At 35.4% G+C, this 72,089-nt stretch overlaps 2 protein-coding genes across 2 annotated transcripts; both read right to left on the bottom strand.

Moving 5' to 3' along the window:
* Positions 1 to 5,668: 5,668 nt before the first annotated feature.
* Positions 5,669 to 26,529, bottom strand: LOC128549541 (sushi, nidogen and EGF-like domain-containing protein 1). Its single transcript, XM_053526453.1, has 11 exons — positions 26,205 to 26,529; positions 23,793 to 23,978; positions 18,339 to 18,452; positions 17,921 to 18,034; positions 17,234 to 17,419; positions 11,526 to 11,639; positions 11,076 to 11,261; positions 9,468 to 9,581; positions 9,089 to 9,227; positions 8,724 to 8,809; positions 5,669 to 7,661 (listed from the first exon to the last, which is right to left on the bottom strand). The coding sequence occupies exons 1-11, from the start codon at positions 26,506 to 26,508 to the stop codon at positions 7,603 to 7,605; spliced, it is 1,602 nt and encodes a 533-aa protein (XP_053382428.1). The 5' UTR covers positions 26,509 to 26,529; the 3' UTR covers positions 5,669 to 7,602.
* Positions 26,530 to 33,569: 7,040 nt separating this feature from the next.
* On the bottom strand, positions 33,570 to 67,837 carry LOC123540441 (uncharacterized). The gene is made up of 20 exons (XM_053526452.1): positions 67,738 to 67,837; positions 62,924 to 63,090; positions 60,837 to 61,959; positions 59,647 to 59,702; positions 58,166 to 58,255; positions 56,687 to 56,836; positions 54,212 to 54,411; positions 52,879 to 53,090; positions 51,766 to 51,892; positions 50,282 to 50,388; positions 49,657 to 49,849; positions 49,336 to 49,444; positions 45,204 to 45,277; positions 44,013 to 44,182; positions 42,220 to 42,523; positions 40,713 to 40,833; positions 39,698 to 39,823; positions 38,559 to 38,930; positions 36,454 to 36,525; positions 33,570 to 35,034 (listed from the first exon to the last, which is right to left on the bottom strand). Exons 2-20 carry the CDS (start codon positions 63,074 to 63,076, stop codon positions 34,897 to 34,899), a joined length of 3,897 nt encoding a protein of 1,298 aa, XP_053382427.1. The 5' UTR covers positions 63,077 to 63,090; positions 67,738 to 67,837; the 3' UTR covers positions 33,570 to 34,896.
* Between the last annotated feature and the right edge of the window lie 4,252 nt (positions 67,838 to 72,089).

Genomic DNA, 72,089 nt, shown 5'->3' with positions numbered 1-72,089 from the left:
GGTTCGGGTACCAACCATTACCTCGGGATTCTGCAGATGTTATAACACGTAAAAACATGCGTTATCCATACATTTAAAATTATATTTACAAATCGCAACGTTTATCTAAATCATATTTACAATATATATATATGATAACACCTCGACATGCTGAATAAACAAATTCCTTCACAGTAAAACTACTAAAGATTATTATGTTTGAAGACTAAACAAGTACAATGAAATACGCAAATGTTTGACCGGACATCAATTATGAAAGTATATATCTTACCGTCAATATTACGAGTGATATACCTCAAAGCAACACACTGTTTTAAGAGTGAAAATAAATTGCATGGATTTACTAATACGACTTTTAGAATCATTCAGGAATAGACAAGATAAGAATCATGATTATAATACTCACCCCTGATGACTTTTATACCGACTCGCCGATTTAGGTCTCTCAGTTGCTGCCTGTCAAAAACCTACGTTAAACCTGATTGCAGTCTTCAGAGTCTAGATATATATTGGTATGTTTTTCACTCAGACATAAACTATCCACCCTTATCAATTAAATTATTATTTTTCGCTTGAAATGAACTCTTTGATGCTGTTTCACACTTATTACACTTAAATCAAACTTTAAAGAAATGAGACTTTTTCATCTTTATACTAATAGCCTAAATCGGTAATGACTTACGATTTCTTCGGCACGAGCGTACTTAATTAATGCTAATAAACATTAACAACTGTCTAATGTGGTATTTAATATTTTATGCCAAGAAAATTAACTACCTTCTTTAATGCCAGATTTTGACTGATCTTTCTATTTTGTAATATATTCCCTTCATTTATACAGCTTATTACACAGTAGTTTTTAATAATTACGAATTTATATATTTGAAGGCACATTTTATAAAGAGGAAAACTAATATAAGCTGTTTTAGATGCTAATAAACACAAAAAAACCTCTCCTTAGTAGATAAAATTTATCGTTTTAATCAAAATAAATGTTTTAAGGGTTGCATTAAGAGAGCCATATTTTATAGCCTCTAATATATTCAGTAGCTTGAAAGTGCCATATTATTTCATAAAACGATGTGATTTTGCTTCAGACTTTGAACCACTTTTACGCAACCTTTATGAGCTTGAAATCTCCCTTAGTATACAGAGGACTCTGTCTGATTGGTTGAATTTTAATTATTGGGTTTGTTAGCGGCTATCCACGAAACTATGTGGGCTCAGTATGATTAAATGACATGAAAGTCTACTGGCTTTCGAGAGATATATAGGGGGCCACCATGTGAGCACCTTTTGACCAGTGAAAATGTAGGAATTCTTACGGCAGGTAAAACAAGTGTTTCAAGTTCAGCATAATGAACCCACATCTCATCCCCAGTTACAATAAAGTTCAGAAATGTATTTACATCACAGTTAAAACGCCCCCAAATGTTCTTTTGCTACGGTCACCTTTGATGCATTTTGGTCTTCTGTGAGCTGTTTCTGTACCCACTTAGCACTTACCTTGCTCATGCCTAATTTGTGTGAAAGATCAGATGTGCCGACGCTTTACCAATCCTAAACTGATTAGCTACTCTTGCAATGTCACTGCGCTCTTTGTTGACAAAAAACGTCAACATTAACCACCTTTAGGGGTCACTGCCTCGGCGGGCCTCGCCAGTGCTTGTCCCTCACGCTTGTCCTGTCCTCCCTAAACTGTGAAATCCAGCTATACAAGGTAGAATCGGATATGCAGGCTTACAAAAGCTTTTCTTTAACCTTTAAAATGTGGTAAGGTTTTCCACGCTCTAAAGCAGGAATTCTGTTACAGTTCTCTGTTTGTCAGCTAAGAATCCATCGTAGCCCTAACATCTATCTTGTTTAGATGCTCAAAACTTCATGTATACACACTTCTCATTAAAAGTAAATTGACCAATTTATAGTCTATACAATATAGTTTTCGCTAATGTTTAATATGTGTTGGTAGCTACACGTGTTTGTTTTGTTTGTTTGTTTAAGACAGAAACATGACAACTCCGAATATTTTTCGACCGCTCCTCATATTTTTAATATTTGCTTCTTACAGAGGTAACAGAAGTTGCTGCAAGGAAAGTATGAAGTATAAATATCTGATAGCACTATTGTGGGCAGCCTTAGCAGTAGCAACATCATATTTGAACCTTTCCGAGATTTTATACGAAAACTGCCCATATTCCGATTTTCGCAATAGGACAGCATCACTTTCTTTGAACCAAAAAGGGTTAATTCCTTGTTGTTCATCCTGCAAATGTGACGAAAAGTGTGGACTACGGCTAGATTGTTGCTTTGAAGACATGGACAAGTATCGCCTAAAAGATAGAGGTATTGTGGCATGCATAAATCCATATACTGGAGATAAAAAAGACACTCTTTATGACGAAGGATATATGATGATTCAAACTTGCAGAAATGAATCGGAAGACGGTTTTCAGAACGATAAAAACATTCCATGTGAATTGTACAATGGAAAAGGTCATTCCGTTGTTGAACCTGTGTCTTCAAAGGAAACGGGCAACATCTACGTTAACGCAGCTTGCGCTGAATGTAACAATGTATCTGCTTACACAAAGTGGAATTACGTGTTCCGATCATACTATCGTCAGAGGGGATCTTTGGTTTGGGAAATAGGAAACAATTTGGAAAATCATGTCGGAGCGTTTGCCTACATTCCTCCGCAACATGAGAACTGGTCTGTGAAGAGATGTTTTAAAAATGTTAAGGAGGTCACCTGCAAGAATAATTCCGCATTTGAGGGATTATGTAAATCCATGCAGGCGCCTTATCGGACAAATTATGGTCTGCGGTCAAAGAATCCATTTTACATATTGTGTAAACAAGAAAAGCCAAGGTTACCAGACACTAAATGCGAAAAGGACGATACAAAGACTAGTGCTAGCTGGTTTAAGGTTCTCATTGACAATTCTGTCACAGAATCTTTCAATTTGCGCAATAATATAGTGATGAACAAAGGACGAAAACCTGACTGTTTGAATGAAATGACAATGCTCTCGGATATGGTATGTGTAACTTTTTATACAATAACATCCCATTATAGGATATGATGACTTAATTGATATTTACAGACAAGTAGATTGCAAAATCATATTTTTCAGGTTATGTCCAATGGCATACATTTTTACATTTAGTGAAGCAACGGTATTAGTAGCAATAGGATCATTTTGTCTCCAAACTTTAACCTGTTTTGATCTTACCCCTTTAGCATTAAAACTATTTGGATTAAGTGTGTTATGTTCAGTAAGGTCTAGGTCGTATAATTTAAAAAAAAAAATAATATTATTTGTCAAACTATTTTCATAACGTTCAAAATAACCTTTTCAGCACACTAGAACATATAGACCTAAATTAATGATAAAAATAAAAGTTAAGATATGTAACTGCAAATGCGGTTCCAAACGCCTTGGTTAATATGCAAATTAGGTACATTTATAAACACAAGATGCGTGCCATAAAGAATCGGAATTACTTTTTTCGGCGCATTTTAATGAGAATTTGGTATAATCACCAGATAAAGTGTGCATTTTCTATATTGATATCATTTTTCTCGTACATTTTGAGCCCTCTTTTATTTTTGGAAAGCCAATTTCATTAACATTTTAGGTATTGTAATTATGTCGTAAATCCGTGATCCGTCCTGGCAAAATCCACGGGAGCCGAATACAAAATCATATTACTAGCTAATATTGTAATGACCCTTTTTCATATACCTCCACCTTTTCCTTCGTTGTTTTCTTATAAAAAACGAAATCTTCAATATTTGTCGATGTTAGAATAGAAAAATGAGTGAAGTTTTTGTGTGCGCTCTGTCAGGCCATGCGTTCTTCGGCAACATACAAAACAAAAGGTACAATACGGATTTTTTTCTGCCTGTTCATATTTACTTGTGAAATACAAGCAGTATTATTGACAGAATTTATATAGATATATGATAAATCGTTTTATGTATTAAATCGTGTTGGTCTATGGCTCTTTGGGATCATCATGGAGTCCATTCAAAAGGGTTCCGCTTAAGCCGGTACAAGGAGGTCATTACTTCTCATGAACAGACTCAATCAAACCGAGTCTGCTATTATTTTGCTTGGGTGCATTCTATGCTTCCAAAGGATCTTCTGACAGATTTTGTTATCTTCTATAGTATTACATGTGAATATTCATTCCCAGGAAGCAATGATCTATATTAGAAGTTTACCTTTAGTTTCCTTCAATTTACCTCTTTTGTTGGGTGTATGTATTGATCCTGATAAAAGATTTTAACATTGACAAAAACTTCATAAGCTGTACAGTTACTACTATGTTTATAATGTAATAATTAATTTCCCTATGCTAAATATATAAGAAATTGACAGCGCTTATGCACAGATTGAATCTGACAAGAATGAAAAGGCTAGTGTCTTTAACAACACATTGTTTTCGTATTTTCTTAGTGATGTAAGAAACACTCTGTTGATAAAACCATGACAGCCCTGTGTGCAATATGTAAGGTTGTTTTTTTTTTTGTAGTAAAGTTTTGTTTGTTTGTTTTGGGTTTAACGCCGTTTTTGACAGTATTTCAGTTATGTAACGGCGGGCAGTTAACCTAACCAGTGTTCCTGGAGTCTGTACCAGTACAAACCTGTTCTCAACAAGTAACCGCCAACTTTCCCATATGAATCAGAGGTGGAGGACAAATGGTTTCAGACAAAATGTCTTTCATCGAACATTCGTCCCGCCCGGAGCTCGAAATTCTCAATGATTTAATAGTCTACATTTTGGTAACTCATAAGTTTTCATTTTAATTTTTCTTGATCAGCCATTTTGTGGTACTTGGTGTATTCTTAACAGTATTTTGTAACGTGGTATATTTAAGTTTGAAAATTGCCGTGAATGAAGGTGCTTTTTCATTGACTAATAATGAAATTCTTGTGTATGATTAGTCAGTGAATAGATAGACAAGAGGGTCAGATTTTGAAATAAAAACTACAAGGAATTGGTTATTTTGAGAGGAGAATATTGTAAAATTGTGTAAGCAGAAATTATGATAACTCCGATGTTTTAACTTCAGACTTTACATATTTCATACACGCTCTCGATGATAAGATATTATATCTATTTCGTTTTAAGTCAAACTTCTTTAACTCGAACTCGGATAATCCGTACACCACCCTTCTCTCGATCTTGTCGTCAGATCCCGGTAAAAAAACCCTGTATAATGAATTTTAACGAAGTTCGGCTGTATTTGATACTAAACAAAGTAAACTATTTACATTAAGTTTTTATCAACGGTGATATCTGAGGGGGATTTCTGCTAAGGAAATAAAGAAACTGTGACAAATTGCTTCTTCATTATTTCATTCACAAAACGGAATTATCAAACTGATACGTATTTGCCAATTTTCTGGTACTTCCGGAATGATAACAGATACTACCTAAATGATAAACTTTCATTTTTGTAAAGTTGAATATTTAGAAAAATGATTTTTAAGTGCTTTGTCAAATGTTTGTCAAGCAAATTGTAAAAGAAAAGTGATTAATTTGTTAAATAAATAAATTTGGGAAGGCATGTGTAAGGAGATAAACACTAGGATTTTTTTAATTAAGATTGCTTAAATTGATAATGATGCATACATGTATAAATATCATTTCGCCATTTTATAGAACATATCTTTATTGTAGAAAAAATCTTCTTGTGAAAACTTTATCAAATTATGATTTCCCATAGACACCCGTTGTTATATCCGATTGTTTCCAACCAGTCTAGAAAATGTCAAGCACACGATTCTATCTATTTTATACATGCATTCTGAAATTTTGAAATATCAGAGTTTGATAAAATTCTACGTTGTAGAAAACGTATTGAACCAAATGTGCAGAATACCTTAAATCCGTCAGTCAAAGCCTAGTAAGGAGGTACGATTAACTTTCTCTGAAATTACCAAAAGTGTGTAATTATGTTTTATATGTACTTGATTCATAAAGAAATTAATAGTAAAAACACTGTTCTCTGTAGTATCTGAAATAATCATACTAGTATCTTTTGCCATATAACATTAACTGCATCATTTTTTTTTATTTTCCTGTATAAGATTTAAATTGGTAAAACTGTCGGTATGGAAGATTACAAAAAAAAAAAAACAATCTTTTTTATAAGTGAATGTTATCTATAATTCATTAAAACATCAAATATATTTCCTGACTAAATGTGAATTTCATTAAGGTTGGTCAAAATCAAATGCAATAAAAATAATGGGGAAAGATTTGTTGTTCCTATGAAAATATTTTTTCTACTTTTGGATCTTGATGCTTCTCTGTATGTTGAAATCATGCTTACTGCTGTGATTGTTGCTTTCAGTTTTGTTTCCATGGTAACCAATCATACTTACTGCTTTGACAGTTATTTGCAGTCCTGTTTCCATGGTAACTAATAATTATTACCGATGGGCATACCGATTATTACCAGGAGCATATAGCGTTGCTGCTGCCAGTACGTCCGTCCGTACGTACGTGTGTACGTCTCGAAATATTGTGTGTCAAACTCCTCCCACACTATTAGCCTGATTTGCTTCAAACTTTCACACTTTCACAGGTGAACAAGCTTGATGTGCAGATGACCATAAAGGAAGAACTTATTTCTGTGTCTATTTTTACTGCAGTTATGGCCCTTTGATAGTTTTGCTACGAGAAAACGCTTGTATGTCCAACTCCTCCCACACTATAAGCCTGATTTGCTTTAAACTTTCATTGATGAACTAGTAGTTTGATGTGAAACTGATCAAACAGGAAGGAACTTTTGCTGTGACTATTTTTACCGCAGTTATGGCCCTTTCATAGTTTTGCTATATAGAATATAAAGAAAATCTTGTGTTTCCAACTCCTCAAACACTATTGAAAAGATATGCTTGAAAGTTTTACTGATGAAGGACCTTCGTGTGAAGATGACAATAAATAATGGATTTTTTTTCTGTGGCTATTTCTTTCTAGAATTATGGCCCTTTCTTAACTTCACAAAATATGCCATAGTGAAGAAATTTGGTGCGTTGAATGAATGAATTCAAAGTTTCTCAGATGCTCAACCTTATCTATTAGTAAATACAATTTTCTTCAAACTTTAAGTCGATAATCCTTCATGTGAAGATGGTTTGTACAAAAAACTTTGCTGTTTAGAGGATGGCACAGTATGTGGGGAAATCCGTGTCCAATGGACACAATTCTAGTTTAAAAAAAAAACATCCGCGAAAAATTACTATAGAACAGAAGAAATATGTACACTTTTTTCAAAACAGCCTGCTCATTTTTTTTTGTCAAATGCATTTAACTCACTGTTGTTATTTTACACACATACTAATTTAGTGAGTACAAGATCTTTGAAATACATCGAAAGAAGAAATGAAACTTTCTACGATAATGTAAGTTTAAATGTACAAAGTATCCATCTATTCACTATACCCAAAGATCCGTTATACCCTATAACACTACATTGTTTTAAATTTGATAGTTTGTTGATATCAGGAATCAGTGAGAATATTATGTTTCGACAAATGTGAATGTCACAAAGCACAATCCATGTACCGGCCTTCTCCGGAGGGCTTAAAATGGCAAGATCCTTTCATTTTCATACGTGTTGTTATTCTGCCCTGATGCAGTATCTGTAAATAAAACACTGTGCACTAAGATAAATAAATGATACTGTAATTATTAGGCCTATACTGTAAACTCTTTAAAGAAATGACAAAAGGAAGCTTTTAATCTAAGGTTTTTGAAATTGCTTGAATTTGACCTCAATTTACATATTGTAGCTTTCAGATTTAGACTATCAATGCGGCATAATACACGCTTATTGAATGGCCATCAATAAGTGTATTATCACATGACATCTGAAATTAATATTCAAAGATTTATTTTCATATTTTGACTGATCAGCCCAGCAAACATGTATTGAATATATAGAGGTTATTTGTTTGTTTCAGTGTAAGATAGAAGTATCTTTCACAAGTGAACACCAGGTGCAATATTTTCATGAGTCGCATAGCCACGAGTGAAAATGTAACATATGGTGTTCATAAATTAAATATGTTTTGATCTTACATGCAGAACAAACAAAGTTTGTTTTTATTTCATGTTTTGATCAAATTTACCCATTTTATAGTTTCTATCGTGAAAAATGTATTTGATATTGTTCTCTGTGAAAATTCCAGATATATTTCAATAAAACGCTGATAAAACATGTAATAAAGACTACGGTCATTTAGCACACACAATAGATCGAAGGTTCTTGCAAACGGAAATAAGGTTAAAAATGGAAATAACCATCAAAGTAACACCTACAAACAAATTATATCAAAATTCTTTTGAAATTGCAAAAACATTTACCAAATTGTCGTAAATGTGTCCCAGCTGCAACATTCCGACAGATCGACGCGTTGCTCTTGTGTCAATTTCACCATGATTTGTGTTTTTCTAGTAGAACTTTTGTCAGTAATGCCAAAAGTGTAAACGAACACGTGCATGTAATATTGGTCAAAACGCCTAACGCGGTTACTTTGGCCGTGAGTCGGGGCCAAAACTAAATTAATAATTAGCTGCAGTTCGGTATATGAAATTTCGTGTGAATACATGCATTAACAAAATAGTAATAAAATACAAACTTACCGATTGATAATTTTGTTGAGTGTACATTATTCTTAAAATTAGAGAGAAGAAGATCTTACCACGTGAAATGTCAATGGTACTGTATCCTTCTGTTTCAACTGTGGTAAAATTTGGAGTCGTGTATTCATCTTGCTGAGACACGTCGCTAAAGTGTAAATTGAAAAAAAAATATTTCTGAATCAACCTCGACAAATTTCTATAAAGAATACAATACTTTTCTGGCCGGTGTAGAAGAACTTTTATTTCATATGGTTTTCTTCAAAATTCGTTTCGACGCAATTTGTGTAATGTGAAATTTAGTGTATAAAGTATGCAATAAGTTATGTGATGCCAACAAAAAATATAATACATTTGTACAATTTGCTTTTGCAGAAAACTGAAAACTATTTCAGTGTCTAGTTATTTTTTATATCTTGCTTCTGACCTCTTTCTCCGCCTTCTTACGATGACAACAATAAGAGCTATGATTAGAGCAAAACAAAATGTGCCAAGCGCTCCCCCAACAACTGCGACCGTATAAGAGGAATTTTGCCATTCTAAGTCCCCTCTTTGTACATCCTCAACTGAAAAAAAAACCCACAAAAATAATGAATAGCAACAATATAATATAAGATATATTTAAAAAAACGATTATAACTTTCTCTATTTAGGGTCTGTAGCTATAATATGTTACCCAATAGATAAAAAATCGTAAAGCTTCATTTCATAGCCGCCCATAAAAACCCATCATGGGAATCTTTCGAAGGAACTGTTACTGGGTCGCAATAAAACATACACACTCCGTTTTGAAAATGATAACTCACCTTTACTACAATGTTTTCCTGACCAACCGGTTGCACAAGCGCATGTGTAGTTTCCAAGGAGATTTGTACATGTTCCATTATTATGACATGGGTTGCTCTCACACGACTCAGCATCTGTTAAGCATTTTTCGTCTTTAATCAGAATAACTTTCTAAATTGTATAAGGCAAAAACGCACACAAACATGATCTTATTTTTTGCAGTTTAGCTGATAACTGCATTATGTAACAAACCTGCATAAATGCTAACAAACAAAATTAAGTCAGAACTATTAAATCTTGTACTTACACAATGATAAACAAGAGTTCGACAAAACGGGACAATAAACGCCCAAAAGTTCCAGATCAGAGGAGCAGAAAGCAAAATTTAAAAAATATTTTGCATGCGTGCGTACATGCGTGCATGTGTGTGTGAGCAATGTGGAATGTTGCACGCCTTAAATCATCTCATCACCACATACCTATAGTCTAAGTTTAATAACAGTACCTTGAATAGTTTTGAAGTTTAGCTCTTTGACCTACCAACCAAGTTCATGTGCTATCGCCACCTACCTATATGTTTAAAGGCAATAACTTGAATGGTTATCAAGTTATACTTGACCTTTAAGCTATCGACCTGGTTCATGTGTTAGAGTACTAAGACACAAGTCTTGTGACAAGAATATAAAAGTTTTTTTTATGGCGAGGGCGGGGTCGGGCTTGGGTAGTAGCAGGAGTAATGTGGATTGTTGAAATCTTCCCATTACAATTCACCTAAATTTCAAGTTAAAGTTAATTCATGGAATAGTTTTAACTTTGTGCTCCGGACACAAAATATGACAGATCTGAACTCACTTTTATCTTAACCTTTGACCTAAAGACCAAGTTCATGCTTCCTGCACATTCTTTCGTCGTCACTTGCCGACATGCCAAGTTCGAAGTCTGTGCGTTGAATGGTTTTGTTCGGGACACAATATATGACGGACAGAGTGACCGTCATAACTAAGGCATAAAAATATAAAAGTGATTCCTGGGCGGTGGATAATGTGTGTGTGATAGGCGAAGGGTGGGGGAGTGGGGGCGTCGGGGGAGAGAAAGTAATGTGGATTATCTCTCTCCTCAAGTCGCCTCACCACCCACCTTATTCCAATTTTAAAGCCAATACCTTGAATATATTTGAAGTTGTGCTACGGACATAAAAACAAAGGACAGACCTACCAAAAACGTCCATGCGCTCATCACACTGTCTCGGTGCCATCCACTGATATTCAAATCTCAAATAATGATCACGTTATACTCTGGATACAAAATATGACGGACAAACTTTACCTTGCTGTGACGGTGCCTGCGACCTAAACATCTGATGTATATGCTCTGCACATTATATTATCGCCACCTACCTATTTGTCAAGTTTAAAGTCAATACCTTAAATAGTTATTAATTTATGCTTCAGATACGAAATATGCGGGACAAATCTGATACCTGAGCTCCATTTTGACATTGACATTTGACCTATTGACCTGGTTCATGCGTTCTGCATATCGTCTCATCGACACATATTTTTATGTTAAGTTTAAAGTTAAGTTTTGCCAAAACAGACATATGAAAAGTTCAAATAAGAGAAATTTACACAAACACTCCGGTAACTTCTCAGACCAATATCCATTCCCTAAACACCAGTTCTTTGCGTCAGACGGGTCGGTCATATTATAACCTTGATCACATGTATAAGTTATCTCACTTTGATATACGTAATTGTCGAAATTGCTGTGGTATCTTCCGTTTGTGATTTCCCGAGGTCGTCCACAAGTAACAGCTACAATGTATATTAAAGAAAAAGTAAAGTGTCTTCACTTTAATGATTACAACGTAATTGCATAGGGTAAAAGAAAAGAATGTATCGAGCATAAAAATGACTTTATCATACTGACATAAACTAAGATCAACAATAGCCGTTTAAAAATTGTGGTGAATTGCTATTAAATACTGTCATGGATATAAGTTTTGGGTCAAATGTTAAGACGGACAAAATTGAGTTTATAAACACGAAATAATCTCTCAAACTTGAGGAAAAGGTCACCTGTATCACACCGTTTCCCGGACCAACCAGTTGTACAGGAACAAGTATAGTTTCCAAGGAGGTTTGTGCATGTTCCATCATTTTCACATGGGTTGCTTTTACACGACTCAGCATCTGTAAATATGTCATTCGCCTTTGATTTATATAGTAATGTCCAAGTACTTTTTCGTTTGTTATAAAGGGAAAAACAGTCAAATTATTTATTGTAATATATGGGGGTATATTTCTGCCACAAGATAGCTTGGTAGCTATCGCGATTTTAAAAAATATTATCTTGATAAAACGAAGTTTTCTAAAAAGTCTCCGTACTCGAAAGATTACTGGAAGTATTGTTGCGATAATTTACTGTAGTACGCCGGCAGTTCACATTTTTCAGATATAGCAATAATTATCTAACGAAGAAAATATACTGTATATAAAAATGGTGCGTCCCAATTTAATGCTTACAAAACAACTGAAAACAGAGATATATCATTCTTAAAAAAGAAAGATTATAAATATCACTGTTGGAAAATATTCCTAATAAAAAATATGCCTCAAGTATTGATGAAATGAGAAATGAAACAAATAGAAGAAAATGTAAGTTACAGACATTTGAAATTGGCCCTGATGCTTGCTGCAGCCATTGAAAACATGTCAATTTTATATAGGACATTTAAAGAAGAACAGCTACTTAGCGTGTTGTAACCTTAAGACACCTATATCTATGAAACTGCTAAACTATATTTTAAATAAATTTGAACAAACTTACAAATTTTCAATCGCTATCGATTCCTCAAAGAAAAAAAAAACAGGGGTCATCGTTTGAGATTTACCGTGGCGCTATCCGTTTTCCCAGTAAAAAGTTACGACCTTTAGGTTACAACACACTAAATAGCTGTTCTTCTTTATATTCTTTCTCAAATTGACATATTTCCAATGGCCGCACATCAGGACCCATTTTAAATGTCTGTAACTTATATTTTCTTGAAGAATATTGTCTGTGCTGAATAATAATCAAAAGAAAAGTGGGGGTCATGTTTGATGCAAGAAAACTATTTTCCGTCAAATACACAAACTGCAAAATCAGCTAAAAATGAGACCCCAAATTGTAGCGGTGGTGTATGATCTAAGCTTCCGTGACATTTTCTGTATTGTAATTATTCCATTATGAAAATGCTACCTACATATTTAGGATAGATCTGTCATGTGATTTTAACAAAATATTGCAAAGAGAATAGGGAAAATAGCTCTACTGAGCAAAAAAAAACTACAAACCAACAACAACAACAAAACAAAAGAAAACTGAGGGCTATTTGAATCCACCATTATGCGACTACTATTTTTTTAGTGTCTGTATGTGACTCCTTTCATGTAAAATATTGACTCCCCTTATAAAAAAACTGACTCCCTTTGAAAACTCTATAGAATAACGACCCCCGGTCATTATTCTATAGAAAAACTGACCCCTCCAAGTAAAATACTGACTCCCTAAAGATGACTCCCTTCGAATCTCATAGAATAACGACCCCGGTTATTATTCTATAGAAAAAGTGACTCCTTCCATGTAAAATACTCACTGCCGAAATTACTACATTCTAACTCTCATACAATATCGATTCCCGGACATTATTATATTTAAAAAAGTTACTCTTTCCGTGTAAAACACCGGCTCCTAAAAAGACTTTCGACAATAATATCTATTAAAAAGTGATCCCCACCAAACCTAACGGACAATTTTACTAGATCTACAACTCTAATACCCTCCATTGCCAATATTTAACATTTTGATTGTACTACTACTACTGGTGCCGCTACATCTATTGCTATTACTACATGTACTTCTTCTTTTCTACTACTACTACTTCTACTTCTACTTCTACTACTACTACTACAACTGCTACTACTGATACTACTATACCTGCTTCCACTAATACGTCTTGTACATCTACCTCTTCTTCTCCTGCTGCTGTTGTTGCTGTCACTTATTCCTCTGCTGCTGTTGCTGCTGCTGCTGCTGCTACTACTGCAACTGCCACTACCACTGCCACTACTACTACTACTACTACTACTACTACTTTCTATTGTTGCCGCTACCGTACTTTACTGCCACTGCTAAGTATTGCAACTTCTATTAATACTAAGTTCTATGCTAGCAGTTTCTTATGCAGTTTTCTTCTGAAGAATTACTTCATACCGAAGTTTGCAGGTATTATTGACACTGGTGTGTTTTATGAACGTATTGTGAATTGTTATTTTCCTGAAAAAAATGTATACACCAAGATACAGCGCCTAGAAATAGAATCCCTTTTCCCGTTGCGGAATGCTCTGATTTCTGTGTCAAGTGATGGTATCTGGGGCTAATGGTCAAACGGAAGGACGGACGGACGGACAAGGGCAAATCTATATGCCCCCTCCCCCGAGTGGGGGCATAAAATGCAGCAATTAGGCCTTAGATACATGAGTTATCACCAAATTTGACCAAATGACCAGGGGTCGTTTTTTTATGGGAGTCAATATTCTTCGTGAGGTTCAGTTTACTTCGCGTGGGGGAGTCATAGTACTATGATCTGGAGGTCATAATACTATGACCGGGGGTCACTTTTTCTATAGAATAATGACCGGGGGTCATTATTCTATGGGGGTCGAAATACTTCATTACACCGGCCTTTTTTGACAACAGCAAATGCGTATCGGTAAATAGCATTCGAGTCATATTCGTATTCACCAGGTTTACACTTCCGTTTTATTTGCCTTCGATGTGACGTCGAAATAAACGTTAGTAGCCATGTTTGAAGTTTTACAGGCATAATATTACTGTGAGTATGTATGATTTTGTTTGTATATGACGATGAACTGTAAATATTCAAGTTAAACTTAGCTGAAATGTCTGTTCTGTTCTGTTTATAATGATCCGTAAGTGTCCATAGCTGCTATCTATAATAGCTAGGCAGCTATCTCGATACTTTTAACAGTTATCTTGATATTTCTTTTTTGGAAAAGTTTTTCTCAATAGTCTAAAGATGCCTGGAAATAAAAGGCATACCTAGAAAATATTTTCCATTTCGATAGTTTTCAGAAAATTGTATACCTAAATTCAATCGACTAATTGTTTATTTAACAAATATCGTTTATATAGAAATTATAAATAATTTGGTTGGCTTATCGAGACGTTCATAATATAGCTACTTCGATTCGTTGCAGATTAGAAACATCCCCAGCCAGCATTCTATATCGGCCCGATATCAAACCGACGTCGTTGTCTATAACGGCCCGATATCGGCTTCAAATTCGGCTGCATATAGGAATGATGTCGGCCCGACGTCGGCAGACGATATCGGGCCAACATCATAATGACATCGGTCCGACATTGGCAAACGATATTTGGCCAACATCAAAATGATATCGGCCCGATATTGGCAGATCATATCGTTGTCGCGAAATAGTGTGACACCCAGTGCTTCATCAAAGTTTTCCTCAAATGTACACTTTATAAATTCTCAGAGTAATTTACTTGAGAACAGATGTGTCTCGCATCATGTGTATGATGGTTATTTGATTTTATTGATATAATATTTTTCACAACTATATGCTACATGTTTTATACAGTTACGTAAGTTTTCTGTATATTCTTAACACTATTAAAATTGTTCAATTAGAATTTTAAACATATTTATATTTTCATTTTTTTTTGTAAATATAAATATTTCTATGGCGGCATTCTACATAAAATAAAAATGCATCTTAATTATAACCTCCCTTTATTACATATAAAATTTTGATAAATACCATCTACAAATTTTGTTTGGAACCTAGTTTGATTAATTCTGGCATACATCATATTTGCTTAATAAATTAGCCCACATAAACAATTAGATTATTTTTTCACGTTTATCAATAATATTTTGAAAAATATAGCTATATTAGAGAATCCAATATCGGCCCGATGTCAATCCGACTTACGAAATAGTTCCACTGATTGATGTCGATCTACCGATTTCAATATATTGCGGCAGTTCAACGGTCCGATCTCGGCGATATATGATCATTCTGTGTCGATTCGCCGTAAAACCTAACTCACTCACTCACAACGGCCCGACGTCGGCCCTACATCGGCACATTTTGCCGACATTCCGACATTATACCTATATTGGGCCGATATAGTCATGCTGACTGGGTCGCTCGTGGTGTATATGTATTTATTTTTCAATGGAGGAAACCATTCAGCTGGCTAATATTGGGTCAGTGGCCCTATCAAGGTGTTCGCTCATGTTGTGTAGTTTCCAAGGAGATTTGTACATTTTCCATTATTATGGCATGGGTTACTCTTACACGACTCAGCATTTGTTAAGCATTTTTTTCGTCTTGATTCAGAATAAACTTCTTTGTATAAGGTGTATAAGGTGAAAACGCACATAAACATGACCTTATTTTATTGCTGTTTAACTACTAACTGCATTATGTAACAAACCTACCCAAATGCTTACAAACAAAATTCAGTCAAAACTATTAAAATCTTGTACTTTAACAGTAATAAACAAAAGTTCGGCCAATAAACGCACAAATGTTCTAGCTCAGAGGAATAGGAAGTAAAATTTAAAGGAAATATTTTGCATGCGTTCGTGCGTGTGAGTAATATGGAATGTTGCACGCCTTAAATCATCACCACTTACCGATGGTCTAAGTTTAAAGTCAGTTCCTTGAATAGTTTTGATGTTTAGCTCTTTGACCTACCAACCAAGTCCATGTGCTCTGCACATCTTCTCATTGCCTTTTACCTATATGCTAAGTTTAAATTCAGTAACTTGAATGGTTATCGAGTTGTACCTTGACCTTTAAGCTATCGACCTGGTCATGTGCTCAAATACTAAGATACAAGAATATAAATGTTCTTTTTGAGAAGGTGGGGGCGGGAAAGGGTAATATGGGAGGTCGGGTCCGGTAGTAGTAGGAGTATTGTGGATTGTTGGCACTAAAATCACCCCATCACCACTCATCTAAATTTCATGTTTTAAAGTTAATACATGGAATAGTTTTAACTTTGTGCTCCGGGCACAAAATATGACATATCTGAACTCACTCTGTGATCTTGACCTTTGACTTACAGACCAAGTTCATGCTTCCTGTACATTTTCTCTTCGTCACCTACCGACATGCCAAGTTCGAAGTCAGTGCCTTGAATGGTTATTAAGTTTTGTTCTGGGGACAGAGTTGACCGTCATATCTAACGACCTGGTTCATGCCCTTGAATACTAAGGCAGGGGGAGGGGGATTCGGTAAGGGTTTTGTCTCTCTCCTCAAATCGCCTGATCACCACCCACCTTATTTTAATTTTAAAGCCAATACTTTAAATAGTTTTGAAGTTGTGCACCGGACACAAAATACAGATTTGAACTCAATTTGTGGCCTTGGCCTTTGGCCTACCAGACAAGTTCGTGTTTTCTGCACATTGTCTCGGTGCCACCTACTTATATTCAAAGGTTGAAGTCAATATCTCGAATACTGATCACGTTATACTCTGGATACTAAACATGACGGGCAAACTTTACCTTGCTCTGACCGTAACCTGTGATTTGATATTTGAGCTCCATTTGTGACACTGACATTTGACCTATTGACCTGTTTCATGCGTTCTGCATATTGTCTCATCGCCACATGTCTTTATGCCACATTTAAAGTTAAGTTTTGCCAAAACAGACGTATGAATTGTTCAAATAAGAGAAATTTACACAAACATTCCGGTAACTTCCCAGACCAATATCCATTCCCTAAACACCAGTTCTTTGCGTCAGACGGGTCGGTCATATTATAACCTTGATCACATGTATAAGTTATCTCACTTTGATATACGTAATTGTCGAAATTGCTGTGGTATCTTCCGTTTGTGATTTCCCGAGGTCGTCCACAAGTAACAGCTACAATGTATATTAAAGAAAAAGTAAAGTGTCTTCACTTTAATGATTACAACGTAATTGCATAGGGTAAAAGAAAAGAATGTATCGAGCATAAAAATGACTTTATCATACTGATATAAACTAAGATCAACAATAGCCGTTTAAAAATTGTGGTGAATTTAATACTATTAAATACTGTCATGGATATAAGTTTTCGGTCAAATGTTAAGACGGACTAAACTGAGTTTATAAACACGAAATAATCTCTAAAGGTTGAGAAAAAGTGTCTTCACTTTAATGATTATAACGTAATTGCATAGGGTAAAAGAAAAGAATCTATCGAGCATAAAAATGATTTTATCATACTGACATAAACAAAGATCAACAATAGCCGTTTAAAAATTGTGGTGAATTTAATACTATTAAATACTGTCATGGATATAAGTTTTCGGTCAAATGTTAAGACGGACTAAACTGAGTTTATAAACACGAAATAATCTCTAAAGGTTGAGAAAAAGTCACCTGTATCACATCGTTTCCCAGACCAACCAGTTATACAGGAACAATTATAGTTTCCAAGGAGGTTTGTGCATGTTCCATCATTCTCACAAGGGTTGCTTTTACACAAATCGGCATCTGTAAATATACCATTCGCCTTTGATATTTTTAGTAATGTTCAAGTAGCTACAACATGTTTAAAAGAAAAAGAAAAGTTTCTTCACTTTAATGATTACAACGTTATTGAATAGGGTAAAAGAAAAGAAGTTATCAAGCATAAAACGACTTATACTGACATAAAATAAGATCAAAAACAGCCGGTTAAAACTTGAGTTAAATACTATTGAATACAGTAATGGAGATAAGTTTGGGGTCAAATGTTAAGAAGGACTACATTATTTTTACAACACGACATATCTCTCAAAGCTGAGAAAAAAGTAACCTATATCACATCGTTTCCCAGACCAACCAGTTGTACAGGAACAAGTATAGTTTCCAAGGAGGTTTGTGCATGTTCCATCATTCTCACAAGGGTTGCTTTTACACGACTCGGCATCTGTGAATATACCATTCGCTTTTGATATTTAGTAATGTTCAAGTACTTTTTCTTTCGTTGTATAAAGGGAAAACAGTCAAATTATTTACTGTAATTGATGGTGGTATATTTCTGCCACAAGATAGCTTTGTAGCAATCCATCAAAGCTAGAACAAACGGTGAAGCCAATAAATAAATAAATAAATATATTTATTTATTTATTTATTTATTTATGTTTAGAGTAAAAATATGACTAAGCATACTGTCAGCATTTGACAGTATTCATATCTAACACTTAGATAAATACTTCCACCGTTTTTATCAGTATGTGTATTTTTTTTCAAATTTGAATAAAATGAGTACCGGTATTATATAGCCATTTTCAACTTTATTTTGGAAAAAAAACCCGGATAATATGAATGAACTGAAGTATGAAATATGAAAGATTGGTGCCGTTTCCAAACCTTTACGCAAAAAGTTAGAACCCGGGACCCTCGAAACATGATCGCTCAGAGTCTGTTTAAAAAAAGAGTAAAAAACTTATATGAATTAACAGGAGGGGATCGTGTTCAAAAGTAAGCTTTCGCTTTTTAGTAATTATTTGCTAACTTCATTCTTTTTATTTTAATCATATTTAATGGCTCTTTGTTTTATACATAAAATAATACAAGAATATCTTTTTAACACATGAAAAAGGAAACAATTAGGTCGGGCTACAAGTTATCTCAACATCGGCAAATACAGCCATTCCCACAATGTTAACTTTCATCTTTTTAGATGAACATCTTTAGAATAATTCCCGTTTTAAAAACTTCAAATACAACTGACCCTTAGAAATAGTTTCTTGTCTACTAGTAATTCATCAAGTCAAAAATTACCATCACCCCTCATGGACCGAATGACACACTCTGGTTGGTGCATCATAGGTTTGGTGTCCGGTACAGTCACTCTATCCGTGACTAACATTTTTCAATGGGACAGTTGTAAGTTACTGTAGAAAAAGAGTTTAGTCCTTGTACAAGAAATATCTTTAAAAATGATGGTCGGCGAATTGTAATAAGGAAAGAAGTTTATGAATTTTTCATCTAAATTCATCTTTCATCTAACATTTTTTCAAATTGCAAAACTAAACACCGCACTTTCACAATTTAAATGGTTCTCTTTTAATTTTTCGCAAAGGTTTCGTAGGGTTGCAATTTTGTTTCGTTTATCCTTAGACGAATAATTACAGCAGTAGTTTGATGAAGATTCCTGAAGCGGTTCATGAGAAGAAACGTGTTTATAGTTTTAGCTAAATTGGTCCCTATCCCCATTTGTAACAAAATAGCAGGAGACCTTACGATATTGTTACACATCGAGTTTGATAAAAATCCATTACATTTTAGTGGTTAATGCGAAGAAAGGCATATCTACTTTTAGCTATAGGGCCCAAGTTCCTATATAAATAAATTTGGAAGAGGACATTATAATGATGCTCCAGACCAAGTATTACAAAGATCCACCAAGTTGTTCATGAGACGCTGTATAAAGGCATTTCTAGTTTTAGTTTCAGCAGCCCCTAAAAGGGGTCAAATGTCCCAGCTGAACAAAATTGGCTGCGGGCCTAATAAAGATGCTACAAATCAAGTTTGATTAGAATACATGAGAAAAAATCAATTAAAGGGATTTTTTTATTTATTATTTTTTTATTTATTTCTAAAATAGAATAGAGAAAGGTGGAAACTTCACAGATCGTCCAACACGACAAAAAACGAAAATGTTGCAGGCTTGGTTTGATTGAGCCTGTTCATGGACGGTAGTGGAAATGCATGCTACCGTCCACGCCCTCTAGCCCCGGGTTGAGCAGAACTCAACATTTACACATGCTAAAAGTACAAAAAGCAATTTAGAGACATCCGCAGATGTATTCAAACGGCGGTAAACATGGAAGGCCAACTGATCCCGCTTTAACAAATGCATATTCGCTATTCATGAATCTTTGGACAATGACGTCACACCTATAAAAAAGTGAAGGTCAAGCAAAACATACAATTGTAATTATTTCAATATTTCTGTTTCACAAGCAAAGTTTGACCGTAGTCATATCACATAGATAAACTGTATGCACCGTACCTTCATTCCAGTGTAATGAGATTCAGTCATTATATACCATATATATAATAAAACGGATTTCAGCTGAGTTCAATATTTGCATACCATACTATAGAAAAATATTCATATATAATAAATCAGTTAAATAATTTATAACAAATATATCAAAGCAAACAAGTACTCATTTTAATATGCAATCTGAATAAGTCACAAAAGCAAGAAACCTTTTCATATACAGACGACAATTGTAACAAGGAAAATCTTTTAAAAAGCACTTCTCTACATAAAAGACTCTTATCACACCCTTATTCATGTGATACGCAGACCGTATTCAGCTCTTTCTTTAATTTGATATATGTGGTATTTGAACAGGTTTTTATCATTATTATTAAACGTACTTATCATTTTGAGATATATCAATATTCTTGCTAAATATATTGAGCCAAAGTTAGCTTTAAAACTGTGAACAGCGTCGTTTAGGATGAACGCTTTGTCTACATTTCACTCAGCGTAGCACAATCAACAGAGTGAAAGAAATTGACACTCTCGTCCAATCAGGGAGAGTTTTGCATAAATCTTCCATTTTGATAAATTATCTATAATGCGTTATCAAGTAGTTTGATTTGCAAACTGAAGTCACGTGGCATAGGTAACGAAAACGAATTTAGACGGCGTTCGCCGAAAAAAATAAAATGTTGATGAAAACGGGTGTAAAACCCAAAAACAAACAATAAATGTTCCCAGCTAATTCTGACTTTAAAACGAAACGACAAGAAGTTAACGTGTACGGACATAAAATAAATACGTTTATAAATAAATAAATAGCCATTAATTGTATTGGGTTTACACTGTTTTTCAAGAACCTTCAATAATGTCACGGCGGTCTGCTTACACAACTTTTCTTTACAGTTTCTAACAAGTACACCTCTCCGTAAAAAATGACAACTTTCCCACTTCTTGACTTCATGGAACGCTGCAGCTAGTCGGGCTCGAACTAATATTTCCAGAATCCAGGGAATTATTTTTAACTATTTATGAAACAGTTGAAACGGACTGAAACCAATTAATACTGCAACAAGCTGCAAATAAATCCTACAAACAGACACTGAACTTGCATGCATTCATGTATACAAGTGTAACAATAACAAGAGCTGTCTGTTGACAGCGCGCTCGACTATTCGAAGCATTGATAGAAGTATAGAGTCAAAATATCACCAGAGATTTTCAGACAAAAGAAGGAATAGATAAGACAAACAATGTACCTGCATTTGTGGATTTGGATAAGTCTTGCACTATATGGCAATGTGTGACCATGTTGGTAAACAAGTGTTCAAAGTTTCAAAGCCATATATTAAACAGTTCATAGACAAAATATCGAATGGTATGCGAAACGTAACTTATTTCTATGTCCAAAAATAGGGCTGTAACTGAGCTAAAGTCCTTGTCCTAGGTAAGTAGGCTATGAAGGTAAATAAGTGGTCAAAGTTTCAAAGCCATATGACAAACAGGTAGGCAAAATACGGACTGATACGAAAAACTTAACTGATTTCCAAGTCCAAAAAGGGACATAATTTAGCCAAAATAGCGGACATAGTTATGTACAAAGCAATAGCTTTGATAGTTTAAGAGAAAAAGTTGACCTAAACATAAAACTTATCCAAGAAATCTGATATTTTCTAAATCCAAACGGGGCCATAAATCTTGCAAAAAGCATGACAGAGTTATGTTTCTTCCTGTACAGGGTCAGTTTATGATGGCGAACAAGTGTTGCAAGTTTTAAAGCAATAGCTTTGATAGTTTATGAGAAAAGCTGACCTAAACATAAAACTTAACAAAGAAAACTGATTTTCTAAGTTCAAAAGGGGCAATAATTTTTGCAAAAAGCAGAATGGAGTTGTGTTTCTTGATGTACAGGGTCAGCTTATGATGGTGAATAGGTGTTGCAAGTTTCAAAGCAATAGCTTTGATAGTTTAGGAGAAAAGTTGACCCAAACATAAAACTTAACCAAGAAATCTGATATCTTCTAAGTACAAAAGGGGCCATAAATCTTGCAAAAAGCAGGATGGAGTTATGTTTCTTACTGTACAGGGTCAGCTTATGATGGTAAACAAGTGTTGCAATTTTCAAAGCAATAGCTTTGATAGTTTAGGAGAAAAGCTGACCTAAACATAAAACTTAACCAGGCAACGCCGATGCCGACCCCGACGCCGACGCCGATCAAGTTATGACAATAACTCATCATTTTTTTCTTCAAAAAATCAGATGAGCTAAAAATGATAATAATGATAAAATGAAGATGCCATTTCGCGAAAATCTTCAAGCTGATGAATAATTTCGAGAAAAATCTCTGCTATTATAAGCTGGCCTTTTATTACCAGCGTTTTAACGCTATTCCTGTTCAATTGACTTGCAGTGAGAACAGCTCAGAGCGCACAATGTCGAAAGTGGTTGAACAGGAATATCGTTAAAACGAGAAGGTTTTGGTGGGGAAATCGTAGTGCCGGGGGTAGCACTTTCAAATAGGTTTCGAATCATGTGCATGATATTAACACAATATATTGAATAAAAAACTTACGCCCTGATTTATAATTTTTGTTAACCTTTCCACTTTCCCTTTCGAGCTTGTAGCGGGAACAAAATGACGTAGCGCGTTCACGTGATTGGGCACACAGAGTATGCAGTTCATTAAGTGCCTGCCTTGCAAGTATTTCTAAAGAACAACGTACTTTAATATACGCTCTAATTTCAGATTTGTGTTCGCTTTTCATTGCTACATTTAGGTTAGTGTATATGGCTACACCTGATATAAAACGAAATATCGCCGTAAAGGTACTAAAGTTTTCAAACAAAAAACCTTTGCAGTATTTCAAAGGTGTTATTCATGTACCATCTATGTAAAACACGAGTTTCTTCACGTCAAACTTCTATGGAAGCGTGCGATTGCCATTCCCCGGTAGTTTAGCGTTCATCACTACCTTAGTACCTAGTCATAAAGCAGTACATTTCAATAAACGGCGTCGCCTTTCTAATTTTCAACGAAATACAGGTATGAATGGAATAATTACGATTGTTTCTGGTATTCATGCTGAAGAAATTGTCTTGTAACGCACATATTGAACATTAATGTGCGTATTCGACAGGGCTTTCATACGCATGTATACCAGAAAAAGAACATGTAATCTTAAAACAAAATGCTTATACACATCCATGAAAAAATATATGATTATTAAATTAAATGAAGTATCTGATAACAAATATAAAAGATTTACATAAGCACTCCGGTAATATTCCAGACCACTGTCCTGTCTCAGTGCACCACTTCCATGCATCTAATGGGTCGGTCATTTTATAACCAGTATCACAAGAGTAGGTTATATCACTTTGATAAACGTAGAAGTCAAGTTTGTTTTTGTAGCTTCCGTGGTCGATTTCTTGAGGCCTTTCACAGGTAACATCTACAACAGGTATATATTACAGAATTACTTCCAATGTTTGTTACAATTAGATGCTTGATTGTTTTTAGATAAATGTTTCAGGTAGTTATGATGCATGTTTATTTTAACCAATGTTATAAATTAAATTATTCACGTTTTTCATCGTCTGCTGACTATTTTTGTCTCCAGTTCCCGGTAGATATTTTACCGCGTTTTCTGCTTGCAATTCAAGATTTTCTCATGTTTTCAGTGCACTATATAAGTGATTGTTAACTGATATTCTTCACTCGAGGTTGAATATTTGTCAGCATAACAAGTATTTTGATTATTTGTTTATTCCCTCCCACCCACCCTTACAGACATTTCGAGTTTTTTAATAGTTATTGCTGATGGCTTGTAGCTGTATTCGAATATTTAAGGCAGATTTGAATTTTTGACTGTGATTTAAACAAGAGTAATCATTTAGTTCTAGAGAGATTCCTCAGGCCAGACATTACGTCTCCTTTATGTTCTGATAGAAAATAAGGTTCACAGTTACGTACCTTATATTTTAAGGGTCTTTAGACATGAACAGTTCCTTGATAATAATTACTGTCGAGTATTCATGTATTACTAGAACTTTAAAGGCAGATATAAATTGAACATTATATGAGAACATTTGAATTCTTCATGCCAGACTCGGTATCTACATTTAGAAAAGTAACATTCACAAGTTCTGTATCAATATATTTTATGCTGTTTTTCCCCATGCAATGTTATTCTTTCGTTATCAAATGGAAATTGCCGTTATCCTCTTTTGAGCTAGTTTTTATTTTATTTTGATTTTACCTTGAAAGAATGTTATGTTTTACACACTGCACATTTTTTCTTATTTTGTGGTTATTCAACGAAGCTGAGAGAGACCAGAATGGCCATCATATATGCTGTTTAACTATTCTAGATTAGATGAGTTCAAGTTATTACATTTGGTTCATTCGGGACCTAATAGAAAACACATTTTTACAGTTTAGATTTTCATGTACATCTAATTGTATGTTTGCCTTAAATTTTGATAGTATGTTTTCAGGATGAGTGGTGTACAAAGATAAAGAGAACCACATTTACCCCACTTCTACTGGTCGATCATCACCACATCGCACAACATCGTACCATCTGACATTTGCAAGACAAATATATCCGTATTTTTTGTACATTGGAATGCTGTCAAATACTAAGACCTGTATCCTGTATTTTTGTTTGTGGTTTTTGTAGTTAGGAACATGAAATTAGTGAATAATTGATTTACTCACGACATAGAGTGAGTTACAAAACGTAGATACTCAACATTTTGAAAGAGATATTTCGAATCGATCCTGTATGGATACACAGCTGATCGCCTACTGGTCCAAATGCATAACAGTCAGAATATTCGTCTGTTTAAAGGCCAGCCTATTCGAAAGCCCGCTAGTTTGAAAGTTAATATCCATAGCAGGAACACCTAGCTTTCTAAAGACGTGTTAACATATGATGATCCCCTAGTTCGAAAGTTAACAGCAGCTTTTATCTGCCCTTGTCAGTCCAAGGTTACCGGTAGTCTTAAAACTCAACGTTAAAATTGAAGCCTGTCGCCACGCGGTTAGAGAGAGGGTCAGTGTACCCTTCAACATTGCGTTTTCGGACACCTGGACCTTCTAACCAGCGGGCCTTGTGATTACTGTGCTTCAAATTACTTGGCATTCGGACAACTGCACTGATACGCATACGATTTGGATTTCAATATGGAAACAACATTCAGAACAATGCAAATTATTTAGCAATAACACCTTGCTTTTACTGAAATCTGGAGTTTTATAAGTATAACTCTATGGCTATAGAATAAGTTTTAGCAGCTTTCTTATGTGTATGAATTAAGTACACGTACGTATAAGTATTGAAGTCGCAACGCATATAGATCTCTATTCGAACCATTTGGGAACGTTTCACGTATCAACGACACACACAGAAATAATATGCTACATTTCCATAACACTTTTTACTTTCTACACAAGCATACTATCAGTAAATACCTAGATTCTAAAATTTAACTCACGATTCATTTGGTTATGCAAATATAGACTAGATGTAAACAATAAAATGAGATTGAATCATAAAAAACACTTAGATCGTCAATATTACGTAAATTTCAGCTGAAAACTACTAGTATTACAAGCGCACTATCAAACTGGCAAGGAGAATATTCACCGATTACCATTAAAAGTGCAGTCTTACTATGTTCACAACACTCTCCAGTATATCCTTGAAGACAGTAACACATCAGATGATCAAAATTCAAGGCGGCATTCTTACACGGGTTCTCACATTCCCTATATTCCGGCTCACATGCAGGACAGGTTGGAATATTTTCAAAACTTCTTTTGCGCCTTGACAGGCGGGAATCTGCGATGCAAGAGCCGCTTAAAGGAAAAACACAATCTGACCAAGGCTCCCAATTATTAAGACAATCACAAAATTCCCATTGAGCAAACGTAAGTATGATATTACAAATTATAAGATAAACGACAAAAAGCAGCATGTCCGAGTCTTCCCGTGTTCTCTAAAAAGACGCACTTGTTTAAATGCTTTAACTGATGTTTACGAAGTCAGATAGTAACCATGCATTTTAAATACATGCACTATCAGCGATATATTTGTATTTTTCAATTTGTATTGAAGGTATTGAAGCTTATATGTATTTTGGATAAACTCTCTCTGTAAGCTTGATAAACGTGACCTTTACACAAATGCGATAATGTTTGTGAGTCACAATAAGGATCATTTGTTTAAAATTATCTTAAAATTAGGTTGGCCGTTTTAGAGGAGACTATTTTCAAAGAGTTTCATATAGAGAAAAATAGTACCGACTCAATGTTTTAGGCATTTTTTTCTCTACAGACTGATTTGATTATTTAATGTCAATTGTCGAGGGTTTGAAAAGCAAAATATGTAAATCAAATTAAGAAAATGTCCTAGGGAAAATTGTGAATTTTCTGTAGCGTAATTTGTCAACAAACAGACGAGTTTTAAGAAGGTAAACCCCACAGAATTTCACAAAGTGCATAGCTACTGATGGGAAGAGAAGAGAAAACTCTGCATGCTATATATATATAACACTGCCAGACCCTCTTTATTTTTGACAATGTTCAGCTCAATTTTGTTCAAAGAAGTAAAATCTGTGATGACGACACTAAAATGGCACATATAGATTCTATGTACAGCATCATAAGAATTAGGGACAATGATTTAAAAAAAAAAAAACTTAAACGAGCAAATCTATATCTTCGTAAAGGTCAATTTTAGAGTATACCTTTATCATTTTCGATAATTGTACATCGTACAAAATAGAATTACTTGAGAAGATCCAATAGGACGCTACTAGAAACAGGTTTAATAAGATCTATTTCCATGAATCCCCTGATAAATGAAATACGATGGATTTCTTTATCCGATGGACGTAAATTACAAAAACTAATTCCCTTTTTCAAATACAAAAATGGCAATTTATCAAGCTACTTAATGAACTTTTACCAGATATGTTTAGAGATACAAATTCATACAATCTGAGAAACCATCTCGATTACGCAGCTATTCCCTTTCGCCTTGAAACGTATTGTAGATCAGTACTACCGTCGTCTGTTAATCTTTGGAATGAGACATCAGCCACTCTCTCCTCATTTAAAAGAAAGCTGCTAAAACTATTTAACCCAATTTTCTTGTAGGTGACCGTTTCCTGCATTTATGCCCGAATACGAAACACATGCAGCAGCTTATACACAATCCGCTATGTATGTGCGACAATTTGAGTGAAGATACATTCGCTGTCCGTTATAGTGCATTGACCTGGCGGGGCGTGGTTTCGCGACGGTCCACTACATTTTTGTGCAGGGTATGTAGCACATGTAACCAATGTAGCGTTGAATTTTAGTCGTTGGTTACCGAAGATTACGGAATGAAACAATTATATTGCTCTACCTATTTTGCTCGTTTTTTTGAGATTACCATTATTTGCATATGTCAGAGATTAACTCCGCCCCGCCAGTTCAAATAAAACGGACTATAACAGTCAAAAAATACTTTTTGGTACCGATTATTTATCCGATGAAGAAAATTCTACTCATTTCAAAGTAAACTCCTGGGGCGCACGAGGCACGATGAATCGAGGGTGATCACATTCCAAAATAGTATTCTTTTTCTTTTGTGAAATAGACATCGATTTTTTTTTTGTATTATCATTCTCCGTTTATATTATGTTTATATTAAATTATCGATCCATCTGTTACTTTAACCTGCTCTTGGGGAAGGCCGTCGCCATTGCTGGAAAACCTTTTGATTCTGATTTCATTGTATATATTATTTAACATGCTTTTCATTTATCTATGTGAAAATAATGGATGTGTATATTGATATAAGTTTAAGCTGAAATATGGGACATATGTCTAGAAATACGAGAAATTCGAAGAAAACAATTTGAGGACTTTTAGATGCTCGGCTGTATTATCTTGATTTTCAGGTATCATAGCTAGATCACTTTTCTATTACATTCCAATGCCTAGGATAAGACTTGAGGTTGACAAACGGTGTTCAATCTATAAATAAGCTATATTCCTTGAATAAAGTGGGTTTTGAGCAAGTCCTTACACCATGGTTTCAAACAAATCAAAATAAACTGACCGAATATGGATCATTGTAACCAAAGGAACATTCCTGTACATGTTTTTATATCGGGCAACGGTTTCTGAGGAGAACTTTTAAACTTCCAATAAATTCACAGGGCGGTATCTTAAAACGAGTATCGCATGGCGGCCGAGATTTTTTTAATCAAATCAACATGGCTTTGATGAATGAGTAGAATGTCACTAAAGGAACATGGCTGTGGAATAATTTTGAAATGTTTCTAAGGAGGCGATTTTTAGCTAAAATTTTGTATGTATGACCTAAATGTGTTGGGATAAAATCCAACCAATAATATTCTTGTAATGTTTGGCTGAATCTGGAATTGTGGTTTAGGAGATGTTCTTTAGAGAAACTATGGACAAAAGGTGAACGGATGGACGACTAACATTTAACTAATCGAACAGCTCACAATGAACACTAGTGCTATGATGAGCTAAAAGATCACTGTTATTCAGGTCTCTAACTTTATCAATTCCAGATATACTTCAATGCACTTTATTTTCCTTTTCTCTCAAAGAAAAAAATATAGGCATGTTTTCATAATGGCGAGGTCACAAGGAGCAAAAATATCGTTGAGATTCGTTTAAACACACTAGTAGTATTTTTCTACGCCAATAAACTAAACTATAGCTGTATATGCAGTCCATTGGCACTTAGCGGCTAGTTTTCGACCAAAGAGGACTAAAAACTGACATCTCATTATGACAACTACAGATCAGGCAGACATTATGACTATGAGCCTTTTGATAAATGGAGCTTTACTGACCTGGTTTTAGACTCGATATAATTCAGTTTCGATTTTATAACGATGAAAATTCTGACCGAGTTTAATGTAACTCGTATAAAATGTTGACTGGACCGGCATAATGTTAACAGTTAACTTGTGAACAAAAGCTGCCTGATCATCTACGCATGTTAACAGCTCACTCTAAACATGTGTTTCAGGTTGCCTAATAAAGATATTTGCAAATAAAAATGTCCGCCGAGCTGTCATACTCAGGTGTAACAAGGCAGTCTGAAAGACAGCTAAATCCCCCGCCACTGCTATGGATAGTGAAAGGGTAAACCTTTGATTTTAGCTGTGACCTTGACCTTGAACTGACATGGCTGACTCATGAATTCTGCACAACGTCTTGATGAGGTGATCATTTGACCCAAGTTTCATGAAAATCCTTCAAGGGCTTTAGGAGATACAGAGCTGAAACCTTTGACCTTCAGTTGTGACCTTGACCTTGAGTTGACATGGCTGTCTCATGAGTTCTTGATGAGGTGATCATTTGACCCAAGTTTGATGAAAATCCTTCAAGGGGTTTAGGAGATACAGAGCGGACACCAAATGGAAGGCTCAAACCTTCGACCCTTAGTTGTGGCCTTGACCTTGAGCTGGCATGGTTGACTCATAATTTCTGCACATCGTTCTGATGAGGTAATCATTTGACCCAAGTTTTATAAAATTCCTTCAAGGGGTTTAGGAGATATAGAGCAGACACGAAATGGAAGGCTCAAACCTTTGACCTTCAGTTGTGACCTTGACCTTTAGCCGACATGGCTGACTCATAAGTTCTGCACATCGCCTTGATGAGGTGATCGTTTGATCCAAGTTTGATGAAAATCCTTCAAGGGGTTTAGGAGATATAGGGCGGACACAAAATGGAAGGCTCAAACCTTTGACCCTAAGTTGTGACTTTGACCTTGAGCCGGCATGACTGACTCATTGGTTCTGCACATCGTCTTGATGAGGTGATCATTTGACCCAAGTTTTATAAAATTCCTTCAAGGGGTTTAAGAGATATAGAGCGGACACAAAATGGAAGGCTGAAACCTTTGACCCCGAGTTGTGACCTTGACCTTGAGCTGGCATGGCTGACTCATGGGTTCTGCACATCGTCTTGATGAGGTGATCATTTGACCAAAGTTTTATAAAATTCCTTCAAGGGGTTTAGGAGATATAGAGCGGACACAAAATGGCAGGCTCAAACCTTTGACCTTGAGTTGTGACCTTGACCTTGAACCAACAAGGCTGACTCATGGGTTTTGCACATCGTCTTGATGAGGTGATCATTTGACCCAAGTTTGATGAAAATCCTTCAAGGGGTTTAGGAGATATGGAGCTGACACGAAAGTGTTACGGACGGAAGCAGACCATTCCTATAATCCCTCCGCCATGGCGGGGGATTAATAAATGGCTCCACTATTTCATTGGTTAATCATAGCTCTAACAATTTATCCTCTAGCAAGTAACAATAAATGTTTTAGACCATTATATCTGTGTAATTTTATGGCGTAAGCACTGCACATCGTCATAATTTTGACATATGCTGTTTTAGCGACTTTCAACATGAACTTGCAGACAGCCTAAAACAGTGATGATATGTATTCGACATTTACAATAGTTTTAAACCAAGAAAAAACTTTTTGTGATGTTTTCTGAGGTAATTCCTATTATTATCACTTAATCATTATATCTCGAATCATACTTACAGTCAGATATGGAAGGGCATTTTAGTAAAAAATCCATTCATGTAAATGACTTATTCTTGCATATAAATTACATTTATACAATTGGCAAATTAATATTCCACTATTCTAGAAATACGGCTTAGAAAAGTTAAAACTTCAGCATTAACAATTTAAACATAACAAAATATGTAAAATCAATTTTGAATGCAGGAATTTTTGTGACAAAACGTTATGTTTTACACTATCTTTCCATACATGTCATAACAAACGAATTAGAAAATGGGATAAAAGATATTAGAATACTAATTGGCCATTGTATCAATGTAATTTACATGCAAGAATAAGTCATTTACATGAATGGACTTTTTACTTAAATGCCCTTTATAGTCAGATTAGGAATTTCATTTTTTATTCTGAAAGCGAACTCAATCGTATCTACAAGTTTGGATATTGAAAATACAGAATATAGCATAATCTTGCCAATGTTAACGTTCTTCCTTGATGCTTTATTTGCACACAATGATAAATTATTGTTGATAAATAAAATACTAACAAGACTGTCAAAGTAAAACTAAATGCCTGCAATAGCAAATGTTATGTTTTATTTCCTTTCAAATTCTAAATGACCAATTAATGTGTTCTTATCATGTGTTTACTGTTGATAAGTATGTACAAATTTTTAAATCTAATCAAAATCACACGATGATACTTGTGAAAGCTGTCTAATGAAACACCTTCTTGATAAATGTCATAGGGCATGACGGTGTTGTTCAGATTTTAAATGTTTTACTTCTGCTTTAATTAAAATATAAAAAATAATACTAAAACCGTTTGTATAAATTAAACTGAGTAGACCCTTTTAAGATTCAATGTAACAATAACACCCAAGTACACCTTTTCCATCCTATAACCATATACTTTACACATAATTAATTACCGTTATCTCTGCATACCCATGTCCCCGGCCTGAATTTTACTAAATTAATCCTCAATCCAAGTCTTTGTAGTGCAATACTCGAGCGCAGGTGTAAATGCTTTGTTGCAACTGCCTTCTTTATACGAATGTATACATATAGAATTTTACATTATTTTGATGAATAATAAATATTATCTTAGATAGTGACTACTTTGTTTTCAGGATAGTACTTTTACTTCATTAGTTACAGACTTAATTAGTAAGTGTAATACTTTTTTATGACATAGATGAAAATTGTATAAAAATAAGCATTTCTTGTAATATTGTTAGGACATCTGTAAGTGAGCATGTATATTCCAAATTTCAATGTTGTGTTCATGAGTAAATGTTCGTTGCACTTGCCTTCTTGATATTAATGCATACATACAGAATTTTACTTTTTGATGGATAATAAATATTATTTTAGATAATTACTACTTTGTGTCAGTCATTAGTTTGGACTGGGAGAAGCATATCCCAGGTGTGTAACACCCAAGAACCCACGTCCATCATTACAATATAAATTGTTGATAGAAGGGTCAAGCTAGACTTTAGGCAAAACAAAGAAAACCCATCGTCATGTGGTTGATACTTCATTTTTACATCATGTCACAATTCCAGATACTTCTGTTCTGCTTAATGCAGTCATGTATTACTTGTGGTCTTCTGTAACTATGGAGATGCTTGGTTCTGTGAATTAGTACATGCAAGATTTAATTTACTCTCACGTAAGTTAGAATTGTGTACGGGTTATGGTGCCATATAATATAACTGTGATTGAAAGTTTATCATTTATCAAGCAATATTAGGAAGAAGAACTTGATTTTTAAATGTTTTCATAAAAATGATATTATGACTTTTAAAATAGCGATTTTCTAAACTATCCTATTCTTACCTATTCAACCAACGGTCTATTTCATAACCTGTAAACAACAACAAATGCAACAATTCTACCTTTCTATAAATTTTAAGTTTGTATATGTTTGGAACACTATTGATTTTACTAAAAGGTTTAAATCAGTCTGGAATTCATTGCAGTTCTTCTCAAACAGACAAAATAATAACTGATCCAATCTGCATAAATTTTGAATTTATTTTTCTAAGGCTGACCTAATCTTGACCAAGCTGAACGGATTTTCTCACAACATGATTTATCAACCGACTAGTTATCAACTATTGTGTTTTCACACATACTTTTAAGAAGTAATGCTGCTGAAATGCATGAATAAATGTTTTCTTACAAAAAGTAACACTACTGAGTATTCCGTTTCGCATCAAATGGTCTGTGTGCAGTGACAGGCTTTTCGAAACAAGCATAACTATAAAATATCTTGAGTAAGATATGACACCAAGATAATGACACAATAAAGAGATGGTCACCGAGGCAACTATATGACATTCAACCATATAAATTTTACGAATTATGCATCTACTTGTAACACAATGTATTGGACTGACTCTGGCATGTTGCTGGTACTACGTGTATATACATGTAACAAACACAAAACAACAGATACCTGGTATTTAATTTTATACGAGTATTCCCATTCAAAGTTTACATTGTAGTTTAAAAAATCTTACTAAATTGATATCTTAAGATTCAACAATTCACTGGTCTGTCTGACATGCAAAGAGTTCACTATGCAGTTAAACATCGCATTTTTTACAATAATGATAAAATTTACAACCATGAATGTGTGATTTAAATTTCATTTCCTGTGCATCTCACACATACATGTAGTTTCATTTTCAATAACAAGAGCAAGAGCTGTTTGTAAAGCACGTATGCCCTCTATGAAAGTCTGTCCCATTCTCAGTCCCTAGATCACTATAATCTTGCCCTTTGACCTACTAACCCCAAAAACATTAGAGGTCATCTACTGACATCATCGTATGCAGTTTGATAACTGTATGGCAAAACGTTCTTTAGGTAATGAGCGTAAACTGTTTTCAGCTTTGACCTTTCACCTACTGACTACTTAAACATTAGGGGACATCTACTGACCATAAACAATCATCCTAAGAACTTTGACAATTGCAGGCCAAACCCTTCTTTAGCTATTGAAAAGAAAACATTTTCTTTCTTAACAAAATGTGACTTTGACCACAGGCAACCATCTTATGCAGTTTGATAACTAGGCTAAAGCGTCTTTTAGTTATTGAGCAGAAACCGTTCCTGGTCCCATTTACTGTGACCTTCACAACTGACCTACCTGCCTCCAAACACCCTCCCTCCAAGATAAAATAAGCACAGGCAATCATCCTTTGGAGTTTGACCAAGGTGGGACCAAACGTTCACTATTTATTGATCAGAAACCAAATGGTCTACTAACAGATAGTACGGCAGATGGATCAGCAATAACCTCTCTTCTTTGGAAACAAATATACCAGATAATTGAATATTTATTAAATTTTTTAATATAAAATATTTTGTAATTCCAAAATCATATTTTCACTGGTTGTGCGTTTCAAATCGATTAAGTTTGATAAAAACCATTTAAAACATACAAAAGAAATGTAAGTTTTGGTTCCCCACATTAACTGACCTGAACAACACCATTTGACCTCAACATAGAGGTCCACTAATCTCAACAGAGACAGTAAGACCTGAATAATCACATGCTTCACAGGCAGCATTTACAACAGCAGTTACATGAAATGTAACACCTAAGTGTAGGTGTACCCCATACTTAAACATGACTAGTACCCGGATTTTTTACATCACAGAATAAATTACGAAAAATAATTATGGCCGTTTCAAACTTCACTGCTTGCTGATCTCACATATTTTATTATTTAAATACTATCACTATCAAATATGCATGTAATTGGTCCTCAGTATTGTTTCTTGTCTTTAAGATGATTCTGTGTGACTCTTGCCAGTATTTTCTGCACATTTACCAGTCTCACAAGCCCAGTGTTACCTCCATATGCTAGCCAGCAGCACTGTAGATGGTTGGGGTTGAAACTTAACTGAAATATAAAACACGAAGTTATTTCCATCTTCATTCATGAACAGATTGATAACAAATGCACATATGGCACAAATAACATGCGAATTCACTGAATGGAATCCCTGTTAGATGAGTGCCACATGGGTACCGTCAGGCTTACTTAATACAAAATCACATCTAAATTGCACTTGAGCACAACTGCCGTAACTACTCATACTAAAACTGAGTTTTACTTCACCAAAATACAACCTTCTCTCCCACTTTTTCTACTGAAATGTCAAAAATACATCCAAAATGAAATGTACAAAAAGAATTACATGTAGTCTTAATTTAGACATTTGTGCCCAGGGGCAAAATAGTGTTCAATAACCTATCTGCCACATAGACATGGATTGTAATCCCATTTTTGAAATGAAAACACCAGTTTAGGATATGATCCAGACTCTATATAGTTATTGTTACTAATGGTCAGATGGACTGTCGTAAGCATAAATAAGAGTTGTGAGAGAAATGCAGCAGTATATAAGCACATTATACTCTTCTAGACAGAGATATACACATGGATGCACTGACTACTACTGATTTATGATTTCTTCAGTGGTCAGATGGTAACAAGGTCAAAGAAACAAGGATATTGAGTTGAGATCACATTCCTCCAAATAAAATTACTATTTATCAGATTATGGGTGGCTAATTACACTAAAGAACTAAGGAAGTTTCAAGAATTGGAGAGTATTCTTTACCCCCAACTGGTGTGTGTGTGTGTGTGTGTTTGGGTTTATAATGTCTTTTAAAACAATTTTTTTTCAGTCATATAAACGACGGTGTCTACTTGTAGCATTGAGCACAATGCCCAACTTTATAGTGCTGCCTCACTGGAATATCATGCCGTAGACAGGTGGCATTATACCCCACCCAGTCACATTATACTGTCACTGGGCTGACCAGTCCTTTTATTATCCTCTTAATGCTGAGCACCAAGCAAGGAAGCTAACTAGTACCATTTTTACATCTTTGGTATGACGCGGCCGGGGATCGAAGCCACGACCTCCTGCACCCGAAGCGGACGCTATACAACTAGGCTACCAAGACAGTATCTCCAACTGGTGTGGAATTATTAAATTTATGGGCATTATTTTTCATGGTTTTGGACAATAACTACTACATTGTCGGGATATGAATTCAAGAAATAAAACTTTTGAATATAAAATAAATAGGCATATTTACTTGTACATCTGGATATAATTTTGCAGATCTGATCAACCCCGAAACCCCTGAAATATTCCTACACAAAAATCAATAATTTTACATTATTGACCAACTAAAATTACTGGCACTTTTCTGGAGGAGCCACTCATATTTGCTACTAAAGTGTTTATAATCCAGCTTACACGCAAAAAGTGACCAAAAGGGAACTAGATCTTCCTGACCTACTTACTGATTTTATTGCAGCAACTGAAGGCCTGTCATATCTATCCGAATCTTTGTCATGAGGGCAAAATTTGGGAACCTGAAAAATACAACCACTGAAAAGATTAATTCTGATTCTATATTTTAGATACACACCGCAGCTTAAGAAAAATGTCAGTGTTGTAAAATACTGCCAAACTGGTAGTTAGTAGTACCTGTGATCAGAGAGTATGTGACTATAACGGCCACCACTTTTCTCTCAAACTTTATAATCCCTCTACCTAAATATTACCAAATTTATACAATATTGAGTGTACATTTCAGCAAGAGTAAGGAAATATTTTTTCATTATATTTAATAACCCCAACCCCTTTTAAATGTATTATTGAAAGAATCATTTAATCTAATGGGCATGAAAATGTCTTGGCTTTGGCCAAATGGCTATTTTATTGGGATATGTATTCCTGGATGTCAAATTCTGAATTCAACATATTCACAGGGTTCCCACACTTTTTCGGCCATGAAATTTAAGGACTTTTCCAGGACCTTGTTGCGATTTTCAAGGACCTCTGTACGACATATCGTAGTACGTTCCCGTCAATTTTTCTCGATTCAGTGTGAAAATATAAGAACAAGAGGGCCATGATGGCCCAATATTGCTTAAAAATTTCTACTTAATAAATACAGGTTCTGCAAATTTTCTTTTTTCTTTCCTTTTTTTTTATTTTGTTTCCTTACTGTCCTCAAGTTTTGTTTCGCAAGGAAACTATGAATCATTTACTTGTCTAGCATGTTGTGAAGAATTAATCAACTCCTTCATAATAACAACACCTCTGGTGCCACCTACATTATTTATATAATCTTTGATACACTTCTAGCAATTAAATTATTTTCAGTCAAGTTGTTGTTTGATCACTGAATTCAAGCGTGTCACTAATCATGATTTTCACAATTGTTCTCGAAAAATAATCGGAACTTCACGGGGCTTCTTAAAAATCGACACAAAAATGACCGAAAGCCTAAAATTACTGTTTAAAAATTCAAGCACAGCTACCTATATAGGCCCATCAACCACAAAAACATCGGTATTTTCGAAAAAGGAAATTGAAATGACATCCATGTCCGCCATTTTGAATCTATAACCTATGAAATCAGCAAAAATTAGTCCTCCACAAATTTAAATGGTATACTTAAAGAAGTTCTGCACTTTTGGATTGAAATTCTTTCTACAATGTAGAATTTGATTAAACTCTGATTTTTCAAAATTTCAAAATATATTAAGAAATTTCCGCAAATAAAAAAGATAGGGTCGTGTGCTTGATTTTTTGCTAGACTGATTTGAAATATTTGGACCTCATGCAATTTTTCATAATGGGAGTCCATGGGAAAATCGCAACTTTTGTAACATTTTCGCAAATAGAAATTTTTCTAAAATGTAGATTTTAATGAAACTTCTCAGAATGGTAATTAAAAACATATGGCCTATGATATGGTGAAATAAAATGTATAGGTCTGTGTGCTTACTTTTGAAATATTTAGCCTTGATTAAAGTGAACTACCCATTTCAAGCTATATTTAAGACATAATTTTGAATTATTTAACGTGTCACACGTTTTCATATGATATTTTAACTTTTGAAAGATAGTAACAGTGCCATTTTAATAAATTAACTCACATATTGCCATTAATTCATAAACTGATTTTTCATTTCCGTACGCCGAATCTAGGTTTTATTCTATGTTTTCCGGATAAATGACGTTACGCCATCACTTCCGGTTTACCAAACGTAGAACTACCTTAAGAACAAACTTATTCCTCAAGTCTTGGCCCCAGTTGTTTGAAATTCTAACAGGTGAATAAGCTAACAGTCAATTAATTTAGGACTTTATTCAGACATTTAAGATGCCGTAGTAAAACGTATGTATGAGTTAAGGATTTTGAACATTTAAGTCTTCACAGTCAAATTAAAACATTATACTAGGGTAGACTAATATTTTGAAACAAAATTTAACTTTTGGTTAGTTGAACATCCGGTTAAAGTTTCAGACAACTGGGCCCTATTATCTAACTATTTTCTCATGAAAAAAAAAAAAAATCAGAAAATTATGCTGACCAGTTGTCTAATCACTATACCTTAACATGTTCTTTGAAGTGTAGAACTGAATTATTGACTAATGTCTGGTAACTCTGCCTCTGTTTACCGCCTCCTTTCTTCGTATCAGGTGATGTATCCTCAACCCCAGATACTTTTATCTCAGGTCTATCATTAGTTTGGTTTTCACTTGACAGATCTGTCACAAATGATGTTTGGTCACTTGTTTTACATGAACATTGCAAACTTGTTTCTGATTGGTCTTCCTTAAAATTATCATTATGTAAGCTGTTAGCTGATTGGACACAATTACACTTTTTGCACTGTTCTGACTGGTTTAAATTACATAAACTTTCATCTGTTTCCTTTTTCTCTGCACCTGTATCTTCTCTTAATTTTGTTCTAAGCAATATCTGAAAATGAAGATGGATGCATTATTTGGGGGTTGGGTAACAGTGTTCCCGGGAAAATAAAATAGTCAGTTAACGTAATCACTGCTCTTGTATTTTGTGAACGACAAACCTGTCTATATTTGTATGATTTACAGTCTGATGTCACTGTTTACCTGTCTTCATGTATATTTGTATGACTTACCATTTTATATCTGATGTTCACTTTGTTTACCTGTCTATATCTGTATGATTTACAGTCTGATGTTCACTTTGTTTATCTGTCTATATTTGTATGACTTACCATTTTATGTCAGACTCTGATGTTCACTTTGTTTACCTGTCTATATCTGTATGATTTACAGTCTGATGTCACTGTTTACCTGTCTTCATGTATATTTGTATGACTTATCTGATGTTCACTTTGTTTACCTGTCTATATCTGTATGATTTACAGTCTGATGTTCACTTTGTTTACCCATCTATATTTATATGATTTACCATTTTAAAGTCTGATGTTCACTTTGTTTACCTGTCTATATTTGTATGATTTACAGTCTGATGTTCACTTTGTTTACCTGTCTACATTTGTATGACTTACCATTTTATATCTGACGTTCACTTTGTTTACCTGTCTATATTTGCATGATTTACCATTTTACAGTCTGATGTTCCACTTTATTTTTACCTGTCTATATTTGTATGATTTACAATCAGATGTTCACTTTGTTTGCCTGTCTATATTTGTATGATTTACCATTTTACAGTCTGATGTTCCACTTTATTTTTACCTGTCTATATTTGTATGATTTACAGTCTGGTGACATCTTCAGAAAGTCCCTCAAAGGTAAACCAAATATACAACCTCTGTTATCACATGTTACAACAAAGCCGACCCAATCAGAGCACTGTATGTCCTGAAAATGTTACAAATACATCATTTAATATGTAGCAACATTTATCGCATAGTATAACATAACCTACACAATCAGAGTATTTACTATCGTTTTGATTACATAACTGAAGAACACCAATCGCTCTAGGTCAGAGGAGCATGTGCAAAATCCTCAATTTATCCTGAAATTTGAGCAGTCAAAACATATGAAATAGACAGAAAACAGCCGAAAGCCGCACAAAGTGCTTGACTGCGCACGGGTGTTAAAGCCATTGATGCTCAAGGGACTAGTTTTGTATCTTCAAAGTAACAAAATAGCATTGAAAATTCATATGGATATTGGATTTCGGTAAGTACGCTTACAATTAACTTTTCTCTTTTTCTACCTGTAATGAATATTATGTAATTCCTATGATTAAACTATTAATAATCTCACCTAAACTGTTCACCATCAGTTACTAATCTACAACTCTAATAGTACAAATAGACTATTTCTATGCTTTATATTTCCATGTATTAGACCTGTAAAAGCAATTACTAATTTTTGTTTGGTAGCATATTCTTGTGCGGCATTTTAACATCCTTCTGATGATAATGTAGTTACTTGCAGAGATCAGGCTTGTACTAGTCAGAAATAGGTATGCTGGTTAGGTTAACAGGTACTCTGGTTAGGTTAACTGCGAGATATACTGTTGAAAAACAGTGTTAAACCGAAAACAAACAAATATTTTCCCAGATGACCCTTTAGGCCTTTTATCAGGCAAGTGTGGGCATCTATATAGAAATACCAAACTTTCCACTTTACATTCCAAACTCAGAGTTTTGAACACACAGAAATGTGGGCCATGTGATATTAAGTAAGAAACAAACACTTGAGCCAAGGAGACGCAAATGTTTCCAAAATTATATACCCATATACATGCAGGCTGAGATGATAAATAGTATGCTCCTCTCTCATTTTTTCTATACAATGGTTGTCCAACATACTGTAGATGACCACTTTCAATATATCTTCCCTTGTTTGATAAAACACTGAAATGACACCACATATACTGTACATGTTATCCAATTTATTAAGGTAACAAGTAACAAGAGCTGTCTCCATAGGATGACAAATGCCCCCGATGGCACTTTGAATGAGTAGTTATGGCCAATGTTAGAGTTTAGGACCTTTGACCTACGGAGCTGGGTCTTGCGCGCGACACGTCGTCTTACTGTGCCACACATTCATGCGTAGTTATTTTAAAATCCATGCATGAATGACAAAGATATGGACCGGACACGCCCATCAATGCACTATCATGAAAAATGACCTTTAACGTCTAAGTGTGACCTTGACCTTTGAGCTACGGACCTGGGTCTTGCGCGGGACACGTCGTCTTACTGTGGTACACATTCATGCCAAGTTATTTGAAAATCCATCCATGGTTGACAAAGATATGGACCGGACACGCCCATCAATGCACTATCCTTTAATGTCTAAGTGTGACCTTGACCTTTGAGCTACGGACCTGGGTCTTGCGCGCGACACGTCGTCTTACTGTGGTACACATTCATGCCAAGTTATTTGAAAATCCATCCATCGATGACAAAGATATGGACCGGACACGCCCATCAATGCACTATCCTTTAATGTCTAAGTGTGACCTTGACCTTTGAGCTACGGACCTGGGTCTTGCGTGCGACACGTCGTCTTACTGTGGTACACATTCATGCCAAGTTATTTGAAAATCCATCCATCGATGACAAAGATATGAACCGGACACGCCCATCAATGCACTCTCCTTTAATGTCTAAGTGTGACCTTGACCTTTGAGCTACGGACCTGGGTCTTGCGCGCGACACGTCGTCTTACTGTGGTACACATTCATGCCAAGTTATTTGAAAATCCATCCATCGATGACAAAGATATGGACCGGACACGAAAATTGCGGACAGACTGACAGACTGACAGACCGACAGACCAACAGACTGACAGACGGTTCAAAAACTATATGCCTCCCTTCGGGGGCATAAAAATACTCATGGTCTAAAGGGCAAAGAGGTTTCTGTTTACAGGTGATCACAGACTCATTTAAGGAGGCACTGCATAAGTGGATTATACTTGCATATCAAAATCCTATTCCAGATGTTTCAAGCGCGGAAATAGCAAACTGCAAAAAAAAGTCATGTTTATTCATCTTCATTTCCACTACTGGACTTGTAGTGGTGAACATAGAAATTTACGCTGGCTGATATTAAAACATCCGCAGAATTCACTCTCATTTCTTTGTCATGAATTTTTCCACTTATACAGAATAGCAAAACAGAGAAGCTTGCCATGAAACTTGAACCTGAAAGCAACAGCTACATCAAAGGGAGTACAATAGCCCTACTTGTTGTTTGAATGATTAGTTTAAAAAAAAAGAAGAAACTTACGTATAATTTTCATCAGAGGCAATAAACATCCCATGCTGCCAGAGGGAGGAGCTCATACTGGTGGTCATGTATGATCCACCATCACAATGCAGTGGAGAACCAAGGTTGTTTAAATCCCAGAAAGTTGTTTCAAAATCATCCGATGAGGTCAAAATAACAGTATCCAGTGTAGAACAGAACTGAGCTGCTCGGACAAGATTTCCATGTGGCTGGATATTCATGTATGGTAGAAGCGTCACTTCATTTTCTGTTGTTAGACGTTGGAATGGAGATTTTGATAACAGATTGAACAGTCTCACAGCACCTGAAAATTTGAATTGTGTGTACAATGTTTGGAAATGCTGATTTTGATAATGAATGACAAATTTAGCAGTTCTACTGATTCTAGAGAATCAAATCATGTGACAGAGATTCTGATTATGGAATAAACAGTTCAGATGTTCTTCACATTACATTACATTATATTTATATTTTATTAGATATGAATTACTCTACTATAAGTAAGTACAATTACAAGTTTTTCAATTAGTTATTTCAAAACATATCTACAAACAAGAGCTATCACTATTGGTGACAAATGCCCAAGAATGCTACAGTTGTCTGCGCAAAAAAATCACATCAGTTCATGACCTTGATCAGGGTCGTAAGCGTGACACACCTTCTCAATATGATTGACATTTGTGTCAAATTATTTTCAAATCCTTTGATAAATGGCAGTGTAATGGACCAGACAAGACCACCTTTGACTTCTAAGTGTGACCTTGACCTTGGAGCTAGGGTCTGGGTCTTGCGCAAGTCACATGGTCTCATTATGATAAATATTTGTGCTAAGTTATTTCAAATTAAGAGTTATGGATTTGACATGAAACAGACATTGTTAACATTTGACCTCTTAGTGTGACCTTGATCTTTGAGTCAGGGGTTTTGGTCTTGCACATGACAAGTCGTCTCACTATGGTGAACATTTATGCCAAGTTGTTTCAAAATCCCTTTATGGAGCTATAGCCCAGACAAGAATTTACACTGACGCACAGTGCAATTTAAATATGCCCACTTTTGAATATAGACATTAGGCATAAACCTTACATGGAAGGTTAATACAACCCAACCTGAGTTTCAAGACCTACCATGGTGAGAGATAAAATGAGCCACACAATAAGAAAACCAACATAGTGCATTTGTGACCAGCATGGATTCAGACTAGCCTGTTCATCCATGCAGTCTGGTCAGGATCAATGCTGTTATCTTTCAAAGCCTATTGCAATTAGAGAAACCATTAGCGAACAGCATCCATGCAGGCTGGTCTAGATCAATGCTGGTTGCAAATGCACTATATTGGTTTTCTCATGGTGCAGCTCAAATATTATAAACCACTGACATTATTCAACAAGCCACAGAGGCCCAATGCATTTTCATTAAGCGGTAATTTAGCCCACTCCACCTATATCAAAATCATAAACATAACAGTTGTTAAAGTTTTGGTAAACATTGTACCGCAAATGTAACAAATGAGCTGCACCATGAGAAAACCAACATAGTGGCTTTGTGACCAGCATGGATCCTGACCAGCCTGCGCGGATGCGCAGGCTGGTCAGAATCCATGCTGTTCGCTATTGGCTTCTCTCATTGCAATAGGCTTTGAAAGCGAACAGCATGGATCCTGACCAGACTGCGTGGATGCGCAGGCTGGTCTGGATCCATGCTGGTCGCAAAGCCACTATGTTGGTTTTCTCATGGCACGGCTCAAATGTATTCTCTTTTGAAAATAACTATGATAGCATTAACAATGTTACCTGTAGAGTATCCTGTAATGACCTTTGAATGACCTTGAGATTTGATCCAGTCTACAGAGGAGCATGTGGAGTTATCTTGCTGGTATCTACTGTTCGGTATCAGTGTTATGACAGGCTTGGCTCTGTATGTTGGTGCTGCACCATCTGTTGTTACTGGTAAAAGTGGAACACTGCAGAAAAAAAGTTAACAGTATGCTAAAAGGTAAAGGTAAGTTTTATTTACTGTCGCTTGGTGAAACAATTAACATGAGCTCTATAGAGCTTTTCTGCGACCCTAAACGCTATAAAATCAGAAATTTTCTAAAGGAATTTATTTTCCTAACATTCCCTTTCTGTCTCCACAAAAAAAAATCAAAATGCTTTAATTATTGTCAATATGTTTAAAAGTTGCAAAAGTAGTGAAAGTTCCATCATTCTAACAAATGCTGATTTCAAGTATTTAATATCTTAGCATAGTGGCAAAATTTCAATTTTATAGTTTCACAAGTTTCTTGTTATCTCTTAAATTTAGTATGCATTTGTACTGCACTTACAATCACTTTTTGAAAGTAACTAACTCTGACATCTCGGATAATTATGAAGGACTATTTTTTATGGCTTTTGTGGTTAAGCCATTAAAAGTCCTTATCATTTCACAGTCAACATTGAAATCCATGAATTCACTTCCTTTCAAAGTAGCCATTCTGACAAAACCCAAGAAATTTCTTGCCTATGAAATTAGATTATTTCACAGTATAAATAGCATTCAGATAACGTAACCAGTTTTCGTAAGGATTCTTACTCAGGACAAAGCTGCCCTAAAAAGTAAAACACAACTTCCCCACATAAACATCTTTGTCTGTTTGTTTGTTTTGGGTTTAACGCCGTTTTTCAACAGTATTTCAGTCATGTAAGGCGGGCAGTTAACCTAACCAGTGTTCCTGGATTCTGTACCAGTACAAACCTGTTCTCCGCAAGTAACTGCCAATTCCCACATGAATCGAGGTGGAGGATTTAATGATTTCAGACCCCAATGTCGTTTATCAAATAGTCACGGAGACTATACGCCCGCCCGAGGATCGAACTCACGACCCCGCGATCCGTAGACCGACGCTTTACCTACTGAGCTAAGTGGGCAGGCCACATAAACATCTAGATGAAATACTCTCGATTTTGTACTTTGGAAGATAATCATATGCTTATTACATGTACCTAAATATCCTACAAGTACCATCTGTAAATGCCACTGCAAGCAAACCTAGTCTTGTATGTGAAACAGTGTCTGCCTGAAAAGATAAACTTCTCTATCAATGATATAGTACAGATTTTTATCCATACTCCATTATCCAAGGCTCTAGAAGCAAACCGGAAGGAAGGGCGCACAGTGGTATGCTAAAAGGTTTAAGCGAGCCAAATGCAAACAAAAATGGTGGAAAGTAAATGTGCTAAAGCTATTTTTGAAAAGTAAATGGGTTTCCTACTGTTTACCACTGTACATCCTCCAATCTGATTAATCTTTATAAAGTCCAAGATATTTCAGTTTTACACTGAAACATATATCCTCTATGTAAAATTTAGACTTAGAACGTTGATGAATACCGGCACTAAACTGGTGTCAAATAAGGAGATACAGACATGACTTGCTGGTTGTTTTTTTTTATTTATAGTCGCACCGACACACGATAGGTCATATGGCGACTTTCCAGCTTTAATGGTGGAGGAAGACCCCAGGTGTCCCCCTCTGTGTATTATTTTGATCATGAGCGGACACACTGTCACACCGACACAATTATAGGTCATATTGCGACTTTCCAGCTCCAGATGCCCCTCCGTGCATTATTCCATCACGAGCGGGCACCTGGGTAGAACCATCGACCTTCCGTAAGCCAGCTGGATGGCTTCCTCACATGAAGAATTCAATGCCCCGAATGAGGCTCGAACCCACATCGATGAGGGGCAAGTGATTTGAAGTCAGCGACATTAACCACTCGGCCACAGAGGTTTTTAAAGCCTTTACCAGACTTGGAAGCTGATCACTGTTCTCTTTTCAAAAGTATTTGAGTTATTCATAGTAACACAATATGAATTCAATTAAGCTGCTTTAACATATAAAAAAATCACATAATTCCTTTCTAGCACTGAATAGTATACTTGAACTGTTTAAACTGCAATTCCATCGATAGACTTGCCTCTGCTGGAATTTTTCCAAGTACATGACTATGAGTATCATTTCTCTAGTTCTTGACCATAGATTGACCAAATGTTACTAATTACAAATCATGTTAAATCAACAAGAGCTGTCCGTAAGACAGCGCGCTCCACTATTCGGGGATTTGACAGTAAAATAAATATATGTCTGAATAAGAGACCTCTACTTTAAAAGGAAGATACACCAAGGGGCATAATTCCATCAAATACACAAACAAGTTATTAGGATTGTTACAACACATGCAGCTGATGATGATAAAGATATATTTTGAGTTTCAAGTCATTATCTTATATAGTACTAAATTTATGTCCAGAAAATGAAGTTTGTAAAATATTTAATTTTAAAAAGGGGCATAATTTGGTCAAAATACAATCAGAGTTAGGGGGTTTGTTACCACCATGAAGATGATGATGATAAAGAACATTTTTAAGTTTCAACTCTTTTCTTACCGTATTTGCATTAAAGAGTATCCAGAAGAGCGAAGATTGCAAAAAAGTTTAAGTAGAAAGGGGCATAATTCTGTCAAAAACACAATTAGAGTTATGGGGTATGTAGCCAAAACATGCAGATTATAAACAAATACTTTTAATTTCAAGTCACAAATCTTTTTAAAGTTACCAAAGATATGTCTATAAACGAAGCTTTCGAAAAAAAAACATGAAAATAATTCTAAGTATAACTCCTGGTGCCCTTTGACCTTGAATTAATGGGCCCCGCCCCTTACACATACTTTGTTTCTATGCTGGACAATGTTTATGTGAACTTACAGTATGATATAAGCAAAAGTAACAAAGATATGACAGAAAAACAAAGGTTGCCGAAAAACTTTAACCTTAAAAATAACCCAAGTATAAAACCTTTGGGGACCTTGACTTGGATATAAAGGGCTTACCCCTACACATATATTGTTTTTATACTGGACAATGTTTTTGTGAAGTTACAGTAAGATATAAGCAATAGTAACAAAGATATGACAGAAAAACAAAGGTTGCCCAAAAACTTCAACCATAAAAATAATCTAAGTATAACATCTTGGTGACCTTGACCTTGGGTGTAATGAGCTCAGCCCCTACACACATATTGTTTGTATACTGGACAATGTTTATGTAAAGTTACAGTAAGATATAAGCAATAGTAACAAAGATACAACAGAAAAACAAAGGTTGCCGAAAAACTTCAAGCAAGAAGGGTCACACCAACGCCATGGCGAGTAGTATAGCCCCCCTATTCTCTGAATAGTGGAGCTAAAAATGAAATGGCTTATATTTTAACACACTTTAATGCCCCCGGTGGCATCCTTGTCGATACAAAGCAGCTCAAGTCCAAAACGAGGTCAAGTTCAAGGTCAAGGTCAAACCGAGGTCAGGTGATGTCTGAAGATGAGGAATGGTCACAGGATACATCTGCATTAGTATCAAGTCATTCTAGTTAGGAGTATTCATGATAGACGAAACGTGTCCAATTTGGTTAACCTCGTACGGATGAACAGACGAACGGACGGACAGGACAATCGCTATATGCCTCCCGCATCAGTAGATGCTGGGGGCATAAAAATGCCAACATAAAATTCTCATGAAGCAGCAGAGATGTAGTTGTGAAGTGGTAAAAGTTGTGTAGCAGTAGATAGGCAGCTGTGAAGCAGCAGAATGGCAGTTGTGAAGTGGTTGAGAGGCAGTTGTGTAGTGATAGAGGCAGATGTGAAATGGTGGAGAGGCATCTGTGAAGTGGTAGAGGCAGATGTGAAATGGTAGAGCAACAGTTGTGAAGTAGAAGAAGCAGTTATGAAGTGGTAAAGGCAATTGTGAAATGATAGAAAGACAGTTGTGAAGTAGTGAAGGCAGATGTGAAGCAGTACTGGCAGCTGTTATTTGACAGAGAGCCAGCTGTGCAGCAGTACAGGCACTTGGGAATTGATAGAAAGGAAGCTGTAAAGCAGTAGGGAGGCTGCTGTAAAGTAGTTGAGTCAGTTGTGTGGAACAGAGGCACTTGTGAAGTGGTAGTGAGGCAGTTGTTAAGCAACAGAGGCGGCTGTAAAGCTGTCAAGGCACTTGTGAAGTGGTAGAGGCAGTTGAGAAGCTGAAGAAAGGCAATCATGAAGCAATAGGGAAGCAGTTATGTATAGGTAGAGAGACAGCTGGGAAGCAGTAGAGGCATTTGTTTAGTGGCAGAGAGGCAGTTATGAAGAAGTTGCAAAGCAGTCAAGAGGCCGTTGTAGCGTGGTGGAAAAGCAGCCCTGAAGTGGAAGAGAGGCAGTTATGGAAAGGTAGAGAAGTAGTTGCAAAGTAGTAGAGAGACAATAATTGTAATGTGGTAAAGAGGCAGTTGTAAAGTGGTAGAGAAGCAGCTGTGAAGTGGTAGTTAGGCACATGTTAAGTGTTTGAGAGGCAGTTGTGAAGCAGTAGAGAGGAAGTTGTGAAGTAGTAGAGAGGAAGCTTTGAAGTGGTAGAGAGGAAGGCGTGAAGCAGTAGAGGTATTTGTGGAGTGGTAGAGAGTAACAGTCCAGCCAGACAGGGACTGATCATAGCCTCCACAATCCCTTACTTTAGTCCAATAACTGGTCATAAATGCAGGAAAGGAAACAGCCACTAACCACGCTCACTGCATTAACTTAACATGAACTTAGGCTGGCTGGTGGTCTAATGGTAACACGCTCGACTGTCAATCCAGAGGCCGGGGGTTCGAATCCCGGTCCAGGCACTGGAAATATCTGAGGTGCTCTTGAATCATGTCTCCCACCTAACTAGAGGCCTGTACCGGTTCTTCCCAGGAAAGACGGCTTCGTGTGTATCGGTGCTATACACCGGGCATTTTAAAGAACCAGACTGTCTATTCGCAAAGAACTAGGCTAAGTTAGCCGGACATGTCTGTATCTAAAATGTTCTCTCTGTCTGTTCTGGGAGCTTTATTTCACTCTGACCCTCTGGTCAGATTGCTCTGTGTCTGTTATAGTAGAGGATGAATTTCACGCCCTGTGTGGCTGGGTTTGCTATATGCAAAGCGCCTTTAAACTTGTTTATCATGAAAAGGGCACTATATAAATCTGGTATAACAATAATAAAAACTTCATTATAACAACAGATAAAATAACTAAATATTATCTGCAAGAAAAGTGTGCAGTCAACAACATCAACTAACCTGATTATCATTAGTTTTGTAACACCCTGATGGACACCACACCATTTGAGTCACAAGTCCATAGTCATGCACCATATTGTAACATAACTTTGGTACAGCTTTTGTTTCCCTGAAAATATTACATGTAATCATCTATATCTTTTTATCGTTTCTTTTTGCTGATTTCTGAATTCCACTCAAGTCAAATAAATGATTTTTTTTTTAATTATGGGGATATAGTGGCATCAATGTCCATACCATCAAGGTATCAATATTGTAATTAACGACAACAATCCTACCAGGTATCTCTCACAAAGTGTGCAAAATACTGATAAAACTTACAGCTTGTTTGAGGTTATTCCTGTATTCCAGATTTGTATAAGTCCATGACCTGCCCGCTGTTCATTTGTCAGAAAAGCCTGAGAACGGTCAGTTTTCCCAGTGACAGCCAAAAACTGGTCATCTGAGCAGTGGAAAGTCACTGGACACCAGGCCATCTTCCACACAGTCAAACCAGTGTAAAATAAAGGGTTGCCTGCAACATAAGAAAGAAATAAACTGCAATACAAAAAAAAAAAAACACGGCCAGTAAAATACATGACTGTATCTAAGCAAATTTGGCCAAAAATAAAAACAAACACAAAAAAAACCCAAACAGTTTTCTAAATACTGCCTAATTTAAACCAGTTAGATATCAACATAGGTACTTATAGTGAATATTAGAGTCTTCATCCAAATTTAAAATAATACATTGAAAAGTAATGAAGATTTTTATCAAAAAATGTAAACAAACATTTTGCTACTTTTCCCAGGTCCACATTGTTTTTAGGGACACCCTGTAGTTAGATCTTGTCCCTACCAAATATGAACAAAATGACTGCTTCAAATGCATTGAGTCAAACCCTACTAAAAAATTCACAACCATGTGAAGTGAGACCTTGAGAAATATCCTATCTTTAGTATTTACCATCTGCTGTTGTAGACTGTAACATTTCTAATGTAGCTGGACTCTCGTTCTTATGAAAACAAAATCTAATACTGGTATCCCTTCTCGGGAGGTATGGTTCACTTTCTCTGAAATTACAAAACTAAATACAAACTGCAATCTACAAGATTACATGCTGAATTAAGTACACTTAATTCACAAAGCAATTAATGGGAAAAACAGTTCTGTATTTGAAACAATCATACATACTGCAATGTAACATTAACTGCATCAATTCTTTATTCCCATGTATTAAATATTAGATATAAATTGGTAAACTGCTGCTATATATGGAAGAATATAAATGATTTAATTCCAAAAATGCAAAACTTTATAAGAGAATTTTCAAATCTCTAATTCATTTAGACGTCCAAATATTTCTGAATAAATTTGAATTTCATCAGGATAGATTAAAATTAAATGCAATTAAACAATGGGGAAAGAGTTGTTGTCCCCATGGAAGTAATTCTTTCTTCTACATTTGAGCCATGCCATGAGAAAACCAACATAGTGGATTGCAACCAGCATGGATCCAGACCAGCCTGCGCATCCGCGCAGACTGGTCAAGATCCATACTGTTCGCTAACAGTTTCTCTAATTGCAATAGGATCTGAAAGCAAAGAGCATGGATCCTGACCAGACTGCGCGGATGCGCAGGCTGGTCTGGATCCATGCTGGTTGCAAACCCACTATTTTGGTTTTCTCATGGCACGGCTCATTTAGCTTTTGATGCTATTCACTATTACTGCTTTGATGTTTGTTTTCAGTCCTGTTTCCATGTAAACCAATAATTGTACTTACTGCTGAGAAACTTGTTTTCAGTCTGTTTCCATGGTAATCAATAATACTTCATATTGGGGCAGTTGTTTTCATCCTGTTTCAATGGTAACAAATCATACTTACTGCTTTGACAGTTGTTTTAAGTCTGTTTCCATGGTAACCAATCATACTTACTGCTTTGACAGTTGTTTTAAGTCTGTTTCTAAGGTAACCAATCATACTTACTGCTGTGTCAGTTGTTACCAGTCCTGTTTCCATGTTAACCAATCATACGTACTGCTTTGACAGTTGTTTTAAGTCTGTTTCTGAGGTAACCAATCATAGTTACTGCTTTGACTGTTGTTTTAAGTCTGTTTCCATGTTAACCAATCATACGTACTGCTGTGACAGTTGTTTTAAGTCTGTTTTCATGGTAACCAATCATACTGACTGCTGTGTCAGTTGTTACCAGTCCTGTTTCCATGTTAACCAATCATACGTACTGCTTTGACAGTTGTTTTAAGTCTGTTTCTGAGGTAACCAATCATAGTTACTGCTTTGACTGTTGTTTTAAGTCTGTTTCCATGTTAACCAATCATACGTACTGCTGTGACAGTTGTTTTAAGTCTGTTTTCATGGTAACCAATCATACTTACTGCTTTGACTGTTGTTTTACGTCTGTTTCTATGGTAACCAATCATACTTACTGCTGTGACAGTTGTTTCCAGTCCTGTTTCCTAGGTAACCAATCCAAAAACAATTCCTGTGACCATTTACCTCTGACAAACTCCTCCATTAATGGATAAGGATTGAAGCTAATAGCCCTTTGCCAGGCTTAAATAATAAAACAGCTTATTGATAATAACACACTGTATCAATGGTGTTGATCAAAAACCTCATAACTGTAGCTTGGTGTGAGATACATTGTATTTTTTTCTCTAATAAATGTAAATTTTTTTGTTTTTGTTTTTGGTTTAACGCTGTTTTTCAACAGTATTTCAGCCATGTAACGGCGGGCAGTTAACCTAACCAGTGTTCCTGGATTCTGCACCAGTACAAACCTGTTCTCTAATAAATGTAAAATTTCCAACCTATTTCTGTCAAGTCATTGTCTTCAGAAGCCAATAGCATTATTTCAATGCAACTGTGTGAAATAGGTGAAAACCCTTATATCTGTTTTACTTGTGGGATTGTTTGCTCTTACAGACTGTTGTAATTATGCGAATTTATGGTGTTTAGACTCCATGTTTGTGGTTAAAGGTTTAAAGCAACTTGAAAAGCCAAAGCACCGTGGTCAGCCATAATGTTTTATCAAATGAAATACCATTAATACTTTAACCCTTACCCTGCTAAATTTGTGTAATGAACTTGTCCATCTTTTAACTTGGGCAGTCCCATTAACCATTAAAAGGGGTGATTACTAAAATGATACTGACTGAATGGCAAAAAGGGCAGACCAAAATCACTTGCCATCAGCAGGCTAAGGGTTAAGTTAAAGTTCAGTTGGAACTTTTTCTTCCCCCAACTGATACTTCTTAAAGTACCTTGTTTGTCTTGAGTAACCCTGTCTTTAACATACATAATCCAGCATTAGCAGTATACAATCTCAGCTAATTAAACTTTATGATATACCATAGTTCATTTAAATTGACATTATCAGATGATTTAAGTTACTTTAACTTTACTGCAGGATTCTGTAACCATATGATTTCATTCAATTTTACCATAGTTCATTTAATTTAACATTATCAGGTGATTTAAGTTAATTCAACTTGCCCAGCTGATTCCATTTATTTTAACTAAAATGTTGATGCACTTACATGATGACCCGCTTTCATCATCAATGTCCTCTTCATCATCTTCCTCTGGTGTTTCAAACTCCTCTTCTTCATTTATATCATCATCATCTTCATCATCATCATCTTCTTCATCATCATCCTCAGCTATAACAACATCTGGATCATCATCAGAGAAGTCACTATAGGCAGATGGATCCATTTCTTTTGAAATATTCTGTACCATTGACATTGCCCTGCAAACATTTGAAGAGGTCACAAAATTAAACTATGCTTGCTACGCCCTTGTGCCCCCTCTGTGCATTATTTCATCACGAGCAGGCACCTAGGTAGAACCAATGACCTTCGGTAAGCTAGCATGAGTGATCCAATCATTCTCACCCTGTGACTATCTAAATTTAATTTGGCAATTAACTTTAGGAACATTAGATGTGACACACCAGCTGCCGAACTACTGGAGTTCAAACACTTCATTCCGTCCAAGACTGTTACAATAACAATTTACATTTCAAATGAGAAAGCATTGTGTAACTAAGTTACAAAGCATATTCATTAACTAGAAATCTAAGAACTTGCAGATTATTTGCATAATGAATGAAAAGATACTAAACTAGATGAGTGAGTTCATAGGATACTGGAGTGATCCCCAACCCCTTCCTGTCACTGTACATGGTTTCATGACTATAGGTGATTTTTTTTTTTTTGTTGGATTTAACGTCGCACCGACACATGATAGGCCATATGGCGACTTTCCAGCTTTAATGGTGGAGGAAGACCCCAGGTGCCCCTCCATGCATTATTTCTAGGTGATATACTAAGATAACTGTACATTAACTTTTAAGCACTTTATGCATACCTTTTTTTAAGTAAAGGACCAGAACTCTGGTCTGGCTGAGTGCAAGAAAAACTGGTGCATAACGCATGTCACATAAAGATTTTTTAATGTTTTATGACTCACATATTCATAATAATGCCTTATGCCTCATTCTGCCTCAGTGTAAATACATGTACATGTTTTTTTTGACCAGCTAAATAAAACAAGAGCTGTCCATAAGACAGCACATTCGACATTTCTCAGTGCTTTACTTTGAATTACAGTTTACTAATAAAAACTTTTTAACACTTTAACCAAACAATTCTTAGTAAAAAAGGGGCATAACTCTGTTAAAAATTCAAATCAGAGTTATGGCGATTGTTTCTCCTGGTGTAGACTTTAAAGTAAATAATATTTCAAGTTTCAAGTCAATAGCTTTGATAGTTACAAAGATCAAAAATCTTAACCAATGGTGACAGCGATGGCAGGTGAGTGCAATAGCTCTACTTTTTCTCTGAAAAAGTCGAGCTAAATGAAACCAACTTTTTTGCTGCTTTTCTCCGTCTTCCTCTGCCTGGAGTCTCCAAGTTTTCTCCTTCTTCTTCCACTTTTAGTTCATTTTCTTTCTTCTTTTTCTCTTTGTAAAACTGAGCTACCAGTGCTGGACAGGTCTTCAAGTGTAACTGTTGCCAGCGTAACACCAGATTATCTCTTTTACAGTGCTCACATGTATATGTAAGATGCTGAAATAAATAATTTTTGTAAAATATGAAGAACAAAGCCACCAGAAAGTTCAATAAATGTCAAGTGCTAATCATTTCAATTGGAAGTGGTTGATCACGGAAAGGGTCAAAATAAAGTATACATGTAAATGGGAGGATGGGGGTGAGGGGGTGGGGTTGAAATGTTTATAAAGGAATCAATATTTTTTCAAATAAAGAATGTAATTAAATCAATGCCTTTAAATATTACATTCAACCTCTGTAAACAAACTCTACGAAGAGTCAATACCTCACTACTATCTCTTAACACTGTATAATCTTTCTAAATTTACTAGTTTTTACTGACTTTACCTCACAAACATTTCAGATTTACCAACAGCGATCACTAAAAGAAAATAAAAATATTTCAGATTTATCAACAATGACCATTAACAAAGGCTGCAAACATTTCAGATTATCAGCAGAGCTCACTAACAGAGGTTGCAAACATTTCAGATTACTAACAGAGCTCACTAACAGATACAGCAAACATTTCAGATTACCAACAGAGCTCACTAACAGATGCAGCAAACATTTCAGATTTACCAACAGAGCTCACTAACAGAGGTTGCAAACATTTCAGATTACTAACAGAGCTCACTAACAGATGCAGCAAACATTTCAGATTTACCAACAGAGCTCACTAACAGATGCAGCAAACATTTCAGATTACTAACAGAGCTCACTAACAGAGGTTGCAAACATTTCAGATTACTAACAGAGCTCACTAACAGATGCAGCAAACATTTCAGATTACCAACAGAGCTCACTAACAGAGGTTGCAAACATTTCAGATTACTAACAGAGCTCACTAACAGATGCAGCAAACATTTCAGATTACCAACAGAGCTCACTAACAGAGGTTGCAAACATTTCAGATTACTAACGGAGCTCACTAACAGAGGTTGCAAACATTTCAGATTACTAACAGAGCTCACTAACAGATGCAGCAAACATTTCAGATTTACCAACAGAGCTCACTAACAGAGGTTGCAAACATTTCAGATTACTAACAGAGCTCACTAACAGAGGTTGCAAACATTTCAGATTACTAACAGAGCTCACTAACAGATGCAGCAAACATTTCAGATTACCAACAGAGCTCACTAACAGAGGTTGCAAACATTTCAGATTACTAACAGAGCTCAGTAACAGATGCAGCAAACATTTCAGATTTACCAACAGCAATCACTAAGAGAAAATAAAAAATATTTCAGATTTATCAACAATGACCATTAACAAAGGCTGCAAACATTTCAGATTACCAACAGAGCTCACTAACAGAGGTTGCAAACATTTCAGATTACTAACAGAGCCCACTAACAGAGGTTGCAAACATTTCAGATTACCAACAGAGCTAACTAACAGATGCTGCAAACATTTCAGATTACCAGCAGAGCCCACTAACAGAGGTTGCAAACATTTCAGATTACTAACAGAGCTCACTAACAGAGGCTGCAAACATTTCAGATTACCAACAGAGCTAACTAACAGATGCTGCAAACATTTAAGATTACCAGCAGAGTTCACTAACAGAGGTTGCAAACATTTCAGATTACCAACAGAGCTCACTAACAGAGACTGAAAAAATTCAGATTTACCAACAGCGCTCGCTAACAAGGCTGAACGCATTTCAGATTTACCAACAGAGCTCGCTAACTGAGGCTGCTAACATTCAAGATTTACCAACGGCAACTACTAACAGAGGTTGCAAACATTTCAGATTTACCAACAGCCATCACTAATAGAGGCTGCAAACATTTCAGATTTACCAATACCTCCCACTAACAGGTTGCAAACATTTCAAATTTACCAACAGCTCTCACTAAAAGAGGTTGCAAACATGTCAAATTTACCAATAGCTCTCACTAACAGAGGTTGCAAACATTTCAGATTTACCAACAGCAATCACTAACACAGGCTTGGGTGTTTACAAAATATTGATACAATGATAATATATTTCAACATATTTAAAGAGCTAGGAAAACAAAAATATTCTAGAGTAATATTATCAGTGTAATGATGGTCGAGGAAGACCACAGGTGACCCTTAGTGCGTCATTGCATTATTTCATCATGGGCATGTGCCGTGGTAGAACCACCTGCCTTTTGTTAGCCAGCTGAATTGCTTCTTTCATGAAAAGTTTATTGTCCCATTGTGTGAGGCTAAAACTCACATTAGTGAGGGGCAAGTGATCTAAGTCAGAGACCTTAATCACTCAGCTACCAAGACCTCATGTCTTTAATTTGTTCATTACCTCTCTGCCACACCATTCGTAATGGTTTGGATAATATGTCACAAAGTTGATCTGTTTATCACACTTGGTACAGTTAAGATATTTCTTCAATTTAAAAACTTTTGCCCAATCAGATCTGTCAAAGCTGCCTTCTGGATTTTCCTCTGTCCACTGAAAAACATAATAACTTTGTAAACACACTTTAACAGGGTAATACAATGTAACATCTGCAGTTTATTTGTTCTGGATTTTGGGGAAATGGCGAGAGGGTGGTATAAGAGTGTGTGTGTGTGTATGGGGGTGGGGGAGTCATTCGAAATAGGAGTGGTATTTTTTAATAAATTAAATGTGAAACATGCCAACTTAACTTTCAGAAGAAAAATTGTTCTAGAAACAGAACTGATTAACTTCTGTTTCAGATGTTAAGATCAATGTAAGTACTAAGAGTGTAGACTTAAATATGTGAAAAAGCATACCTTTTTGACAGCAGAGCTAGGCTGAATTTGGCCCAAAAACACCATGAGAAAACCCTGCTAAGCTAAGGTTTCAATCATAATATCAAAAGTCTGCACAAAAAAAAAACTAACAAAAACCAGATTGGCATCAGCCTTATTTCACTAAAGATTAAACAAAAGTTTTTTTCAAAAGTAAAAAAGAAACAAGAGCTGTCACTAATGGTGACAAATGCTTCCACAGTACCTTGACCTTTGACCTGGTGAACTTGACCTTTGACCTGGTGACCCCAAAGTCAGTAGAGGTCTTTTACTTAATAAGTACTATCAGAATGTGAAGTTTGAAGGTCCTTGGTGCAGTGGTTCGCGAGTAAAGTGCCTTCATGCAAAAAGTTAATGTTGTGACGAACGAACGGACAGAAGTTGAAAACTAATATGCCTCCCTTGGGCATAAAAATATAGTCATCAAAATTCTGACAAAATAGTATCAGCAAAGAAATTGCAAATAACATAATAAAGTATGTCTATAATTTGGCCATTCTTAAATAAACACTTGTTGCAATTCTCTGACTCACAAATAATTGACACTACTCCAGTTTCTATACTTAAGGAAGTGATGTTTATTTAGCATAAAAAGATAGTGTAATAACTCAGTACATCTGGGGTGGTCCAGACTCATAAAATCAGCCTTACCCAAGGCTGATGATGTACAGTGTAATGTTTACATATTTCTGGAACGGCCAAGAATATAAAGTCAGCCTTACCCAAGGCTGATGATGTACAGAGTAATGTTTACATATTTCTGGAACGGCCAAGAATATAAAGTCAGACTTACCCAAGGCTGATGATGTACAGAGTAATGTTTACATATTTCTGGAACAGCCAAGAATATAAAGTCAGACTTACCCAAGGCTGATGATGTACAGCGTAATGTTTACATATTTCTGGAACGGCCAAGAATATAAAATCAGCCTTACCAAAGGCTGATGATGTACAGCGTAATGTTTACATATTTCTGGAACAGCCAAGAATATAAAGTCAGACTTACCCAAAGTTGATGATGTATAGCATAATGTTTCTGTATATCTGGTATACCATTTACTTCACAATCACAGTGGCTGCATTTGTAACTCTTTCCCTGTAACAGAATATCAAGACTATTTGAACCACGCCATGAGAAAACCAACAAATTGGCTTTGCGATCAGCATGGAACCAGACCAGCCTGCGCATCCTCACAGTATGGTCAGGATCCATGCTGTTTGTTAAAAGTTTCTCTAATTGCAATAGGCCTTGAAAGTGAACAGAATGGATCCTGACCAGACTGTGTGGATGCGTAGGTTGGTCTGGATCCGTGCTAGTCGCAAACTATGTTGTTTTCTCATGGCATGGCTAATTTTAATAACAGGTTCAATAACAAAATTTTCCAAACAGTTAACTTCAAGTGGTTTGTCACATGATTTATCATGGCTCAGAGTTTAGATGCGCAAAAACTGAACGTCAAGGATGTTAGCCAGAGTGGTTTAATATGTAAGAATTGGAACGATGAATCGTGGTAAATATGACGATAAACCACAAGAAGACTTTGACTGTTTTCATTCTTACATGCTCATTTAAATACTTTGATAAAATTAATGCTTGGCTTCTCTTTCATCCGTACAGTAAAGAATTGGATGTCATGCAACAATTTGACATCATTATTGAAATCATAATGCTCTCCAGCTGGTCTGCACGTCAACCTTTGTTTATCGCAATATATACAGAGCTTGGCTTTCTTCTTTGTTTAACTGTCAATCAAATCGAGCCATGTTAGAATAACTGTCAGTTGATGGCTGTGTGTTTTAGAACAAAAAGTCTAAATTAACATTTTTTGCATGTTTGGCAGGTCTGGAGATATTTTGTATTTTTGGTCAATGAAGGACAGTCAAGCTTGCACATGAACATCATAGTTCAGTTGATTTCTTTTTAATTAAAAATCATTACCAATATTATTCCAGTTTATAGTTTATTAGTACAGCTAAATTCTATTACCAAAGTTTAAATCCTTGCACATTTAAATCACAATGAAACAGCCATTTTAGCAAAAAAGAAAATTAATAAATAAAATAAAAAGAAATTTAATGCCACTGAAAGTTAACACAAACGATGATTTCTCAGTATGTGTATTAACTCATAAATAACTAAAATTTTAATACTGCATCATAAAATAAATGAACCATGCCATGAGAAAACCAACTATAGTGCATTTACGACCAGCATGGATCCAGACCAGCTTGCGCACATGTGCAGTCTGGTCAGGATCCATGCTGTTCACTTCCAAGGTGTTTTGCAATTATAGAAACTGTTAGCGAACAGCATGGATCCTGACCAGACTGTGCGGATGGGCAGGCTGGTCTGGATCCATGCTGGATGCAAATGCGCTATGTTGGTTTTCTCATGGCGTGGCTCATATATTTGAGCAATCAGTATAATGAAATAAACTACAAATGTAAGCTGTTGCAAAGTTCACACAATATTTTCTAATTACATACTTTTTTTGATGGAGTTTTCCTTGAAGATGCTGTGTAAATTTCTTGACTATCACCATCTGAAAAGTAAGTAGAAGACAATACAAAAATATTGTCAGAAATTGTTCGTTCCAGACCAGCTGACACCTTTTTTGTGAGCTAAACTTGTTAATTTTGAAGAAAATATAGTTGGATAATGGTTTTACTTACAGTTTTACTTACAGATAAATTCTACTCCAATTCCTACAGCTAAAAAGTGAAATTCAAAATGATGAAAAATAACAGAAAATTCAGGAACAATCTTGTTTAAAGGCCCTGATCTCCAGATTTTGGCTAAAAATGACCTTTCCTTAAACTGAAGTTTGGTCATCTTATGAATACAAGTTTTTGTTTCTAAACTATCTTAAATATGCCAATCAAGAAAAACAAGATGTCCAAGGCAGGAATTGAAAGCAGGCACCATAGTAATGAAAATTTTCCCCGCTGTCTTAACCAAAATACCATGAAGGAATACGCATTTACCAATCTTTAAGTGTTACAAATGCTTCTCAATTTTCAAAGTAAAAATAAGTAATCACAACAAATTCTCAAATGTTTCCATAACATATAGTCGGTCAGTAATTAAGATTCAAAGCATCCTCAGGAAATATATCATTAATGTCCTAATACCTAAAAATTTTGCTTTTTTTTTGTTACACAGTATTTACCCTAAGGGGTACCACATGTTTTAAGACTCTATAGTTTTCACTCAGTTTTACTAACGTTTCGGCCTTAAGGCCTTTATCAAACTGACAACTTCCGAGAATTACTCTACATCATGGCGTCTCATAATATAACAACATTTGAAATACAAAACCGGAATTGACAGTATGTTATTAAACGTCAACGTAAAATCCCGCTAAAAAGCGATACACATTTATGATGCACAAGGACTGTCTAAGACTTTTTAATCATGTGGCCAGTAGACAGTCCTTGTGCATCATAAATGTGTATCGCTTTTTAGCGGGATCTCACGCTGACGTTTAATAATGTTACGTTAATGCCTTAAGGCCGAAACGTTAATAAAACTGAGTGAAAACTATAGAGTTTTTTTTAGTTGTCGTAAGATCTGGAGGCCAGTGCCTTAAAGAAGTTATCTATCTTCAGTTGTGAAACTCTAATTTCATTACAGCATACAGAAAACCAAACAAACACTTATCTCTTGCTATCGTTACCATTATCTTTGAAGTCTTCTTCCATCTGCTCACTGTTTCTTTCTTTCTTTATCATGAGTCTCCTTTCCACATTGTCTACTTTTACGTCTTCTCCATTGAGATCGCCATCATCTAATGCAGCATAATTTACCTCTTTCCTTTTACGACCTTTCCTTCTAGATCCTTGAGAAACATTTAAATCCACATTAGTGTCATCAGCCTCTTCACCTATTGATTTCTTTTTTCTTCTTCTTCTTTTAATACTCAAGTTAGGATTTATAGCACTTTCAGGAGTGTTTGCCTGAGAAGTTTCGGGTTCTTCAAGTGCCTTTCTTCTTCCCTTTCTTCGAACTGGTGCACTAACAGGTGTATTGAGTAAATCAAAACTTTCATCATTTGGATCAAGTTTTACATTCTCAACAGGATGTTCCTGTTCAACTGAGTTATTTACATCCTGATCATTAGGTTCATGTATGCTAGTATTTTCTTCAATTATGGATTTTTTCAACTTTCCTTTTCTTCTACCTGGAGTTTTCTTTTTAGCAGGAGTTTTGTTAGTTTCACCTAAAGATGCATTGTTTTTTGAATCATTTCCATTTTGAGTATCAGTAACATCTTGTTCAGTCTTTACAGAAATCTCATTCAGTGAATTTCCACCTGCAACTGTCTTCCCAGTAACACCCTTTTCTATTACTCTATCACATTTTTCTATATACTTTGAAGTTCGTTTGCTTTCCACAGCATTTCGAAGTGCCTCTATTTCTTCTTTAGAGGCAATAAGTCTTTCATCCAAATCGTTTACACTGTCTTTAATAGAATGTGATACTTGAGCAATTTTTCGTCTTTTACTTCTACCGTCAACTGCAGGATGAGTTTGAGCTTTTTTAGCCTTGACAGCACTTTGGCTATCTGTTTCTTTTTCTATTTTTATATTTGTTACATCTAAGGTATTGTTATTTACTTTCCGTGACCTTCTTTTACCCTTTTTGGCAGATGTATCAGTGAGTCTCTCTTTATCATGTTTAACAGGAGTTTTTTGTTCTTTGGTAAGATCTTCACCTGATTCATTTTCAATTATTTTGTTTTCACCCTCCTTAACTTTAACCTCACCTGCAGACTTATTTGCAAGTCCTTTTTTAGATCCCTGAATGAACAAAAGAGAAATAAAACTTTCTAAAAAGCTACAACTATAAATTCAAAATGTTAAAACAACTCTAGACAACTGAATCAGAATGTGAGAATTTGTTTGTTTTGGGTTTAATGCTGTTTTTCAACTGTATTTCAGTTATGTAATGAAAGGCAGTTAACCTAATCCAAGTTCTTAGCTTCTAAACCAGTACAAACCTGTTCTCTGCAAGTATCTGCCAACTTCCTCACATGAATCAAAGGTGGAGGACGATGAATTCAGACAAAGTGTCTTTAATCGAATCTTCACGGAGAATATAGGCCCGACATGGGAATCAAACTGATGACCCCGAAATCCATAGATGTGCGCTCTCCCTGTTGAGCTAAGCAGGCGGACAGAATATGAGAAAGAATTACTTTTAAACTTCAGTTTGAATAATAGCATAAAAACTGAATAGAATAGAACAGGAATAAAGAGAAAAGAATCAGGTTCTTTGGAAAATGAGAATGACTGTATCATACTTTATTAATTTTGGAAAAACTTAAATAAATGGAAAAGGACTATAATTTTTATTCAAAGACAGCATTATGTTGCTTCTGAAACAAAACTTGGAATTCTTTCTTCTTAAGGGGGGCCTCTGTGGTCCAGTGGTAAAGGTCGCTGACTTCGAATCACTTGCCCCTCACCACTGTGGGTTTGAGCCTCACTTGGGGTGTTGAATTCTTCATGTGAGGTAGCCATCCTGCTGGCTTACAGAAAGTCGGTGGTTCTACCCCGGTGCCCGCTCATGATGAATGCACGGAGGGGCACCTTGGGTCTTCCTCCAGCATCAAAAGCTGGAAAGTCGAATATGACCAGCATTTATGTCTGTGACGTTAAACCCAACAGAATTAATGGTAAATCGATGCACACACTACATAAAAAATAAAACATTTTTACTAAGCTTGTGTTTTAAGAAAGCAAAAACAGCTATGGAGAGTACCTGACTTTCAGAAGTTTCTTCTGTCTCAAAATCCTTCCAGACTTTTGGTTTTCTCTCTCTCCGCGAGTACACTTTATAATCAGCTGGAGATATACCACTGCTCTGCCTTGATTTACCTCCCTTCTTGCCTTCTGCTGGAGGTGTGGCTTCCATCTTTCATCAACACACTATAAAGCAGATCATAATCAGATAAGGTCTGAAACAGCCATGTCATACTGCCAAACTCAAGATTTCATTTTTTCCCCATAATTATGAATGTAAAATCAAATATGACATAAAACGGCAAAATTCTCATTACTAGTAGAATGAGGGAGGCTTCAGTGTGCGCGCATGTTTTCATTGCTATGCCGGGCTCAATCTACTTTCGTTGTTGAAAAAATGGTGTGAGAACTACCTTGTCACTTCTTTATCATTGACAAATTCTGAATATTTTAGAGAAGAAAGTTTCCAGCCATCCGGTTAACCCTGAGACACCTAGCCTGCGTTCTAGCCCTCTAATAAAATCCTCTAGGATTTTTTCAAGCTATGCAGTAATAAATCTATTTATGAATTATGCATTTTTATGTTAAAATACTGTACTTTAATCTAGATAATAAGTTGCTAACGTTCATATTGATATTTGTTTAAGATATTAAATCAACAGACTTTATTTAGATATTAAAACAACACCGCAACAAATACCATTATTAGTAAAATTAATTGAATAATTCATCAATTGCAAATAAATCAAAAGAATGCACAGATAACATGTTCTTGCATACATTAATAATAGTTGTATCATAGCTCGGTGTTTTTTCTTAACATATTTGGTGCAGGTAAATCGTATACACGGAGTACAGGGTGCGGTAACTAAAAGTGTGCAGGTATTTAATACCCACACTCTAGTTACCGCACTGTTGGATAGGAAAGTATGCCAGCATGTCTGGAACAGTAGACAGCGAAGTGTATCTTATTGATTTTCTGCTCTCGCATTGGTTTATTTTACCTGGGCTTTACACATTTGTAAAGCAAGGATTTTAAGTACTCAGTGAACTGCTGTATATGGTAATGTGGAACGCCTACAACTACCATATATGGATGGCTATGATACAAAACAGAAAGAACATTAAAACTCGCGGGTAAACCATTTGTATGAGGCTATGCCCCCTCGTACAAATCGTTTACCCTCGAGTTTCAATGCTCTTTCTATTACTTAGTTATCATACCTTAATGCCGTGATTTTACTTTTCATTTTGTGCTTTTAATTCAATAAATCGTGCGTAAGTGATTCAACATAATATGGGTATGTGCAAATAATCAATCATTTATGGAGATCTGATAAGCAGGGAAAACTCAAGAAAAGATTAACTAAATTTTACATAATGTATACAGTATTTATGTTGCATCAATAACAAAAATAATCGACGACTTTATAAAAATAATCAACATTACTTTCCAGGCATGATCGTCATGCTAATAACAGAAATAATCGGCATGACCGTCATGTGAATAATGAATATAATAGACATGACATGATAAGGAAAATTATCAGCACAACCTCGGCTTTAAAAATATACAAACCTTAAAAATATATATAATTTTTGCTCTGAATTAAGTTTAGTATTTAAGTACAGTATTGCTATCTTTTGCAAACAAAATATGAATAATTAAATCAATTTATTACGTATCATTCTAAATAAATTGAGTACCGAACGGCTAGAATTATAGCGGATAGGCTAGGCATCCGGTTACTGGATAGCTATCTAGAGAACACAGGCTAGGCATCTGGCTATGTGACGGCTTGACACTTCCTTTAGATCAGAAGCATTTTAAAAAAGTTGTGGGTCAATTGGTGACTATAATTTTAATACATGTACAGAATTTCAAACAGCATAAATATTGGTCAAATCAACATGGAGACATGTCCAGATACCTGTGCTTTGTCACAGTAACACACAGTCACGACTAGTCCAAATAACAGGACGTTTCGGGACAGTGTGATAACTTTTGACTGTCGCTGTCTCTGTCACAACCAAACTTATTCTGCATATTTCTGTTAGGAAATTCCTAATTAAAATCTGTTGGGAACGTTTTCTGGTACATGTACAAAGTATTTCTAATGATTACATAATTATCTGATAATGAATTTATGCCGACATTATTTAATGCATAAAACTTCGCTGACATTTTATGAATGTATACTGAATTCTGTGTTTTATTTCAGAAATTTAGTGTCATATCGGCAGTGTGCTGTTATTGAAATAAGTGTCTGGGTAGATATATACCTCCTTGCACCTGTTGTATAATATTTTCGAAGATTTAAGTCTCTTATTTAAAATTATGGATTAAAGTCAACCTATATTTGGTTACTCCACATGAATATTAATGTTGAATTTATTAAAGCAAGTAAGCCTGACCATTATATTATGACTTTTTTGGATTTTTTAAGGAAGTGGCTATTCTTACGGTCCCGTAGGAATAGCCTCGGAGGCTATTCTTACGGCTCTCCTGTAAAAACAGTGAAAAGTCCGCTGATCGGATGGGCAGAAGCCATTTAACGTACTGGTACTGATGATAAACCCGAACAGAAAATGAGGTTTTTACCTGTAACTTTTTTATTTCTGCAATTTGTAATCAATGGTCGGTATCAAAATAAAGCTTAACATTTGCTGAAAACTTTACATAATTCAAATTTATATTTAGTTAGCAAACTCACACGAAGTGAGGCCCTGAAAGGGGTTTGTAAAATGGGGACTGTAAGCAGGTTGACTGATGATAAATTCGAACACTTTGTCATTTATAAAATTTTCTTTGTAGTATTATATTGAAACTTTCCCCAAAAAGCTGCAACAGTCATTCCTGATCCAGTAATGAAAAGTGACCCAATGTCAGGCCTTCATGTGGCGACAGTGAGCATGCGCAAAAAAGCACCCTCTTCCCCAGTAATTTTGGATAAATATTTTTTATACAGATAAATGTAAGTCATTTATTTATACAGAATATTTACCAATTTTGTTTTTGTTTACACCAGTTGGTGTTGTAAATGGAAACTATTAGATAATGTGTTCAATTTTATAAATAACAGATTGCAATCAAATATTTCCAAGGTGGTTCGACTTTATCATCTGTCCGGGTTTATCATCAGTACCAGTACACGTTTTTAGTAAACAGTGATGTTTTTCTAATGTCCTTAACTTTCTTAAAACACAAATTAGATCATTATTTTTTGATCAATGGAAAGGTTATATTATAAAACAAGCAATTTATTAATTGTTTTTAATTATTACTTCAAAATAAGATGGATTAGTTATGAACGCTTAACTTACACTGTTTTTTTTAAAAGTTTTGAACATCCCTATGCCGCTATTAAAATTATATGTCATTTAAAACGGTTATTCGTTTAAAAAAGGCAGTGGCTAGAGAACCGGAATCGGTCCCTAGACTGCGAACTTATTCGTCCGGAACCGGTTCTCTAAGCAAAATACCGTGCATAGGCTAGGGAACCGGAATTTTATTTCTATGCATAATGCTGCCGAAATCCACTTTGTTTCTTGGTAAGACCTAGTGTCATGCATATTATTATCTTAATTAATTTTACCATGCCCTTGCATTTAACTGCGTTTACTGTCTCCAAAAGTGTACTCGCTGCATATATACCATGTCTGCCGTATTGGAATGATATAAACTAGTACGAATGAATGCGTGAAAACTACTTCGCTGTTTTTAAATGTTATTAAATTTGGCTTTAAACTTGTACTATATTTAAATTATTTAAATATAAAATAATACTGGTTTGTATTTGCGTCATTACATATTTATAGATGAACAAATTAATTTAATTGCCCTTAAAACTTCATACATGCAGATTCTTTGATCACTTTAAATACTGGTTTGTAACACCTCGGCATTTCACGTTCAAAGATATGTAATCAGTACTAATTAACAGAAATTACTTAATTTGTTTTAATCGTTTCTTTTATTGTCATACACCTTTTAAGTTTAAATTTCAAGTTTATTTCGGCTCCAGTGTCGACGATTTCGCATTCATTCGTACTAGTTTATTTTATCATTCCAATATGGCAGACAGTATGCGGCGAGTACACTTCTGGAGACACAGTAGACATAAATAAATAAAAGGGCATAGCTTGCTGAAATAGTAAAATTAATTAACTTATTAAGATAAGAACATGCACATGATACTTACCAAAAGAAACAAAGTGAATTTCGCCAGTTTTATGCATAGAAATGAAATTCCGGTTCCCTAGCCTATGCACGGTACTTTGGCTACAGAACCGGTTCCAGACGAATAAGTTCGGTGTCTAGGGAACCGACTCCGGTTCTCTAGCCACTGCCTTTAAAAAAAGATATTTTAATACGAAAAACACAAAACTGCCATAGGAATAACCACTTGGGGCTTTTCAGTAATCGTACGGGAGAGCCGTAGGAATAGACACCTGCAGACTTTTCACTATTCTTACAGGAGAGCCGTAAGAATAGCCTGCGAGGCTATTCCTATGGGACCGTAAGAATAGCCACTTCCTTTTTTAAAGTCTTTGTTTTCCTAACAGTAAAATGCAGATGGGTAATGCTTAGAGGGAAGACAACTATAAAATATCACATCATAAAACAAGTCACCCCAATAAGTCAAATGAGTAAGGCCAGGTCTAGACAAGCTTACTGTCGCTGAGTGGCTGCTTTTTTAATTTCTGACTTTTGCAGCCGTCACAGTTTGACCGTCACAAATTAAAACAAACTGTACACGTCGGATTAGTTCGACTAGGCCAGGTCATGACAGTCGATTAAAAACCAGTAAAATAGGCCAGAATAAAACATACAATTATCAGATAATTATGTGACTCCCTTTCTGTATACTGCAACAAGGCCTGCTGTAATATTTGTAAGATCGTGGAGAAATTATTACAATTAGTTGATTTCACGACTGGGAATAATACCCGTTGTGTATGCCCCGTACCATACCGTGTATCTCACAGCACCATTTTTGGGACCCCGGTTTGACAGAGAGTTATTACCATCTTCTTCTACTTCTGTTTCTATAGAATACTATGCACAATCAACGTATATTATATTGTTGGGTTTTTAAATGAATTATAGACAGATCAGTGCATAAAAACTCGCTGGTAACTTGATCGGAAAGGAATTCCAGACAGTTCCCCCCCCAAGACTATTCCCCCTCTGACAATTCCCCCCCTGACGATTCCCCCCCAAACTGGGGGGAAATTGTCACCTTATTTTATTTATATTATTTTTTCTTTATACTGATATAAAAATATCTTTTTTTTTTACTAATTTTGTTCAAAGGTGAGCTTTTTATTATTCTACATGAAAAAATTATTATTCTTTGACCTGGTAACTAACAGTTCATTGGATAACTATATTTATGTCCTTTATTCTATTATCTATATTTTTTAGTTAGACATTGTGAAAATATTCTTAGGACGGGCGTCGGAAGTAGTTTGATATTGGGGCCGCGAAAGGTGGGGTAGGTACTGGAGGGAGATACCCCCTCCCATAATGGAGGTACGGGGAGGTTCCCCGGAAAATTTTTGTTCTGGTACATTTTAGGGGTATTGACTCCAGTATTTTCTTACCATTTACATAATGTTACAAATTTAAGAAATGATTTAAAAAGTTTTTCATGATGAAAACAGGTGAAATCAGAGAATACGTACCTCATCATAGAGAAGCCAAGCACTGAACACTGAATGAGCGCTGTTCAGGATTTTTTATTCCAAAAGTGCGTTTTGGAAATTTGAAATTTAGTGGTTGGTTAGGAGTATCCATTATGAGTATTATAAAAGATTTGACGTAAGTTAAACTTCACTTCTTATTTTGTTTGAAATATCAATTTTTGAATAAAAACAATTTATGCAATTAATTCCTTACATATTAGCGGTGTGATAAATCTTAATACTTAATTACCTCTTCCATAAAAAAAACATGACAATTATTTTTCTTAATTTTCTACATTAATTCCTTAGATCTTAGCGGCACGGTATATAATGTGGTATCATTTTTAAGTGTATTGACTATATTGTGTGGCTTCTTTAATAAACTTAGCTATCTTAAGAAGCAGCTTAGCATTTTTCGAAGACATTGAATTATTATTAATTTTCTGAATAGTGGGCCATTGTGTATTACCAAGGTTCTTCTTTCTAATATCTGTATATTGAGTGTAGGACAAAATCCCCTGCGGATTTTTCAATATCTATAATTATCTACATCTAATGAATGTGAATTGAAAGAGGTGTCTTGAAAATAATTATAATCATAGAGTATAATATCAATAACTGATGCACTTATTAAAGAACAAAATTCAGCCAAAAGACTCAAAAAGAGATTTTTAAATAATTATGTTAACTGTGCCATTGGTTAACTGTATCCATTATTTTAACTAATGTAGATATTTTCAGGACACAAATACACAAAAATGTATCGCATAAAATATGAAAACGCCAGAAAATATTGGCAAAGATTAATGAGTGCCAGGTCAGTACTTACGGACAATTATAACTCACAGGACAACTGCATCCGCTTTATTTGATTTTATATATATGTAGAATATGATAAATACTTCCAACTTATAGAAGGATTATTTACACATGAAACAGGAAATAGGACTTGTATAAAATAAATCTCAAACCTTTTTGGGATATTTTATTCCAGAAAAAAAACCCTAAAAATTAAAATGTATACTAATTAAGGGATACATACAAACAAATCATTGTTCCTTTGACTTCTCAACTCGATTGAAAGGTGCTGATTACCAGAATCGCGTAATGACATTATTGCAATAAACAAATTTAATCAAAACGGTAACCAGTCAATCTTTCACACCTCTTGATTGAATTACCAGCTGTAAAACAGTAATCAAAGCTGACATTGATCATTTATGATACTGTTTTTGTTACATTTTAATTGTGATTATGATATTTATAAACAAAATATAACAATTTGTCCATGTATAATGACAATTATCAGTATTACTTTGTGTGATACTTTTGATGAAGCACTTGTTGGAAATTGTGATAAACCAAAATTAGATAATGCCAATCAACTTCTTCTTGTAAGAAATTTATCAAAACCTGTATTGTAAGGATATAGTACTTTTTATCCAGAGAAAATACTATTACTCCATGCTTTCTGGAATGAAAGCAAACCGACACATGTAACATCCTTAATAAATTTCATGATGAATTCCAAGGACGTTTCAACTTGTAAAATTGTATTGATATTTCATCGTTTTTTTAATTCATGTTTGCAGCTTCGTTTTTGATCAAGTTTTTCATATTAATGTTTAAAGTGGTATTATTGGCTTTTATTAACATAACTGTAATCTTTTTAGTTTTCCCCAATTAATATGATTAAGATAGTTTTATTGTCCAACATCGGGAAACTATATGCTATTTTGACGATCAGATTACCTTATTAAATGTTAATATTTTCTATTTTTTTACATACATCTTTGCATAGAGGTTCCATTATAGATACCGTTAACAAATAAATAAATTGCTTTAAAAATAATTAAGTTCTCAGCCATGGCTACTTATCCAAAATGCTACTACTTCACATAAAAAAATTCCTTATTTTGGGTACCAAATTAATGCATCAAATATAAGTTTTTCTATTTACTTTTAAATATACAGTATTGGAGTATAGAATTTTTCCATATTAAATAAACTTTACAACCCTTTAAACATATTATAATATGGAGAGGGGGAACTGTCACCCTTACATAACATTGTGGGGGGAATTGTCCGGGAGTGAATTGTCTTGGGGGGGGGGGGGATTGTCTTGAGGGGGAATCATCTTGGGGGGGGAATAGTCTGACAACCATCGGAAAGGGCCTGCCATATGCTTATTACTAGAAATTATTTCATTAAAATCACGTTGAAACCGTTGTTAAAAGTGAGAAAGATGTAATGAAGTGCGCATAAAAAATGTAAAAAGAATATATAGTGCTTAAGCAAAAACAAAAGACATACCTTCAATAAGGGATATAGAAGCCAGTAGTCTCGTGTAGACCGATTTAATATTTTGATATTTTACGTTGTCTACCTAAAGAGAGGGATATCGATCAGTCAAAAATATATAACGATATTCAACTCTTGAGTACAATTACTTGGACTAAGAAGACAGTTGCTCAGCTAATAGAATAAGGCTGGGTCTGGACTGTAAATTGCATGGGAGCGTATTCCACAGCCGAATGTGTGGTTATAATATGGTCACCGATTTTTGTTACGAACATAAAATATATTTTCGTTAATTGTTATGTAATAATAGTTCAAAGTAATATTAAATCATGCGTTTTCTTACCCTCCTTTAAGGCTCTGAAGATGTTTTAGGGTGGGTTAACATCACATCGACACACATGATAGGTCAAATGGCATCTTTCCAGCTTTTCATGGTTGAGGAAGACCCCAAATGCGCTTATGTGCCTTTTTCGTCAATGGGTAGAACCATCGACCTCCGTATTCCAGCTGGGTGGTTTCCTCACATGTTGAATGCTACGCCCAAAGCGAGACTCGAAGCCACATCATTGAAGGGCATCAGCAAGTCATTCAATCGGCCCCAGAGGCCATCTCTCAAGAATAAGTTCCAAGTATGCAATATTAACAGTAGTGTTTGACATGTACAGAAATTTTATATGTAACTCTAAATAGCAGAAACCTTCATCTCCTAACACAGTCTTATCCTATGGTATTTCAGATCAAGTATAAGCAGCCAAACTCCTGTAAAGAAAGCAGTCAGTCTAGAGAAAAAGCGTAAATGAAGTCTGTAGATTTCGAAACTGCTGATGAGAAGCCGGAGGAAGCATCTATCATGAGTGATAACTCTGTTGAGTTAACACGGGAGACAAGCAATGACAACATCAATGAAAACACAGTCACCCTGATATACCTAATGATGACTGGTGTAACCAGTCTACCTAAAAAAGAGGTTCAAACAAGCGAGTTTGTGTTTCCACAACTGCATTCATACGTTACTAAAAATTATTAAGATATAATCTCAGAGCTCAGCAATTGCTAAAGTAAAATGAGTATGCTGAAAAAAAAAAAAACAACAACAGTTTTTGTTAACTCTAAGGCCTCAATTGGAATCTGAAAGGTATAGACCTGTACGGCTTGTATAATGATACGGCATACGTCAACCAAAATAATTATGAAGG

The sequence above is a fragment of the Mercenaria mercenaria genome, chromosome 16 (assembly GCF_021730395.1).
Source record: "Mercenaria mercenaria strain notata chromosome 16, MADL_Memer_1, whole genome shotgun sequence".
Classification (NCBI taxonomy): domain Eukaryota; kingdom Metazoa; phylum Mollusca; class Bivalvia; order Venerida; family Veneridae; genus Mercenaria; species Mercenaria mercenaria.
This window is presented reverse-complemented; position numbering and strand designations above follow the sequence as displayed.

Excerpts from the sequence above, each read along its gene's own strand:
- LOC128549541 (XM_053526453.1), bottom strand. The coding sequence starts at position 26,508 with ATGCTGCTTTTTGTCGTTTATCTTATAATTTGTAATATCATACTTACG. Across the intron at positions 18,035-18,338 it reads TGGGAAACGATGTGATATAG|ATGCCGATTTGTGTAAAAGC; the intron begins GTTACTTTTTTC and ends GTATATTTACAG. Across the intron at positions 8,810-9,088 it reads GTAAGAAGGCGGAGAAAGAG|CGACGTGTCTCAGCAAGATG; the intron begins GTCAGAAGCAAG and ends TTTACACTTTAG.
- LOC123540441 (XM_053526452.1), bottom strand. The coding sequence starts at position 63,076 with ATGGAAGCCACACCTCCAGCAGAAGGCAAGAAGGGAGGTAAATCAAGG. Across the intron at positions 56,837-58,165 it reads CTATACATCATCAACTTTGG|TGGACAGAGGAAAATCCAGA; the intron begins GTAAGTCTGACT and ends TATGTTTTTCAG. Across the intron at positions 44,183-45,203 it reads GGTACTTGTAGGATATTTAG|TGTTCCACTTTTACCAGTAA; the intron begins GTACATGTAATA and ends TTTTTTCTGCAG.